The sequence below is a fragment of the Mobula hypostoma genome, chromosome 24 (genome assembly GCF_963921235.1).
Source record: "Mobula hypostoma chromosome 24, sMobHyp1.1, whole genome shotgun sequence".
In the NCBI taxonomy this organism is placed as follows: Eukaryota; Metazoa; Chordata; class Chondrichthyes; order Myliobatiformes; family Myliobatidae; genus Mobula; species Mobula hypostoma.
Window position 1 is genome coordinate 44,097,421 of NC_086120.1, and position 72,089 is coordinate 44,169,509.

General features: G+C 42.8%; 2 protein-coding genes across 4 annotated transcripts in view; both read right to left on the reverse strand.

The window, feature by feature from the left end:
- Positions 1 to 3,199: 3,199 nt before the first annotated feature.
- Positions 3,200 to 32,989, reverse strand: LOC134337398 (uncharacterized). Its single transcript, XM_063032366.1, has 5 exons — positions 32,908 to 32,989; positions 20,485 to 20,841; positions 15,158 to 15,472; positions 7,987 to 8,092; positions 3,200 to 3,272 (listed from the first exon to the last, which is right to left on the reverse strand). The coding sequence occupies exons 1-5, from the start codon at positions 32,987 to 32,989 to the stop codon at positions 3,200 to 3,202; spliced, it is 933 nt and encodes a 310-aa protein (XP_062888436.1).
- Positions 32,990 to 61,900: 28,911 nt separating this feature from the next.
- ap3d1 (adaptor related protein complex 3 subunit delta 1) overlaps positions 61,901 to 72,089 on the reverse strand; it is an 86,679-nt gene continuing 76,490 nt past the window's right edge. For all 3 annotated transcript variants that reach the window (XM_063032481.1, XM_063032482.1, XM_063032480.1), the window contains 5 exons: positions 71,696 to 71,784; positions 71,528 to 71,613; positions 67,421 to 67,542; positions 65,897 to 65,976; positions 61,901 to 62,607 (listed from right to left, as the gene is read on the reverse strand). In XM_063032481.1, coding sequence (XP_062888551.1) covers positions 62,509 to 62,607; positions 65,897 to 65,976; positions 67,421 to 67,542; positions 71,528 to 71,613; positions 71,696 to 71,784 — 476 coding nt within the window. In that variant the 3' untranslated portion in view covers positions 61,901 to 62,508. The remainder of the gene's footprint in view (positions 62,608 to 65,896; positions 65,977 to 67,420; positions 67,543 to 71,527; positions 71,614 to 71,695; positions 71,785 to 72,089) is intronic.

The following is a 72,089-nucleotide window of genomic DNA, read 5'->3' on the forward strand; positions in this document are numbered from 1 at the left end:
CAGAATCAGGTTTAATATCACTGGCGTATGCCGTGAAATTTGTGGTTCTGCAGCAGCAGTTCATAGCAATACATGATAAAATATAGAAGAAAAACTGACTGATGGTAATTATGTTAGGTATATTAAATAGTTAAGTTAAAATAGTAGTGCAAGAATGGAAATACTGTAAAAGCAGTGAGGTAGTGTTCACGGGTTCAATGTCCATTCAGAAATCAGATGGCTGAGGGGAAGAAGCTGTTGCTGAATCATTGAGTGTGTGCCTTCAGGTTTCTGTACCTCCTCCCTGACAGTAACAACGAGAAGTGGGCATGTCCTGGGTGGTGGGGGACTTTTGATAATGGATGTTGCTTTTCTGAGGCACCGTTCCTTGAAGATCCTTCACAATAACCTCTTGTTCTAGTCTCACCCAACCTCAGTGGGGGAAAAAAGCCTGTTTGCATTTACAAGCAAGTTTTAGCTGATGTCTCATGTTTTAATATTATCTTTTTCACCAAGCGGATCACACTCATGGTCAATACTTTGTGGTTGAGTGTCACTTGCTAACCTCATGTAATTATTTCTTTCACCTTGCAGTCCATCACACATTTTACCTCCTACGGTTTTGCACAGAATGTCTTGACCTACTTTCCAAGTTTCTACCAGCATTTCTGAGGGCAATGCATTGAAACATGCTAACCAATTAACTTTAAACAACCAATTAACTTTGTTTTTTAACCTTCAACCTTCTTTTGAGTAAAGTGTGCCTTTGAGTGCCAACCCCATTTGCCATCTCAACAAAGAGAGTAAATTTGACAAGCAATTTGGAATCATAGAACGTCAGGAGTAGAGGACAGGAACAGGCCCTTCGACCCCACAATGCTGTGCTGAACTAATTAGGATAATTGGGCACCTCAGTATCGTAGCGATTAGTGTGACACTGTTACAGCTTTTCAGAGTTTGGAGCTCAATCTTGGTGCTGTTCTGCAAGGAGTCTTGTGCATCCTCCCTCTGGAATATGTAGCTTTCCACCCACAGCCCAAAGACGTACTGGGCAGGCTAATTGGTCATTGTAAATTGGACCGTGATAAGGCCAGGGTTAATCAGGTTTGTCAGGGGCTGCTGGGACATCATGGCCCCATGGGCAGTAGGGCCTACCTCGCACTGTATCGCTAGATAAATAAATAAAATAAATAATGATCCCATCTGCCAGCACGCAGTCGATGTTCCTTCATTCTCTGCACATCCATGTCCCTATCTAAGAGCCTCTGTATGAATGGCTGTATCGTATCTGCTTCCACCACATGGGATCCACCAGACTGCGTCAGGAAATGAAACTTCCCCCCCACCTCGCCCCCCCCACACCCTCTCCTTGAGCGCTTGCCCTCCGATATTAAACATTTCAACCCTGCGATAGAGATACCAGCTGTCTGTCTATGCCTCTCATCATCTTATAAACTTCCATCAGACTCCGCCCCATGGCTTTGTGGGCTTCCCCTGGTTGCTCCAGCGTCCTCTCACACTCCAAAGATGTACGGGTTGCTAGGTTGGCTGGTCACATGGGTGTAATTGGGCAGTGCGGGCTCGTTGGTCCACGAGGGCCCGTTACCATGCTGTATTTCTAAAGAAAATCATATCCCCCACTTTGTCTTGTATTAGTAGAACTGGCTATTATACAGATTGACCTTCACTAATCCAACTACCTGTAATCCAGTTCCTTCGATAATCCGGCACTGATTATGCTCAATGTGATCCTTCTGTAATTCGGCATTTTCACTAATCCAGCACTTGTCAGGTCCCAGTGGTGCCAGATTAGTGAAGGTCGACCTGTAATAATAAATACTTTATAATTGGCGCATGGCCAAGTGGTTAAGGCGTTCGTCTAGTGATCTGAAGGTCGCTAGTTCGGGCCTTGGCTGAGGCCGCGTGTTGTGTCCTTGAGCAAGGCACTTAAACACACATTGCTCTGCGACGACACTGGTGCAAAGCTCTATGGGTCCTAATGCCCTTCCCTTGGACAACATCGGTGTCGTGGAGAGGGGAGACTTGCAGCATGGGCAACTGCTGGTCTTCCATACAACCTTGCCCAGGCCTGCACCCTGGAAACCTTCCAAGGCGCAAATCCATGGTCTCACGAGACTAACGGATGCCTATATATATAATTTATACTTATACTTTATGCTTTATACTTTATTGTCGCCAAACAATTGATACTAGAAGGTACAATCATCACAGCGATATTTGATTCTGAGTTTCCCGCTCCCTGGATTACAAATCGATAGTAAATATTTAAAATTTTTAAAATATTTAAAATATTTAAATTATAAATCATAAATAGAAAATAGAAAAATGGAAAGTAAGGTAGTGCAAAAAAAACTGAGAGGCAGGTCCGGATATTTGGAGGGTATGGCCCAGATCCGGGATGACATTAAAGTGAGGAGAAACAGGATTTCCCTGATTTATCATACAAAATCTGGAGGTTGGAGATAACTACATGTCACAGAGGGCAGGTTCTGTGATCATAAACACAAGAGATTCTGCAGAGAGTCACACATACAAACTGCTAGAGGAACTCGGCAGGCCAGGCAGCATCTATGAAGTCGGTGTTTCAGGCCAAGACCCTTCATTAGGGCTGAGCTGCTCCATTTTCAGTCCACACTGCCCGGGATAAATGGGAGAAACTTCTGCAGGTATACAGCTGCTAGCGCAGTCCCTTTACAACGCCAGTGATCACCGATCGGGGCTTAGTTCCTGCCGCCGACCGTAAGCACATGGGTTTCTTCCAGGTGCTCCCATTTGCTCTCACGTTCCAACCGTGTGCAGATTAGGGTGAGAAGTTGTGAGCATGTTATGCCGATGCTGGAAGAATGGCGAAAATTGTGGGCTGCCCCCAGCACGTCCTCAAATTGCGTTAGTCATTGACACAAACAACATGGGTTACTGTATGTTTTGATGTAAAGATAAATAAAACTAATCCCTATCGTTAATCTTTAAATCAGTAGTCATTGCTGGAAGTCCTTCATCGGAAATGCTTTTGGATTGTCCAGCAGTTTGAGTCAACATTTCTTTGTCCTTCTGTCTAACCTCAGTTGAATTATGTTAAGCAAAGATAAGGTCATCCCTCTGTTTGCTCTCTAACCTAATAAATGCCTGAAAAAAATGACGTAAAGAAAATTTCATCAAAACGGGCCAGGATCCATGATAGCCAAGTGTTGCCGTAGTTCTAGGCGATGGAGCTCTTTCTCACTTCTTTCCTCTCTGACATCACCGTCGCATCTTTCGATTTCTGCTGGCGTCTGAAATAAATTAATGCACACTCAGTGGCCACTTTATCAGGTACACCTGTACACCGGCTGGTTAATGCAAATGTCCAATCAGCCAATCATGTGGCAGCATCTCAATGCATACAAGCATGCAGACATGGTCAAGAGGTTCAGTTATTGCTCAGACCAAACATCAGAGTGGGGAAGAAATGTAAACTAGGTGACTTTGAGAGGGGATCTCATTGAAATGTTGAAAAAGCTAGATAGAGCCGATGTGAAGTGGATGGTGGGGAAGTCTAGGACCAGAGGGCACAGCCTCAAAATAGAGGGATGTCCATTTAGGACAGGGATGACAAGGAATCTCATTAGCCAGAGGATGGTGTATCTGTGGAATTCGCTGCCACAGGCGACTGTGGAGGTCAGGTCATTGCGTGCATTTATGACAGAGATTGATATGTTCTTGATTAGTCAGGGCGGGAAAGAATATGGGGGGAGGGGGAAGGCAGGAGAACGGGGTTGAAAGGGAAATGAGTCAGCCAGGATAAAATGGCAGAGGAGACTGGATAGGCCTGTTATGTACCCCGTAACGGGTTATAGAACCAGCAGAAATGGAACACGCCTGGAGTCTGGTACTGCTATTGACTAAAGCTAGTTTATTAGTAACTACGCAATACAGTAATATAAAAGCCAGGTAAATCAAACAGGTTAGCAATGATTTTATATATATAAGTGTGGAAATATAGGACTTAAGCTTTTCCAAGCTCTGGTGGTTATTGATACAGTCTTACAGTGGTGGGTAAGCGAGGTGAGTTCAGTTCATGATATTGCGTTGAGTAATACTGGGATGAGAGAGAGATAGAGAGAGAGAGAGAGAGAGAGAGATGTAGTTCATTAACCAAGTAAGCCATCGCCATCGATCCTCCGTTGTCCTCCGAAATCCTTTAAAGTCACCGAACGTGAGCACAATTAAAGGGAACCATCTTCCGTGGTAAAGCTATTGACGTAGGCGAGGGTTGGACACGCTGATAACTTTTCATCGGTCAACTCTTTCCACACCGCGAGAGCCACTGATCGATCCTCCCAAAACCCACCTTTCTGTGGGCACAACAAAGCTCATCCAGTGTCCAAAACCATGTGTGTCCATGTGTCTGTCTAACAACCAGCTGACCTTGTATTTATCGCAACATGCTGAACACCAGCTGCCCGTCAATTAACGCCGCCCTCAGTCACCATGGCGACCCTCGAGCTGCTCGTTGCTCTCTCTCTCTGAATCAGCTGCACCCTCTCTCTCTTTTTAAAGATACAGTCCTTAAGGGATAATTCAGGATATAATCACAGGCCAAATGGCCTAATTCTGAACCTTTGTCTTATGGACTTATGGAGTGAATGCTGGTGCCAGATGGGGTGATTTGAGTACTGTATCTCAGAAAATGATGATCTCTTGGGATTTGTACACACAACAGTCTCTAGAGTTTACAGAGAATGGTGTGAAAAACAAAAAACATCCAGTGAGAGGCAGTTCTGTGAGTAAAAATTTCCTATTAATGAGGGAGGTCAGAGGAGAATGGTCAGACTGGTTCAAGTTGACTGGAAGGCAACAGTAACTCTGATAACTATGCATTACAACAGTGGCGTGCAGAAGAGCATCTGAATTCACAACATGGCAAACCTTAACCTGGATGGACTGCAGCAGCAGAGGATCATGAACACACACCACTTCATTAGATACAGGAGGTACAGTACCTAAAAAAGTGGCCTCTTGGTGTACTTAGAGTCATAGAGAAGTACATCACAGAAACAGGCCCTTCAGCCCATCTAGTCCCAACAACCTGCACCTGGACTATAACCCTCCATATCCCCACTATCCATGTACCTATCTAAATGTCTCTTAAATTTTGAAATCAAGCTCGCATGGACCACTTATTGCTGGCAGTTCATTCCCCACTCTCATCACCTTCTGAGTGAAGACATTTCTCCTTGTGTACCCCTTAAACTTTTCACTTTTCACCCTTAACCCATGACCTCTGGTTGTAGTCCCACCCAACCTCAGAGGAAAAAGCCTGCTTGCATTTACCGTATTAATACCCCTCATAATTTTGTATACCTCTATCATCTCTCCTCTCAATCTTCTACGTTCTAAAGAATACATTCCTGACCTATTCAATAATTTCCTTATAACTCAGGTCCTCCTGGACCGGCAACATCCTTGTAAATTTTCTCTGCACTCTTTCAAACTTGCTAACATCTTTCCTGTGGGTAGGTGACCAAAAATGCACACAATACTCCAAATTAGGCCTCACCAACATCTTATTCAACTTCAACATCATATCCCATCTTCTGTACTCTGAGTAACTCAATACATTGATTTATGAAGGTCAATATGCCAGAAGCTTTCTTTATGACCCTCTCTACCTGTGACACCACTTTCAACGAATTTCGGACCTGTTTTCTCAATCCCTTTGTTCTATCACACTCCTCAGGGCCCTACTGTTCACAGTGTAGGACCCATTCTGCTTGGTCCTACCATAGTGCAAAACCTCACACTTGTCTGTATTGAATTCCATCTGCCATTTTTCAGCCCACTGTTCCACTACAAGCCATGATAGCCTTCCTCACTGTCCACTACACCCCTCCCAATCCCACTGTCATGGTGTCACCCGCAAATTTGCTGATCCAGTTAACCACATTATCATCCAGATCATTGATATAGATGACAAACAACAAAGGACACAGCACTGATCTCTAAGACACACCACTAGTCACAGGCCTCCAGTCAAAGAGGCAACCCCCTACTACTCTGTGAGTTCCACTACAAAACTAATATCTAATCCAATTTACTATCTCACCCTGAATGCTGAATGACTGAACCTTCTCAACCAGCTTCCCATGTAAAACCTTGTCAAATGCCTTACTAAAGTCCATGTAGACAACATCTATTACCTTACCACCATTCACTTTCCTGGTAAGTTCCTTGGAAATCTCTGTAAGATTGGTTAGACATGACCTACCATGCACAAAGCTATGCTGTCTATCCTTAATCAGTCCATGTCTAATCCAAATTCTTATATATCCAGTCCCTTAGAATACCTTCCAATGACTTTCCCGTAACTGGTGTCAGACTCACTGGCCCATAATTTCCTTTTTCTGTTTAGAACCTTTTTTAAACAGTAGAACTACATTGACTATCCTCCAATCCTCTGGTACCTCTCCTGTTGCTAAGGATGTTTTAAATATCTCTGCTAGGGCCCCAGAAATTTCTGCACTTGCCTTGCATAGAATCCGAGGGAGCACCCTGGGGATTTACCCACCCTGATTTGCCTCAGGGTAGCAAACACCTCCTCCTCTGTAATCTATACAGGGTCCATGAAATTCACTTTGCCTCACTTCTATGGACTCTGTATCCATCTTCTGAATAAATACAGATCTAAAGAGTTTACTTAAGATCTCCCCCATCTGTTTTGGCTCCACACGTGGATTATCATTCTGGTCTTCCAGAGGACCAGACTTTCTCCCTTGCAATCCTTTTGCTCCTAACATACCTGTAGGATCCTTTGGGATTCTCCCTCACCTTGTCTGCTGGACAACTTTATGTCTTCTTTTAGCCTCCATGATTTCTTTCTTACGTGCTCTTTTTGCATTTCCTGTGCTCGAAAAGCACCTCATTTGTTCTTACTTGCCTATACCTGCTATGTACCTCCTTTTTTTTCTTAATCAAGGCCTCAATACCTCTTGAAAACCAAGGTTTCCTACACTTGGGACAGGCACATCCAAGCTCATACTGTCAAAATTCCATTTTTGAAGGCCTCCCACTTTCCAGGTACAGCTTTGCCAGAAAAAACAGCCTTTATCACTCATAAACTTGTACAATAGACGAACTGTTGGCTGATGAATTTCAACACCAGTAACTCAGGGGGAAGAATTGGGAAGTCGCCTGTTACTTGGAGAGTGAGCGTCTAGATGGTGTACAAAACAAGACAAAACATATATGCCAAGGCTAGGAAGGCCACAATGAAAAGAAATGTGGGGTTTATTTCAAGGAGGATAGAATTGAAATATGGGGAACTTGTGCTACCAAACCTTGACTAGACCTCGCAAATATTGAAAAGCTAGATAGAGTGGACATGATGAGGATGTTTCCTATAGTGAGAGAGTCTAGGACCAGAGGGCACAGCCTCAAAATAAAAGGGCTTCCCTTTAAAACAGAGATGAGGAGGAATTTTTTTAGCCAGTGGGTGGTAAATCTGAGGAATTCATTGCCCCAGACGGTTGTGGAGACCAGGTCATTGGGTATACATCTTTAAAGTGGAGGTTTATAGGTTGTTGATTAGTAAGGGTGTCAAAGGTTATGAAGAGAAGGTGGAAAAATGGGGTTGAGAGGGAGAGTAATTCAACCATGATCAAATGGGGAAACAGAGTTGATGGGCCAAATGGCCTAATTCTGCTCCTGTTATATGGTCTTCCATATATTCTGCATTCTTATTGCTTTTCCCTTGTCCTACCTTGCTGTATGTAAGTCTTGCAATGACCTTTATGGATTGCATGCAAAACAAGTTTTTTCACCATACCTCGGTACATGTGACCATAATAAACCAATCACCTACATCAACTTTCTCTGCACAGACACTGCCCGACCTGCTGGATATTCCCAATGTGTCTGTTTATGCTAGATTTCTACCTACATCACTGAAGGCCTGTGAGCACCGTGAATTCCTTCAAAGCAATCATACGTAGCAACATCTTTCCTCACCTTTCCAGATGACAAACCCAGGTTAGACCAAATGTGAACATAATCACCAGCACAATTCCTTTGCAGATGATGAGCGAAGCAAACTTTATCACATCAAGATTGAAAGCTGGAAGAGCAAGAACAGTGACAACTTAAAAGTGATTTACTAAAACATCGAAGTTCAAAGTAAATTTATAATCGAAGTACATTTATGTCACCATATACAACCCTGAGATTTTAGTTTCTTGCCGGCATACTCAATAAGTCTATAGAATAATAACCATTAAAGAATCTGTGGAAGATCACCCCAACTTGAGCGTTCAACCAGAGTGCAGAAGACAAATATAAAAAGAAAGAAATTAATAATAATAAATAAGTAAGTAATAAATATTGAGAACATGAAATGAACAGTCCTTGAAAGTGAGTCCATAGGTTATGGGAACATTTCAATGATGGGGCAAGTGAAGTTGAATGAAGTCATTTCCTTTGGTTCAAGAACCTGATGGTTGAGGGGCAAAAACATGATAAATATTGATATCTGCTTTATTTTGGATAGAACATTCCCCCTGATAAACCACATGAAGCAGTTTTTCTGTCCCAATGTGGCCACTTTATTAGGTACACCTGCTCATTAATGCAAATATGCTGAATGCTCTCCGTACGTTGTCAAAGTAGCAATAATGTATGGGTCTTGACATCTACAAACACCACTCTTCAATTTGAACTTCATGTGGACAATCTCATTAGCAATGAGGGCTGTCCCACAGGGATCAAAGACCAATGTTCATTAATCGAATACACCTTATCAGGTACACCTGTACACAGGCTCATTGATGCAAATCTCTAATCAGCCAATCCTGAGGCAGTAACTCAATGCATGAAAGCACGCAGACATGGTCAAGAGGTTCAGTTGGCTTTCAGAATGAGGAAGAAATGTCATCTAAATGACTTTGACTGTGGAATGATTGTTGGTGCCAGATGGGGTGATTTAAGTGTCTCAGAAGCTACTCATCTCTTGGGATTTTCACACACAGCAGTCTCTATAGAGCAAGGGTTCCCAACCTTCTTTATGATGTGAATCCGTACCACTGACCAAGTGGTTTGGGAACCCCTGCTGTGGAGGTTAAAGAGAATGGTGCAAAACACAAAAACATGCAGTGAGCAGCAGTTCTGAGGGTGAAAATGCCTTGTTCATGTGAGAGGGCAGACTGGTTCAAGCTGACAGGAGGCTGACAGTAACTGTGATGTGCAAAGGAGCAACTCTGAACGCACAACATTGAAGAGGATGGGCTACAGCAGCTGAAGAGCACACTGGGTTCCGCTCCCGCACCTGTTAAAGTGGCATCGAAGAGAAAGTCTGCATAAGAAAAAAATTGTTTGCTCTTTTCATCTTGATAGAGCAGGGGAGAATGATTATCTCTTATTCATCTCAGTCTCATTGACTGCAAGTTCATCTTAAGTCAGCCTAGGTTTCCGCATCAGACTGGAGCCTCGGGAACAGAAGGTGAAGAACACAGAACAGTACAGCACATTGCATTTTCTTTCACCCTCCCCACCAACATTTTATTTTACTTAGCGATACAGCGTGAACGGGCCCTTCCAGTCCTTCGAGCTGCCCCCTGGCCTAGTCACAGAATGATTTACAATGACCAATGAACCTTCTCACCGCTACGTCTTTGGACTGTGGGGGAAACTCGAGCAGCTGGAGGAAGCCCACGCGTTACAGGGAGAACGTACAAACTCCCTACTGACAGCGCCAGAAATGGCCTGAGCTGTAATGACATTGCGTTAATCGTTATGCTGCTGTGATGCCCTTTTTTACCTTTGAACACCTGTTTAGTAAGGTATCGGAGACGACGAACATGACTACTTATCCAAGAGTCAAGGTTCGGCCAACTAATTCCCGAAGAAGTATCAGCTTAATATTGTCGCCTGTACCAGGATACACAGTTGGCGGGGTAGAGATTTGTCTCTACCGAAGAAGGTGGAAGGCCCTCCCTCCCTCTGTGCGATCTCTAAAGAGTATTGATAGTGGCTGGGGTCACCAGTCTTGTAAAGACACTGCCCAGGAGAAGGCGATGGCAAAACACTTCTGTAGAAAAATTTGCCAAGGACCATCATAATCAGCCAAGTCTATACAGCACGACACATAATGAACAAACATACCAAGACGCAGTGAAAAGAATTTGTTTTGCATGCCATCCAGACAGATCACACCATACGTAATTGCAATGAGGCAGTAAAAAGAATACGGAATTCTGAATATTACATTCAGTTACAGAGCAATTACAGTGCAGGGACCATGTCAAGGTAGATTCAGAGATCAAAAGTTCAGCTATTAATGTACCAGGGGTCTGTTCAAGGCTCTGATAACTCGGAAACTGTTGGTTCATGATCTGAATCTTCTGCCTGATGGGAGAGGCGAGAGGGGAGAATGACAGGGGTGGGAGGGTTCCTTGACTATGTTGGCTACTTTGCCAGTGCAGCAGGAAATGTAGACAGACTCATTAGAGGGAGGGTGTCAGGGGGTGAAATGGTGTGCAGGGAGTAATGTGTCAGGTGGCAGATTGTGAGGGTGATTGTGGTTGGAATCAGAAGATGTAGCGAGAGGTCCAGTCCAGATTAGCAACCCTCGTTCTGACCGAGCATGGTAGTATGGTGGTTAGCGTAATGTTACTGCCGCACCAGCGATCACCGATTGGCGTTCGATCCCCACTGTTATCTGTAAAGTGTTCGTACGTTCTCCCTGAGTTCCCGTGGGTTTCCTCCGGATGCCCCAGTTTCCCCCAACACTCCAAAAATGTACAGGTTAGGGTTAGTAAGTCGTGGGCATGTTCTGTTGACAGTGGAAGCGTGGTGACACATGAGGACTGCCCCCAGCGCACGCTCCGACTGTGTTGGTCGCTGGTGCAAACAATGCATTTCGCTGTGTGTTTCGATGTACAATCGGAGCAAGAGGCTGAGGATGAAGGAGTAGGAATTTCGGAGAGAAGACTTTTTTTTTACACTGTTCGGGGAAAAGGAGGCTAGACTGCGCAGGCACGTGACGTAGAGCGCCAAAGGTTTGAAAAAGAAGACCACTATATACAGTGGGCAGCGGAGTGAGAGGGAGCAGAGTGGGACGGCTTTGGCTCAACAGGTTTCGGCGTGAACAGGCAGCGGCGAGGGTAGGTTCAGGTAAGTTTTGTTTTGTTTGTTTAGAGTAGAGACAATGCCAGGCTGGATGTTGGAATGCTCCTCTTGCAGGATGTAGGAAGTCAAGGAGACCTCCGGTGTCCCTGACAACGACACCAGCAAGAAGTGCATCCAGCTGCAGCTCCTAACAAACCGCGTTAGGGAACTGGAGCAGGAGCTGGATGACCTGCGGATCATTCGGGAGGATGAGGTGTTTATAGGTAGTAGCTTCAGGAAGGTAGTTACGCCAAAGGAGCAGCGCACAGGTAATTGGGTTACTGTCAGGCGAGGGAAGGGGAAAGGGCAGGCAGAGCAGGGTTCCCCTGTGGCCATTCCCCTCAACAACAAGTATACCGCATTGGATACTGTTGGGGGGAGAATGACTTACCTGGGACTAGCTGCGGCATCCGGATCTCTGGCACTGAGTCTGGTTCTGCAGTGCAGAAGGGAGGGTGGAAGAAGAGGAGCGCGGTAGTGATAGGGGACTCGGTAGTTAGAGGTACAGAAAAGAGGTTCTGTGGTCGTGACAGAGACTCCCGGATGATTTGTTACCTCCCGGGTGCCAGGGTCAGGGATGTCTCTGATTGCGTGCACAGCATTCTGAAGTGGGAGGGTGATCAGCCAGATGTCGTGGTGCACATCGGTACCAATGACATAGGAAGAAAGAGTGAGGAGGTCCTGGAGAGTGAGTATAGAGAGCTTGGTAGGAAGTTGAAAAGCAGGACCTCGAGGGTGGTAATCTCAGGATTGCTACCTGTGCCACGTGCCAGTGAGGGTAGGAATAGGATGCGCTGGCAGATGAACATGTGGCTGAAGAATTGGTGTAGGGGGCAGGGTTTCAGATTTCAGGATCATTGGGACCTCTTCTGGGGCAGGTGGGAACTGTACAAGAGAGATGGGTTACACCTGAACTACAAGGGGACCAATATCCTTGCAGGGAGGTTTGTTAGTGCTTTTGGGGAGGGTTTAAACTAGATTTGCAGGGGGATGGGAACCAGAGTGCCAGGGCAGATAGTGGAGCGGGGGTGAAAATAAATGATGTTAAAAGTTCATGCAAAGTCACAAATAGAAGGGGTGTGTGTGGTGGTAATAATCTTCTGAGGTGTGTCTATTTCAGTGCAAGGAGTATTGTGGGGAAGGCTGATGAGCTGAGGGCGTGGATTGACACATGGAATTACGACATTATAGCCATTAGTGAAACTTGGCTACAGGAGGGACAGGACTGGCAGTTTCCAGGGTTCCGATGTTTCAGACGTGATCAAGGCAGAGGAATGAAGGGTGGGGGGGGTGGGTCGCATTGCTCGTCAGGGAAAATGTTACAGCAGTGCTCAGGCAGGACAGATTAGAGGGCTTGTCTACTGAGTCCTTAAGGGTGGAGCTGAGAAACAGGAAAGGTATGGCCACATTAGTGAAGTTGTATTATAGACCACCCAATAGTCAGCGAGAATTGGAGGAGCAAATCTGCAGATATATAGCAGGCAACTGCAGGAAACATAAATTTGTGGTGGTTGGGGATTTTTATTTTCCACATATTGATTGGGATTCCCATACTGTTAAAGGTCTAGACAGGTTAGAGTTTGTAAAATGTGTTCAGGAAAGTTTTCTAAATCAATATATAGAGGTACCAACTAGAGAGGATGTAATATTGGATCTCCTATTAGGAACGGAGTTAGGACAGGTGATGGAAGTGTGTGTAGAGGAACACTTTGGTTCCAGTGATCATAACACCATTAGTTTCAACTTGATCATGGATAAAGATAGATCTGGTCCTCGGGTTGAGGTTCTAAACTGGAAAAAGGCCAAATTTGAAGAAGTGAGAAAGGATCTAAAAAGCGTGGATTGGGACAGGTTGCTCTCTGGCAAAGATGTGATTGGTAAGTGGGAGGCCTTCAAAGGAGAAATTTTGAGAGTGCAGAGTTTGTATGTTCCTGTCAGGATTAAAGGCAAAGTGAATAAGAATAAGGAACCTTGGTTCTCAAGGGATATTGAAACTCTGATAAAGAAGAAGAGAGAGATGTATGACATGTATAGGAAACAGGGAGCAAATAAGGTGCTTGAGGAATATAGAAAGTGCAAAAGAAAAACTTAAGAAAGAAATCAGGAGGGCTAAAAGAAGACATGAGGTTGCTTTAGCAGTCAAGGTGAAGGATAATCCAAAGAGCTTCTACAGGTATATTAAGAGCAAAAGGATAGTAAGGGATAAAATTGGTCCTCTTGAAGATCAGAGTGGTCGGCTATGTGCGGAACCAAAGGAAATGGGGGAGATCTTAAATGGTTTTTTTTGCATCTGTTTTTACTAAGGAAACTGGCATGGAGTCAATGGAAATAAAGCAAACAAGTAGTGAGGTCATGGAACCTATACAGATTGAGGAGAAGGAGGTGCTTGCTATCTTGAGGCAAATCAGAGTAGATAAATCCCCAGGACCTTGAAGGAGACTAATGTTGAAATTGCAGGGGCCCTGGCAGATATATTTAAAATGTTGGTAGCTGTGGGTGAGGTGCTGGAGTACTGGAGGATAGCTCATGTTGTTCCGTTGTTTAAAAAAGGCTCTAAAAGTAATCCGGGAAATTATAGGCCAGTAAATTTGATGTCGGTAGTAGGTAAATTTTTGGAAGGAGTACTAAGAAATAGGATCTATAAGTATTTGGATAGATAGGGACTTATTAGGGAGAGTCAACATGGCTTTGTGCATGGTAGGTCATGTTTTACCAATCTATTAGAGTTTTTTGAGGAGGTTACCAGGAAAGTGGATGAAGGGAAGGCAGTGGATGTTGTCTACATGGACTTCAGTAAGGCCTTTGACAAGGTCCCGCATGGGAGGTTAGTTAGGAAGATTCAGTTACTCGGTATACATGGAGAGGTACTGAATTGGATTAGACATTGGCTCAATGGAAGAAGCCAGAGAGTGGTAGTGGAGGATTGCTTCTCTGAGTGGAGGCCTGTGACTAGTGGTGTGCCACTGGGATCAGTGCTGGGTCCGTTGTTATTTGTCATCTATATCAATGATCTGGATGATAATGTGGTAAACTGGATCAGCAAATTTGCTGATGATACAAAGATTGGAGGTGCAGTGGACAGTGAGGAAGGTTTTCAAAGCTTGCAGAGGGCTATGGACCAGCTGGAAAAGTGGGCTGAAAAATGGCAGTTGGCGTTTAATACAGACAAGTGTGAGGTATTGCACTTTGGAAGGACAAACCAAGGTAGAACATACAGGGTTAATGGTAAGGCACTGAGGAGTGCAGTAGAACAGAGGGATCTGGGAATACAGATACAAAATTCCCTAACAGTGGCGTCACAGGTAGATAGGGTTGTGAAGAGAGCTTTTGGTACATTGGCCTTTATAAATCAAAGTATTGAGTATAAGAGTTGGAATGTTATGGTGAGGTTGTATAAGGCTTTGGTGAGGCCGAATTTGGAGTAACATGTTCAGTTTTTGTCACCAAATTACAGGAAGGATATTAATAAGGTTGAAAGAGTGCAGAGAAGATTTACAAGGATGTTGCTGGGACTTGAGAAACTCAGTTACAGAGAAAGGTTGAATAGGTTAGGACTTTATTCCCTGGAGCATAGAAGGATGAGGGGAGATTTGATAGAGGTATATAAAATTATGATAGGTATAGATAGAGTGAACGCAAGCAGGCTTTTTCCACTGAGGCCAGGGGAGAAAAAAAACAGAGGACATGGGTTAAGGGTGAAGGGGGCAAAGTTTAAAGGGAACATTCGGGGGGCTTCTTCACACAGAGAGTGGTAGGAGTGTGGAATGAGCTGCCAGATGAAGTGGTAAAAGCGGGCTCACTTTTAACATTTAAGAAAAACTTGGACAGGTACTTGGATGAGAGGTGTATGGAGGGATATGGTCCAGGTGCAGGTCAGTGGGACTAGGCAGAAAAATGGTTCGGCACAGCCAAGAAGGGCCAATGGGCCTGTTTCTGTGCTGTAATGTTCTATAGTTCCATGGTTCTATGTGACAAATAAAGCCAATCTTTAATCTTTAATTAATAAAATTAATGAACTCACCATTTACGTGTACTCGTATTGAACCCACTCCAAAGATCTGGGAGGAGAAACGTGACGTAATGCAGCAGTAGTAGAGCCCAGCATCGTCACGTTGGAGGTTGGAGAGTGTGAGAATGAACCGCCGTCTGCCGCTTGCTATGGTTTGATCATTGCTTTTGTTTCTGCTCAACGGCTCATTACATTTCTCATTATCCTTCGTCCAACGTACCCCGAGCGTTGTATTCAAATGTGCGTCAAACTGCACAATACACTGAAGCTTTAGGGAGCCTCCTCTATGTCCACTCACTTTGGTAACCGGAGTAAACACTTCTATTTCTTAGGAGTCAAATAGAAACTATTTGTGATTATAATATTAAATAATGTGCAGCTTTTGCACCCCAGAATGCAAGATTAAATACTGGAGACACTGAATTATTGATTTTGCGTAAAGGAGGTCTCATGCAACTTGGAACTATACAGCAAAGAACCCAGGTCCTTCGGCCCATCAGGAATCTACTAACCACAAAGTATTCATCGATACCAAACCCATTTACCAAAACTTATTCCATAGCTTTCTATGCCTTACGCAAATAAGGAAAACAACGGCAGGAAGGAAAAAGGAAAAGGGCTCAGAGGGAAAAAACAGCAAGGAATAAACACAAGATATAGGAGGAATTCAGAGGAATAAACATGGAACAAAGTCTACTGATCCCAGGAACGAGGAATGATCCTCAGGTAGTTTGTGCAAACCGCAGGCATGAAAATTTAATCCTAAAACTCCAGTCTCTGGGTTTTATTGTTTAACGAGTGAGGATACTTAAAGAAAGATAAATATTTAACTCGTCTTAAATTGTCTCAAAGAGAATTTTGCATCTCCAAAATCAGAAAGAGTTATTTGTTTCGAGGGTAAATCTGAGAAGCTGAAATAAAGACAAGAGATTCTGCAGATGATGGAAATCCAGAGCAACACACACAAGATGCTGGAGGAGCTCAGCAGGCCAGGCAGCATCTACGGAAGTAATGAACAGTCGACACGTCGGCCTGGGGAACATGCCTAGGGTAGCCCTTCATTGACTTCAACGCTAGCTAGCAACTCCCCTGATACCGTAGGTGCCAAACTGTACTGGTCTCTGCTGTTTTTTTTGGATTCATCAGCCGTGTGGAGTGGGGTCGCCTGCTACATGGACAACAGCTTACTCTCCATATCGTAACACCATATGATCATAAGACATAGAAGTAGAATTAGGCCATTTGGCCCATCGAGTCTGCTTCGCCATTCGGTCATGGCTGATTCATTTCCCTCTCATCCCCATTCTCTTACCTTCTCCTTGAAACCTTTCACTCCCTGACTGATCAAGAATCTATCAACCTCCGCCTTAAACAAACCCAATGACTTGGCCTCCACAGCTGCCTGTGGCAACGAATTCCACAGATTCACTACCCTCTGGCTAAAGAAATTCCCCTTCATCGCCATCCCAAAAGGACGTCCCTGCATTTTGAAGTTTCCCTTTGGATCCTAGACTCCTCCACTACAGGAAACTTCATATCCACGTCCACTCTAGGCCTTTCAGCATTTGACAGGTTTCAATGACATTCCCCCAATTCTTCTAAATTCCAGTGAGTAAAGTGCCTAAGACTTTGGCACAGTACTGTATTTGTCAACATAGAGCGGAGACTGGAGAGTGAGTTTGTAAATCTGGTGGGAGCAAAGGATGTTGGGAATGGCGAGGGTGGAGCACCATGGGAGGATTGAGGGACAGGCGGCAGAGAAGGAATGCCAGGGGAGGCACGGATGCAGACACATCCAGCTCTGAGACACCAGGCAAGGTAATTTGATTCCAAACAATTGGTTTTTTGGTCATGACAGAATGTCTCTCAGGTGGCTACCTACCTACCCTCTCCTCTCCCCCTTCTCCTTTTCCCAACCATGATTCCCCTCTCCCTGCCCTCTTCCTACTCTCAGTCCACAATAGAGACCCATATCAGAATCAGGTTTACCACCGCCAACATATGTCATGAAATTTGCATCCTAGCTATATTGTGACTTATTGAAATATTATCCTGTAAAGTTACGTATTTAAAACTGCACTGTGGAAGTTGCAGTTAGGCAAGAGTCAAGATAAGCTGACAGAGACAGTGTGCAGACATAGTGCAGTCATTCAGGCAGAACATGGCCTCGAAAGCCTTAGTCCCTTTGTACAGCCTTTCTGTTCAAGCCTGAGGCCTGAGGTTACCAGGCAACCAGGCAACCAAGACAAGATAAAGATGCTATTGAAAGCTTTGTGATCCTCACCTCCGTTCAAGTATTTTACTAATTCTAGAATATTATTTGCCTTTAACTCACAGAATTTATTAGATATTAACACCTGACATACGTATTATGATTGGTAATTAAATATGCAAATGATGAACCTGAAATGGTGAACACAATGTACACGACTGGAAAGCTCACCAATGCCTCCACTTTCTGAGGAGGCTGAAGGGAGCTGGACTTTACACATCAATACTTACATCCTCCTACAGATGCGTAGCTGAGAGCACCTTAACACGTTTCATCACTGCATGGTATGGAAACTACACTGAGGTGGACAGGAAGGCTCTACAACAGGCAATCAAAACTGCCCAACACGTCACCAGCACCAGATTACCTGCCATCGAGGACAAATATTCAGAACAGTGCCAGAAAAGGGCCAGTAACATCATGAAGGATCCCACCCCTCATGGACTGTTTGTCCCACTCCCATCAGGGAAGAAGCTATGTAGCATCCACACCAGGACCACCAGACTCCAAAACAGTTACCTTCCCCGAGCAGTAAGGCTGATCGACACCTCCACCCGCTAATTCTCTCGTGCACACCTCCCAGCCACCACTACTTCATTTCCTGTCAGTCACCTTATGTACAGAAACTCCTGTGCCTAGTGTCACTTTATGGACATACAATCAATCTATGTATATAAGCAACCTTATGTATTTTATATATATTGTGTTTTTATATTATTGTGTTGTTTTGTGCTGCATCAGATTTGGAGTAACAGCTATTTTGTTCTCTTTTACACTTGAGTACTGGAAATGACATTAAACAATTTTGAATTGAATTGAAAGAAGAGTACATGGTTAATGGCAGAATTCTTGGCAGAGTGGAGGAACAGAGGGATCTTCAGAATCATGTTCATAGATCCCTCAAAGTTGACGTGCAAGTTGATAGAGTGGTTAAGAAGGCGCGTGGTTGTGGGCCTTTGTTAGTCGGGGGGTTGGGTTCAAGAGCCGCAGAGTAATGTTGGGGTGATATACTGCGTCCGGTGCTCCCGATGTGGCCTTTTATATATTGGTGAGACCCGACGCAGACTGGGAGACCGCTTTGCTGAACATCTACGCTCTGTCCGCCAGAGAAAGCAGGATCTCCCAGTGGCCACACATTTTAATTCCACATCCCATTCCCATTCTGACATGTCTATCCACGGCCTCCTCTACTGTAAAGATGAAGCCACACTCAGGTTGGAGGAACAACACCTTATATTCCGTCTGGGTAGCCTCCAACCTAATGGCGTGAACATCGACTTCTCTAACTTCCGCTAAGGCCCCACCTCCCCCTCGTACCCCATCTGTTACTCATTTTTATGCACACATTCTTTCTCTCACTCTCCTTTTTCTCCCTCTGTCCCTCTGAATATACCCCTTGCCCATCCTCTGGGTCACCCCCCCCTTGTCTTTCTTCCCGGACCTCCTGTCCCATGATCCTCTCGTATCCCCATTTGCCTATCACCTGTCCAGCTCTCGGCTCTATCCCTCCCCCTCCTGTCTTCTCCTATCATTTTGCATCTCCCCCTCCCCCTCCAGCTTTCAAATCCCTTACTCACTCTTCTTTCAGTTAGTCCTGACGAAGGGTCTCGGCCTGAAACGTCGACTGCGCCTCTTCCTATAGATGCTGCTTGGCCTGCTGCATTCACCAGCAACTTTGATGTATGTTGCTTGAATTTCCAGCATCTGCAGAATTCCTGTTGTTTGCAGAGTAACGTTGCAGCTCTATAAAACTCAGGTTAGACCACACTTAGAGTATCGTGTTCAGTTCTGGTTGCCTCACTATAGGAAGGATGTGGATGTTTCAGAGACGGTGCAGGGGAGATTTATCAGAATGCTGCCGGGATTAGAGAGGATGTCTTATGCCGATAGGTTGAATGAGCTAGGGATTTCCTCTTTGGAGAGAAGGGGATGAGAGGTGACTTGATAGAGCTGTACAAGATGATAAGAGGCATACATCAAGTGGATAGCCAGAGATTTCTCCCCAGGGCAAAAATGACTAACATGAGAGGCACAATTTTAAGGTGATTGGAGGTAAGTATAGGGGGGATTCAGAGGTAAGGATTTTTACTCAGAGAGTAGTGGTTGCAGGAAACATGGTGGAGGTTGAGGCGGATATGTTAGGGACTTGTAAGACTCTCTTAGATAAGCACATAGATGATAGAAAAATGGAGGGCAATGCAGGAAGGAAGAGTTAGATTGATCTTAGTGTAGGTTAAAAGGTCGGCATAACATCATGGGCCGAAGAGCCTGAACTGTGCTGTAGTGTTCTTTTGGGTGGCACGGCAGTGTAGTGGCTAGCACAACGCTTTACAGTACCAGCAATCCAATTTCAATTCCCGCCACGGTCTGTAAGGAGTTTGTATGTTCTCCCCGTGACCATGTGGGTTTCCTCCGGGTGCTCCGGTTTCCTCCCACAGTCCAAAGACGTACCGGCTAGTAGGTTAATTGGTCATTGTAAATTGTCCTGTTGTTAGGCTAAGGTTAAGTCAAGGTTTGGAGGGTGACATGGCTTGAAGGGCCAATAGGGCCTGTTCTGTGTTGTATTTCACGAGGGGATTCAGAATTTCACAAAGTTTCTGTTGAATCAATAACTGTATAGAACATAGAAACCTACAGTACATTACAGGTCCCTCGGCACACAATGTTGTGTCAGCCATGTAACCTACTCTAGAGACTGCCTCGAATTTCCCTACCGCATAGCCCTCTATTTTTCTAAGCTCCATGTACCTACCTATCTAAGAGTCTCTTAAAATACCCTATTGTTTCCGCCTCTGCCACCATCACCGGCAGTACATTTCACACACGCACCACACTCTGTGTGAAAAACTTACTTCCTGACACCACCCATCCACCCCCGTACCTACTCCAGGCACTGTATAAAACTTGACAATTTTAAACTGCAACTTCAGAACAGTTGAGTGACTGGCTGAGCTATTCTTGTTATCCACAAGTAAATGAACAGTGATTGAGGAATGAGTGCAAGTTGTTGGAGTCCCGTTTATCGATGATGACGGTAACTTCATACACTCAGTGTTCTTGTACTTACTAATGACTAGAGCTGTTATCAGGTGACCCATCGCAGTGATCTGACTAAAGGTGGGGAACTGGGCCCGACACTGGTATTTTCCCGAGTGTTTAATGTGAACTGGAGATATCCGAAGTAAGGAAGTCAATGTACCAGACCCAAAATACAAAATCGTCTTGGTCCGATTTGCAAATTCATCCAAATGAAACAATGTCGTACAGCCGTTTGATGTCTGCTTGCACCAGTACAACCTGGGTTTCGAGGAATTCTTCTCACAGTAGATGGCATTGCATTGGAAAGAAAGGACACCGCCTTCCACTGCGTAAACTGTGGATCTCGAGTAATTGAGCCTCAGTTGACATCTGCTGGGACTCTGACCTAAAAATGGGAACAAACAAAAGTAGTAAAGATTGCATAATTAATGGAATATAAATTAGGTTGGCTACAATGGTTGTAATATTTACTACATATTGCTTAGTTCAGTGAAGCAGTAAAGTTGACTGAAACCTCCACGTCCCCAACCATCAGTACTTCCTCAATTCCTGTCAGTCACCTTATATACAGACACTCCTGTATCTAGCATCACTTCATGGATAAACAACCAATGTATATAAGCTATTTTAGGTATCTATATTTATTCCGTTTTATAATTATTATTGTGTTTTTAATCTTTTTGTGCTGAATTGGATCCAGATTAACAATTATTTCATTCTCCTTTACACTTGTGTACTGGAAATAACATTAAACAATCTTGAATCTTGAACCTTGAAAATGTTACCTTGACTTAAAAACTTAAGATTGTAGAAATTATTATGTGTCCATGAGCACTACCTCATTATTTCACTTTTTTTTTGTAATTTATAGTATTTTCTTTAGGTCTTACACTGTACTGCTGCCACAAAACAACAAATTTCTCTACATGGATACAGCAGGGTATTATAGTTGTTAGTGTAACACTCATTCGTAAGGCCGGTGACGTTGTGGGGATGGAACTGGACTCTCTGACGGTGGTGTCTGAAAAGAGGATGCTGTCTAAGTTGCATGCCATCTTGGACAATGTCTCCCATCCACTACATAATGTACTGGGTGGGCACAGGAGTACATTCAGCCAGAGGCTCATTCCACCGAGATGCAACACAGAGCGTCATAGGAAGTCATTCCTGCCTGTAGCCATCAAACTTTACAACTCCTCCCTTGGAGGGTCAGACACCCTGAGCCGATAGGCTGGTCCTGGACTTATTTCATAATTTCCTGGCATAATTTACATATTACTATTTAACTATTTATGGTTTTATTACTATTTATTACTTATGGTGCAACTGTAATGAAAACCAGTTTCCCCCGGGATCAATAAAGTATGACTATGACTATGATTATGACTATTGCATCCCCAGCAACCCGGTTCAATTCCCACCACTGCCTGTAAGGAGTTTGTACATTCTCCCTGTGACCATATGGGTTTCCTCTGGGTATTCTGGTTTCCTCCCACAGTCCAAGGAAGTACACGTTAGGAGGTTGATTGGTCATAAAAGTGTAATTGACAGAGCGAGCTCATTGGCCTGAAAGGGTTACTGTGTTGTATCTCTAAGTGCCAATGTAATAAATCTGATTCTGAAGGTTGAAAACTTTAGTTTTCTATTATTGTCTGTATGGCATTTTAAATACAATTTTTATTTCCTTTGAATAATTATCAGAAAAATCAGCAAATGTCAGCAGAGGATGGTCAGTATATGGAACAATCTGCCAGAATGAATTGGTTGAGGCAGGTACAATAACAATATATAAGAGACATTCTGACAGGAACACGGATAGGAAGGGTTGCAGGGGTTCTCAGCCTGGGGTCCATGGACCCCTTGGCTAATGGTTGGGTTGGGAGACCGACACATCGGGACAGCGGGCAGTATGAACTGCTGTTGGAAGAAGGCCTCTGTTTTCTCTCTCTCTCTCTCTCTCCCTTTCGACAGTAAGTGTAACATTGGAACAGTGAGTTGCTGGTCTCTGCTCTCATTGCTGCAGGGGAACGAATTCTCTCTCCCTTTCATGGAGAGAGACAGCGTGTCTAAGATACCGAGGTGCTGGGTTATGGACAGTAGTTTTCGATGGACTAGATCATGGTCTATGGGGGCCTTGCTATTGCTTGTACGGTGGGGGGGGGGGTCGAGGCTTCTACTGCTGCTTGTGCAAGAGGACGCTGAGGGGAGTACAGGGCTTTGATGTTCTTATCATTCATTCTACGCGGTTTCCTGTTTCGTGGATGTCTGTTTCAGGTTGTATACTGTATACATTCTCTGATATTAGATTGAACCTCTGAACCGTTTGAACCCCTGATTTAGAGTGATACGGGCCAAATACGGGCAGATGGGACTAGCTTGGGTGGGCACTTGGTTGGCATCAACCAGATGGGCTGAAAGGCCTGTATCTGTGCTGTGTGATTCTGTCTCTAAACGAATCCTTTGGAGAAGTGATTCTGCAAATCTGGAAAAGCGTGGAGTGGACATTGTGTATTTGTTTCTTCAAATGACATCTGATGCTATGTTTGTCACTAAAATCAATAAACTTGCTTATAAAGGGGCAAGGAATTTAAAAATTTAGATGAAGGAGGGAAAGATTACTCATTAATAAATGTTCTGAAAATGGGAGAGGTATAAAAACATTTGCTTGGCTCACATTTCAATGTACATGCATGATTTGGATGAGGTTGCAAAGGCAAATACACTTAGTGACGATTTTATTAGGTACCTCCTGTACCTAATAAAGTGGCCACTGAGTGTATGTTCATGGTCTTCTGCTGCTGTAGCCCATCCACTTCAGGGTTCGATGTGTTGTGTGTTCAGAGATGCTCTTCTGCACACCACTGTTGTAATGTGTGGTTATTTGAGTTACTGTCGCCTTCCTGTCAGCTTGAAACAGTCTGGCCATTCTTCTCTAACCTCCTTCATTGACAAGGCGTTTTCACCCACAGAACTGCTGTTCACTGGATTTTTTTTTTTGTTTTTCACACCCTTTTCAGTAAACTCTAGAGACTGTTGTGTGTGAAAATCCCAGGAGATCAGCAGTTTGGGCCACCCCATCTGGCACCAACAATCATTTCATGGTCAAAGACACTTAGATTTTTTCCCCATTCTGATGTTTGGTCTGAACAACAACCAGATTTCTTGCCCATGTCTGCATGCTGTTATGCATTGAGTTGCTGCCACATAACTGGCTGATTAGATATTTGCATTAATGAGCAGGTGTACCTAATTAAGTGGAAACTGAATATATACTCAGTGGTCAATGGGAACCCCCAATTTCAGCATTACTGGTGATTTTAACCAGGTTAGCCTCAAGAGTCACACACAAAATGCTGAAGGAACTCAGCAGGTAAGGCAGCATCTATGGTAATGAATAAACAGTCAACATTTCGGGTTGAGACCCTTGATCAGGACTGGAAAGAAAGGGGAAAGACACCAGAATAAAAAGATGGGGGAAGGGGAAAGAGGACAAGCTAAAAGGTGATGGGTGAAGCCAAGTGGGTGGGAAACGTGAAGGGTTGGGAATCTGATAAGAGAGGAGAGAACGGGAAGGAGGGGGGCACCAGAGGGAGGTGATAGGCAGGTGAAAAGAGCTAGGAGGACAGAGTGGGGAATAGAAGAAGAGGGCAGGGGAAGGGAAATAATTTTTTACCGGAGGGAGAGATCAATGTTCATGCCATCAGGTTGGAGGCTACCCAGACAGAATATAAGGTGTTGCTCCTCCACCTTGAGGGTGGCCTCATCATAGCACAAGAGGTGGCCATGAACCAACATGTTGGAACAGGAATGGAAATGGGAATTTAAATGTTTGGCCATTCCTGGCCTTGGAGTTTCTGTTTTTGGTGGATGGAGCACAGGTGCTTGACAAAGCGATCCCCCAATTTATGACGGGTCTCACCAATATAGAGGAGACCACATCGGGACCACTGGATATAATAGATGACTCCAACAGATTTGCAGGTGAAGGGTTGCCTCACCTGGAAGGACTGCTTGAATCAGAATTAAGTTTATTGTCACTGGCATGTGTTGTGAAATTTGTTAACTTAGCAGCAGCAGTACAATACAATACATGATAATACAGAAAGAAAAAAATTAAAAAGAAATAAATCAATTACAGTATATGTATATTGAATAGATTAAAAATAGCGCAAAAACAGAAATAATATATATTTTTAAAAAAGAAGTGAGGTTCATGGGTTCAATGTCCATTTAGGAATTGGATGGCAAAAGGGAAGAAGCTGTTCCTGAATCACTGAGGGTCTGCCTTTTGGTTTCTGTACCTCCTTCCTGATGGTAACAGTGAGAAGAGGGTGTGCCCTGGGTTGGGGGTCTTTAATAATGAATGTTTCCTTTCTGAGGTACTGCTCCCTGAAGATGTTTTGGTTACTAAGGAGTCTAGTAACTAAGATGGAATTGACTAATTTTAAAACTTTCTGTAGCTTCTTTCGATCTGGTGTAGCAGCCTCCCCCACCCCCATTCCAGACAGTGATGCAGCCAGTCAGAATGCTCTCCACGGTGCATCTGTTGATGTTTTTGGGTGTTTTCGGTGACAAATCAAATCTCCTCAAACTCCTAATGAAGTATAGCCATTGTCCTGCCTTCTCTATAGCTGTATCGATATGTTGGGACCAGGTTAGATCCTCAGCGATTTTGACACCCAGGAACTTGAAATTGCTCATTCTCTCCACTTCTGATCCCTCTGAGGATTGGTTTGTGTTCCCTCATCTTACCCTTCCTGAAGTCCACAATCAGCCCTTTCATCCCGCTGATACTGAGTGCCAGGTTGTTGCTGCGACACCACTCAACTAGCTGGTATATCTCGCTCCTGTACGACCCCTCATCTCCATCTGAGATTCTACCAACAATGGTTGTATCATCTTTCTTTCTTTTTAAATCTTTTTATTGAATAAGTATACAAAAAGGTAAGCCATATAGGCACTAATACACTGTTAGAATATAATAAAATTACAGAAGATATTAATACAAAAAAATACTACAAACAATGTAATTTAAACATAACATACCAAGGTAACATAATAGTATACTAATTTTTATATATATATATCAATAGAGAAAAGGAAAAAAAAAACCCCAAAAAAAAACCCACCGTGCAACTAACTAAAAGCAAAGCAAAGCAATGGGCTAACTTGAAACCAAGCAGAGTTAAAAAAAAAACTTAAAATCACGTCCTCAATCCCGACCTCCATTAAAAACAGTAAAAAAAAAACAAGAAGGGTATATATTACATTAAATGAAAATATTGAATAAAAGATCTCCAAGTCTGTTCAAATTTAAATGAGGAGTCATAAAGATTGCTTCTAATTTTCTCCAAATTCAAGCATAATATCGTCTGAGAAAACCAAAAAAAGGTAGTTGGAGCATTAAGCTCTTTCCAATGTTGTAAGATACATCTTTTCGCCATTAAAGTAAGAAATGCAATCATTCTACAGGCTGAAGGGGAAAGATTACTGGAAATTTTAGGTAGTCCAAAGATAGCAGTAATAGGGTGAGGAGAGATATCTATATTCAATACCTTGGAAATAATATTAAAAATGTCTCTCCAAAAAGTTTCCAGAGTAGGGCAAGACCCAAACATATGAGTTAAAGAGGCTATCTGCCCCGGACATCTATCACAAAAAGGATTAATATGAGAATAAAAGCGCGCTAACTTATCTTTGGACCTATGTGCTCTATGAACAACTTTAAATTGAATTAGGGAATGTTTAGCACAGATAGAGGAAGTATTGACTAATTTTAGAATCTGCCCCCAGTCATCCACGGAAATGATAAACCCCAATTCCTGTTCCCAATCTACCCTAATCTTATCAAATGGAGCTTTCCTAAGTTTCATAATAATATTATAAATCATAGCCGATGCACCTTTCTGACATGGATTAAGGTTAATTATAGTATCTAAAATGTATGTAGGAGGAAGCATTGGAAAGGAAGAAAGTATAGTACTTAGGAAATTTCTAACTTGTAGATATCTAAAAAAATGTATTCTTGATAAGTTATATTTATTAGATAATTGTTCAAAAGACATAAGGGAACCATCTAAAAATAAATCCAAAAACCGTGAAATACCCTTAGTCTTCCAAATTTGAAAAGCACGATCCGTAAAAGAGGGAGGAAAAAATATGTTACCTAAAATAGGAACCGCTAACCCAAATTGATTAAGATCAAAAAATTTTCTGAATTGAAACCAAATACGTAAGGTATATTTAACTATCGGGTTAGACACCTGTTTAAGGCGTTTCACATCGCTGGCATTTATAGCGAGAGGATTCGAGTACAGGAGCAGGGAGGTACTACTGCAGTTGTACAAGGCCTTGGTGAGACCACACCTGGAGTATTGTGTGCAGTTTTGGTCCCCTAATCTGAGGAAAGACATCTTTGCCATAGAGGGAGTACAAAGAAGGTTCACCAGATTGATTCCTGGGATGGCAGGTCTTTCATATGAAGAAAGACTGGATGAACTGGGCTTGTACTCGTTGGAATTTAGAAGATTGAGGGGGGATCTGATTGAAACGTATAAGATCCTAAAGGGATTGGACAGGCTAGATGCGGGAAGATTGTTCCCGATGTTGGGGAGGTCTAGAACGAGGGGTCACAGTTTGAGGATAGAGGGGAAGCCTTTTAGGACTGAGGTTAGGAAAAACTTCTTCACACAGAGAGTGGTGAATCTGTGGAATTCTCTGCCACAGCAAACTGTTGAGGCCAGTTCATTAGCTATGTTTAAAAGGAAGTTAGATATGGCCCTTGTGGCTACAGGGGTCAGGGGGTATGGAGGGAAGGCTGGGTTCTGAGTTGGATGATCAGCCATGATCATAATAAATGGCGGTGCAGGCTCGAAGGGCCGAATGGCCTACTCCTGCACCTATTTTCTATGTTTCTATGTTTCTAAAAGGAAGAGAGGAACCTAAAATAGAGCCAAGTGTATAACCCTGAACAGATTGTAATTCCAATGCTACCCATTTAGGAATGGATAGTATATCCTGGTCAAGTAACCAGAATTTCATATGTCAAATATTAATTGCCCAATAATAAAATCTAAAGTTAGGTAATGCTAAGCCTCCATCTCTCTTAGCTTTCTGTAAATGTATTTTACCCAGTCTCAGGTTTTCATTTTGCCAAATAAATGAAGAAATTTTAGAGTCGACTTTGTCAAAAAAAGATTTTGGAACAAAGATTGGTAATGCCTGAAATATATATAAAAATTTTGGCAAAAAAACATCTTAACTGCATTAATACGACCAATCAAAGTTAAATATAAAGGAAACCATTTAGATGAAAGTTGAATAATATGGTCTATTAATGGTAAAAAGTTAATCTTAAATAAATCTTTGTATTTACAAGTAATTTTAATCCCAAGATATGAAAAATAATTATTAATCAATTTAAATGGAAAGTTATAATATAAGGGAAGTTGTTTATTAATCGGAAAGAGTTCACTCTTACTAAGATTTAATTTATAACCTGAAAAAAGACCAAATTGTGCTAATAGCTCTAAAACAGCCGGGATGGATTTTTGGGAATTAGAAATATATGAAAGTAAGTCATCAGCATAGAGTGATATTTTATGGGACTTTAAGCCCCGAGTTATCCCAGTAATATTTGGAGATTCTTGAATGGCAATTGCAAGAGGTTCTAATGCAATATCAAATAATAAAGGACTAAGAGGACAACCTTGTCGAGTACCTCGAAAAAGAGGGAAAAAAGGTGAACTTAAAGAGTTAGTACGGACCGAGGCCACAGGAGAATGATATAACAGTTTAATCCAGGATATAAATTTCGAGCTAAAATTAAACATTTGAAGCACCTTAAATAAATAAGGCCATTCTACTCTATCAAAAGCTTTCTCAGCATCTAAAGAGATAACACACTCAGGAACATTTTGTGAGGAATAATAAACAATATTTAACAGTGTGCGAATATTATAAAAAGAGTAACGACCTTTAATAAAACCCGTTTGGTCTTCCGAAATAATAGAAGGAAGTACTTTTTCTAATCTATTTGCTAATAACTTAGAAAAAACTTTAGAATCAACATTTAATAAAGATATTGGTCTATAAGATGCACATTGAGCAGGATCTTTATCCTTCTTTAATATTAGAGAAATTGACGCTCTATTGAAAGATTCAGGAAGTTTACCAAGTTTTAATGAAGCCTCAAAAACCCTACAGAACCAAGGGATTAATGAAGGAGCAAAACATTTATAAAATTCTACGGTAAACCCATCAGGGCCAGGAGCTTTCCCCAAATTCATAGAGAAAATAACAATGGTTGTATCATCAGCAAATTTATAGATGGTATTTGAGCTGCACCCCGGCACACAATTATGGGTATAGAGAGAGTAGAGCAGTGGGCTAAGCACACATCCCTGAGGTGCACCAGTGTGGATCGTCAGCGAGGAGGAGATATTATCACCAATCCACACAAATTGTGGTCTTCCAGTTAGGAAGTCGAGAATCCTTTTGCAGGGAAAGGCACAGAAACCCTGAAAGATTGGGGCCCTGAATGGAGGTGAGGGAGGAGATGAATGGCCAGCTGTAGAACTTTGATCATTTGCAGGGTTAAGTGCCTGGAGGGAGATTAGTGGGAAGGGTTGAATGGACAAGGGAATCACGGAGGGAGCGATGCCTGTAGAAAGCAGAGAATTGGGAGGAGGAAAAGATATGTTTGGTGGTAGGATACCTTTAGAGATGGCAGAAGTTGTGGAGAATGGAGAATGATGTGTTGGATGTGGAGACTGTTGGGTGGTAGGTTAGGACAAGAAGAACTCTATCCTCATTAAAGCAGTGGGAAGACAGGATGAGGGTGGATGTCCGGGAAAGGGAGGAAATGCAGGTGAGGGCAACGTCAATGATGGAGGAAGGGAAACCCTGTTCTTTGAAGAAGGAGAACATCTCTGATGTTTTGGAAAGGAGAACCTCATGCTAGGAACAGATGGGTCAGAGACATAGGAAATGGAAAAAAAGAATAGCATTTTTATAGGAGATCTTTCAAAAGTCGATAGATTCTGGCATGGTTCCGGAAGACTGGAAGATTGCAAATGTCACTCTGCTATTTAAGAAGGGGGCAAGGAAGCAAAAAGGAAATTATAGACCTGTTAGCTTGACGTCGGTGGTTGGGAAGTTGTTGGAGTCGATTGTCAAGGATGAGGTTACAGAGTACCTGGAGGCATATGACAAGATAGGCAGAACTCAGCATGAATTCCTTAAAGGAAAATCCTGCCTGACAAACCTATTACAATTTTTTGAGGAAATTACCAGTAGGCTAGACAAGGGAGATGCAGTGGATGTTATGTATTTGGATTTTCAGAAGGCCTTTGACAAGGTGCCACACATGAGGCTACTTAACAAGATAAGAGCCCATGGAATTATGGGAAAGTTACATACGTGGATAGAGCGTTGGCTGATTGGCAGGAAACAGAGAGTGGGAATAAAGGGATCCTATTCTGGTTGGCTGCCGGTTACCAGTGGTGTTCCACAGGGATCAATGTTGGGGCCGCTTCTTTTTACATTGTACATCAATGATCTGGATTATGGAATAGAGGGCTTTGTGGCTAAGTTTGCTGACGATACGAAGATAGGTGGAGGGGCCGGTAGTGCTGAGGAAACGGAGAGTCTGCAGAGAAACTTGGATAGATTGGAAGAATGGGCAGAGAAGTGGCAAATTAAGTACAATGTTGGAAAGTGTATGGTTATGCACTTTGGCAGAAAAAATAAACGGGCAGACTATTATTTAAATGGGGAAAGAATTCAAAGTTCTGAGATGCAACGGGACTTGGGAGTCCTCGTACAGGATTCCCTTAAAGTTAACCTCCAGGTTGAGTCAGTAGTGAAGAAGGCGAATGCAATGTTGGCATTCATTTCTAGAGGAACAGAGTATAGGAGCAGGGATATGATGTTGAGGCTCTATAAGGCGCTGGTGAGACCTCACTTGGAGTACTGTGGGCAGTTTTGGTCTCCTTATTTAAGAAAGGATGTGCTGACGTTAGAGAGGGTACAGAGAAGAATCACGAGAATGATTCCGGGAATGAGAGGGTTAACATATGAGGAACGTTTGTCTGCTCTTGGACTGTATTCCTTGGAGTTTAGAAGAATGAGGGGAGACCTCATAGAAACATTTCGAATGTTAAAAGGCATGGACAGAGTGGATGTGGCAAAGTTGTTTCCCATGATGGGGGAGTCTAGTACGAGAGGGCATGACTTCAGGATTGAAGGGCGCCCATTCAGAACAGAAATGCGAAGAAATTTTTTTAGTCAGAGGGTGGTGAATCTATGGAATTTGTTGCCACGGGCAGCATTGGAGGCCAAGTCATTGGGCGTATTTAAGGCAGAGATTGATAGGTATCTGAGTAGCCAGGGCATCAAAGGTTATGGTGAAAAGGCGGGGCAGTGGGACTAAATAGGATAAAATGGATCAGCTCATGATAAAATGGTGGAGCAGACTCGATGGGCCGAATGGCCTACTTCTGCTCCTTTGTCTTATGGTCTTCTGGAGACAGGGTGGGAAGAAGTATAGTCATGATAGCTTTGAGAATCTGTAGGATTATAAAAGGTGCCGGAAGACACTTCATCTCGAGAGATGAAGCCAGAGAGATTGGGAAAGGGGAGGGAGGCATCACAAGTGAATTTAAGGGCAGGGTGGAGATTGGAGGGAAGGTTGATGACATTGACAAGCTCAGCATGGGTGCATGAAGCAACACTAATGTAGTCGTCAATGCAGCAAAGGAAGAGCTGGGGAGCATTACCAGGGAAGGCTTGGAATGGACTGTTCTTCAAGGTGTTTCCTGTCTCACTAATCACCCTTGAACATTACCACACAACCAAAGGTGTCTACCGAGCCATCCTCTGTTCACAGTTCGGCATATCAGACAACCATACTGTGTACTTTCTCTTTGCATAGTGAAAGAAGCTGAAACAGGAGTATCTAGTTCAGAAAGCCGATCTGTGCCGGTCCAGTTTAGAATGTTTGTTCAGTGTTGATTGCCTGACCAGAGGAATAATATCTAAGTCATAGACACACTAAAGCGGTTCTTTAAACTGATGCAAGTGTCTATGAGTGAAGAATGGGGCGATTGCAGCTATTGTCAATTAAAGAGGAAAGACAGAAGATTTTCCAGTGATAAAAATTATACACGTTTTTGATAGATGAAATGTTACTTGGAATTTTTAATTATACGTGGAAATGGCTATAAAAGTTTTATGGCTCTTACAGAGAACAAGTGCAAATGCAATTGATAAGTGGTCTTGACTTGACCTGTATTATTTTATGATTCTCTGAGTGTTCAGATGATGTCTAATCCAATTTTTCATGAAGCCTCTTTGCTATAAAACACTCAGATAACTGCACTTATGAAGAAAAACACAAATTAACCAGGTGTAATATTTGTTCTTCATCAATAAATAAACGTAGACAACACAATAATTTTCATTTATCATTCATGTAACATTAAAGCTCAAAGTTAAAAGTAAATTTATTACCAAATACAACCCTGAGATTCATTTTCTTGTGGGCATACTCAATAAATTTGTAGAATAATAGCCATAACAGAATTAATGATCGATGGTCTAACTTGGGCAGAAGGCAGCAAACTCTGTAAGTACAAAAAGAAGAAATAATAATAATAAAAGATAAGCAATTAAAAATCAAGAACACGAGATGAAAAGTCATTGAAAATGAGTCCGTTGGTTGTGTACAAGTAACATTACTTATGTTACATGAATGATCATGCGGGCCATTTTCTCTTCTCATTGCTATCAAGAAGAAGGTACAGAAACCTTCGGATCCACACCACCAGGATCAGGAACAGTTATTATCCTACAACCATCAGGCTCCTGAACCAGTGTGGATAACTTCACTCACCTCAACTCTGAACTGATTTCACCACCTATGGACACACTTTCAATGTCTTTACAACTTTTGTTCTCAGATTAATTGATTTATTTGTGTTTTTATTTATTATCTATTTATCAATCTATTAATTAATTACAATTGTTCTCTTGTATTTGTCCAGTTTGTCTTTCTTTTGCACACTGGTTGTGTTTCTGTCTTTGTGCGTAGTTTTTCATCAATTCCATTGTGTTTTAATGTTCTACTGTGAATGCCTAGAAGAAGTTAATCTCAAGATCATATATGGTGACATATTGTATATGTACTTTGATAATAAATTTACTTCAAACTTTGAGCTTTTAAACTAGTACATAATTGCCAGTTCTTACCCATAATTAGAAAGATTATCCTAACATCAAACAGAACAGGACAAGTTACAATTAGACATTAATCCAAAGAACACAGGCGTATTGTGTTGAATGACGTTCAATGCTGTAATTTTTATGATTTTCTACATTTTAATCAACTTATGAATACATACATGGTCTCCAGGGTTAAACAAGATATTGACCAATATAAAAATGCTCTTACCTCGTACCAGGTGCATCCACCAAATAATTAATAAAACTATCATAAGAGATATTCTTCCACTTTGTAGATGCAGAAGGGCCATCTCTAATTGGGTTTAGAATACTAGCTATAAGTAAAGCAGACACACAAGATCTGTTGGTCCTACTTTCATCTCAAATGTCAAGAAATGGCCAACAGGATGTGGTTTTTTTTTTTGAAAAGAACTGTGACCAATATTCTCTAATTATCAGATGAAGCAATATGACTTTTTCATTTTTCCATTTAATTTTTAATTGACGTGTTATTTACTAATTTCTTCAGAAATAAGTCAAAGGTTGTTATGTATATACTTTTAAATTACACTGCAGAATTATATTCTGAAGTATAGAAAATGTAGCAAAAAATGTTGATTATTGCACTAATGATGGTGTTTACTAAAAGTTATGAGTAACAATAGCATAATGATCTTTGACTACCCCAGTATATCTTAGTGTCTTCAAACCTGGTATGGAAACACCAACGCCCTTGAATGAAAAATCCTACAAAAAGTAGTGAATGTGGCCCAGTCCATCACATTTATATGAAACATTGTCGCAGGAAAGCAGCATCCATCATCAGGGACCCCCACCAATCAGGCCATACTCTCTCCTCGCTGCTGCCATCAGGAAGAGGGTACAGAGCAACACTCACAACACGCTGGAGGAACTCAGCAGGTCGGGCAGCATCTGTGGAAACGATCAGTCAACATTTCCAGCCGGAACCCTTCGTCAGGACGTGCTGAGTTCCTCCAGCGTTTTCTGAGTGTTGCTTTGACCCCAGCATCTGCAGAGTATTTTGTTTAGGAAGAGGGTACAGGAGCCTCAGGACTCACACAACCAGGTTTAGGAACAGTTGTCAACCCTCAACCATCAGACTCACTTTCAAGGTCTCTTCATCTCATTTTATTGACATTTATTGCTTATTTATCATTATTGCTTCTTCTTTTTTGTATTTGCACAGTTTGGTGTCTTCTGCATTTTAATGATACACTTGTCAGAATCAGAATCAGGTTAATATCACCGGCATATATCATGAAACATGTTGTTTTGTAGCAGCAGTACAATGCAACTTATAATAAAAAAACTATAAATTACATTAAGAAATATATAATTAAATTATTAGTGCAAAAAGAGAGCAGAAAAGAAAGAAATACTGAGGTCGTTCATTCAGAGATCTGATGGCAGAGAAGGGGATTAATGTAAACATGGGACAAAATTTCACAGTTATTTCCATGATAAACCTTCATTCTACCACAATATTTGTGTCAATCAAACATGCAAGTGGCTGATAGTTTGACTAGATATCAAGCAGAGATCCTTATCACCAGATCCCTGTCGAATTTGAAAGTGTTCAGCCTTTAAGTGCCAGCCAGTTCTATTTACCAAGAGAGCTCTCATTCATGATCTTGACTGCAGATTACATATCACCATAGGCTGATGGTAATCACACTTGTAGGAATCAGAATTGGGTTTAATATCACTAGCATATATCATGCAAGTTGTTGTTTTGTTGCAGCAGTACAGTTCAATAAATATTAAAATCTATAAAATACAATCCTTTATAAGAGATCAAAAAAAACAAAATAGTGAGTTAGTGTAGATGGTGTAATGTACGGATCTATTTCTTCTAGAGCAATGACCACCTCACCCCCACTCTTCCCCCCTGCACTATGTATGATCTGTTGTCTATTCATGCACAGTGCTCTGTCTCTGTCTCTGTCTCTAAGAAAGCCAAAGGACCTGCGAGTCATCGTGAAAGGCATGCTAAATTTCAAGTGAAAGTAACGTGGCGATGGCTTCATTCGGGAAATTTGATGAATTTGATAGTGCTAATGAAGGCTGGGAGTCGTATATCGAGAGGGTTGGACTGTATTGTAACGCAAACAATGTGGAGGAGTGAAAGAAAGCTCCTACACTTAGCTTAATGGGTGCTAGGACAATGCAACCCAGCAACACCTGAAAAGCCAGCAAGCAAGATGTCTGGTGAAATTGTTACAATTTTATAAAAATCACTTGAGCCCAAAACCACTGGTAATAACTGAAAGATTCAGATTTTACAAAAAGGAACCAGTCAACAGATAAAAAGCTTTCTAAATACAGTGCAGAAATGCACAAACTTTCCCAGTGCTGTGACTTTAGAGATGGACTTTCTGATGCATTGTATATGGCATGCATAGTCAAAGCACTCAAATGAGGGTACTGGCAGAAAGAGACCTAACCTTAGAACAGGCATTGACCATTGCAATATCATTAGAGACTGCGGCAAAGGGTGCAGCTGAACTACAGAAAAGGAGGTTAGAATGTGAAATGCACAAAATGTCCCTGAATGGTCCAAAGAGCCAAAATGTTATGATGTGGCAATCCCTCAAGGAAAAGTCTGTAGAAAGTGTCACAGACAAGGCCACATAGATCATCATAGCTTGTCACCCAGACAGTCAGCCACTCTAGTGTTGTTTGGTTGATGTTGAGCAGGTCAGTGTCAGCTAAATCAGGTCAGAGTGGGCAGTTGCGCAGAACCTGTTCAATGTTCTGCACCCTTTCGCCACGCTCACAGGATTCGCTGGTCTTTAAACCCCACTTCACCATATTGTCTCCCGTCCTACAAACTCCCGCTCTCGCTCTGCTGAGAGTGCACCACTTTCGTCTGTCAAGCAGTGCCCCGTCTGGTAACATTTCTGTGGGGTCTTGCACTGTATTGTTTGGTGGGGTTCTGGCTTCTGTTTGTTGCCAGAGGTCAATCCTGTATATTTGGGGGGGGGGGGGGATGTTCCGTGAGGTAGTTCCTCCACTGTAGCAAAACTTTTCCTCGATTTTAGGCGGTTGGAAACTGGCACATGATGGTGTAGTGGGTGCCGTGGATCTGAGTTCTGTTTACCTTTTTCAATTTTTGTTGTAGTGTGTCATCGGATCTCCGGGGGAGCAATGGCTGCAAGTCTGTAAATGATGATAGTGGGTGTGGGGCGCAGTGTGCCCGTGATTATTCGGCAGGCTTTGTTAAGCAACCGGTCTATTTTCTTCACATGGGCTGATCTGCCCCACACAGGTGCTCAGTATTCTGCAGGTGCATAGCAGAGTGCTAGGGCAGTTGATCTCAGTGTGTGAGCATTAGCTCCCCATTTCGTGCCTGCTAATTTTTCTCAAGAGAGAATTGTGAGAGCCAACTTTCCCTTGGAGTTTTTGGATGTGGGTAGCAAATGAGAGCCTCCTATCCAGTGTCACACCCAGGCCACATAGAGATAGTGTGTAACTGGAGCAGATCACAAAGTCATTTGGATCACAATAGATGTGTCTGGTGTAAAACTGAAAATGGAGCTGGATACAATGTCAGCTTTGTCCATAATTCCAGAGGCTGACTACAACAGACTGTTTTCCAAGATACCACTAGACTGGCACTTAATGAAAGCTCTCAGTACAGCAGCTCTCAACAGGCAATGGCAGCCCAAATGTTAGCGCTAACCAGAAACTGGCATGGCCGCTTAATGCTAATATTAGATTTAGAGAAGATTCGTTGTTCAATTTCTCAATCTCGTCAAGACTTTCAAACATTGTTGGGACCTTTTCTGAATTATTTTCAAAACCTTCAATTTGTTGTTTTAATTCAGATGTTGGCTATTATTATTTTTTATTATATGAGAAGGTATTTTACCTTTTTTCTCCTTAATAAACAGCTTCGGTCTTGGTAGGGGTTAGATTTTTCTTTTGTAATAAATTAGTATATTTCAATATAACTTTTGATTAACTTACATGAGTACAGGGTAATGAGATTGTTATTATGGATAGATATGTGAGGATTTCATGGTGAGCATCAACTCGGTGCTGCGTACTGTGCAGTATCACCTGCCACGAATAGAAGACATTTTTGCGTCTTTGGCAGGTGGGGAGAGGTTTTCAAAGATTGACTTGTCACAAGCCTATCTGCAAATGGAGATTGAGGAGTCAATCAGGAAGTTCCTCACAATCAACACACACAAATATAATCGTCTTGTTTTTGGTGTCGCATCAGCTCCAGCAGTTTGGCAGAGACCAATGGACCAAGCGCTCCAAGATATCCCAGGAACACAGTGTTGCCTTGATGACATCATCGTGACTGTCAAGAATGAAGAAGAGCACCTCCAAAACCTTGGTAAAGTGTTTACCAGGCTGAGCAAGTATGGTCTGTGCACAAAGAGAGAGAAACGTGAGTTTCTCTAGAGTGAAGTCTCATATTGTGGACATGTCATTGACAAGCAGGGCTGACATAAGTCACAAGAGAAGATTGAAGCAGTGATACAGGCACCCAAAATGGAAAAAGTGTCACAACTCCAGTCATATTTGGGCCTTGTAAACTACTACCGCCGGTCTCTCCCAAACATCGCTACAGTGCTGCACCCATTGAACGCACCGTTACAGACAGGAGCAAAGTGGGAATGGTCAGAAAGACATGAAAAAGCACTCAAGGAAACAAAGAGACTAATAATGTCGGATGATCAGCTCACCCATTATGACCATTCCCTGCCTATCAATCTGGTGCGCGATGTGTTCCCTTATGGCCTTGAAGCTATTTTGTCACACATTATGAAAGATGGATGTGAACCCCTGACTGCATTTGCTTCAATATCGCTGATGAGTGCAGAACGCATCTACACACAGATCGAGCAAGAGGCCCTTAGTCTAGTATGGGGAATAAAGAAGTTCCACCACTACCTCTATGGACAAAAGTTGACGCTAGTGACAGATCACCAGCCCATTGTTGTCCATTTCAATCCCAGGAAGGGAATTCCGGTGATGACTGCAACCCGTTTACAACACTGGGCACTCTTCCTAGGGGCCCACTCTTATGACATTGAGTTCAAGGGCACCAAATAACTCAGCCACACTGATGATTTGTCACGTCTTCTACTCTTGGCAACTGAAGGAAAAGAAGTCTTCATACCGTGGCCCCACAGGAGTGTTCCACACAGCATTAGTAGATCAGTTGCCGACAGCAAATTCTGAGATACAAAGGGAAACAAGGAATGACCTGACATTGTCAAAAGTCTGTGACATCAGCATGCAAGGATGGCCAACTCGTGGTAACCCTGTTTTCAGAGTTCTCAGTGAGAATTGTCGGTATGTCAAAGAACGCTGATGTGTGGATCTCGTGTTGTGGTTCCCGCTAAGCTGTGCACCACAGTGTTAGAGAATCTGCATGAAGGACACTTGGGTACAGTCAAGACAAACAGTCTCGCACAGAACTATGTGTGGTGGCCGGGAATAGATAAACAGGTTGAAGACTTGGCCAGAAGCTGTTCGGGATACTATTGCGCGATCAGCAACAATGAATATATAATTGAGTCAGGTTTTATAAACAAACAAACATTTATTAAACTCTGCTCAACAATAGCGAAAAAAAATATTCAAACGACTAACTTAACCGGAAGTTAACTGCTATACGGCAACTCTGGAACAGTTCTTAAAGTGGTAAATTCGAACACAGTCTTAAAATGGTAAATTTGAAAGTCTAAGTGATTTACACAGTCAATAAGGAGCGACTTCTCTGGAAACAGATTTCTTCGAAGACATGACATTACTGCTGATTCTCCAAAGGATTCACGACGAAAGAAATAAAATAGCTTAAAGGAACTGTCCTTTCCCTGGCGAGTAGACACTGCACAAACTTCCCTGCTCTTGCAGGAGTTATCTCAGATGCATGTCACTATTTCTGAACGAAAACTCAATAAGGTCAATCCTTTATAAAACCGCCAAACGACTCCAACTTTATTCACTTCGTTCTTCACTCTCCAATCCTGGACTGTAAAGTAAAAATTATAGATGCAACACACAAAACAGGCAGCAATTGGCAAAACTGCCAGCACCAATCTTTGCACCTTAAAATAGAAAGTAAAACTCTGTTTTAAAACGAAACTGCGTCATGAGACAAATGTGCAGCATAATGGAATAACTGACGAACTAAACAAAAATTTGCATAACAGGGGTTTCCCGTTATACACCTGTTGAGAACAGGTCATCATGTGACCTCACACTGGCAGGAAAATTACATCTTGTGACCTCCACAAGACCATTACATCGTGCTCACAAGTCATTCTATTACATCATGGTCATAAGACAGTCACACCATACCCATGAGGTATGTAACAACACCAAAAAGTTCAAAATGCACCCCTCACAGGCACTGTTACACCCATGGGAGTGGCCATCTTCACCATGGCAAAGTCTATATATTGACTTTGCTGGGCCATTCATGGACTCTATGCTTCTGACTGCTGTGGAAGCTCATTCGAAGTGGCTGGAGGCCAATAAAGCCGACCACCTCAGCAAAGATGGTCTTCGCTCTGAAGACTATCTTCGCCAGAAATGGCTTACCAGAACAAATTGTGAGTGACAACGGACCCCAGTACATGTCAGAAGAATTCTGACTGTTCATGAAGAAAAATGGCATCAGACATTTCAAGTCAGCTCCTCGCCACCCAGCAACAAATGGGTTAATGGAACTCTTTATCCAAACAGTCAAAAATCCATTAAAGCGATGGACAAGGAGGATATTTCTCCACGGCACAAGGTGAACAATTTCCTTTTTGTATATCGGAACTCTGTTCGTGCGACAACAAATCAAACACCTGCAATGCTGTTCATGAACTGGAATTTGAGATCTGGCATAGACCTCCTGAAACCAGAGATACAGAGGGAAGTGCAGAATAAACAGTTCAGTCAGTCGTCAAGTGAAGCAGTAAGGAGCTTCAAGATTGGACAGGAGATCCTAACGCATGATTACCAAGAAGACAAGTGGACACCCAGTAGGATAGCGACAAGAACTGAACCACTGACGTACCACAGTGGATGTTGGAGATCAGACGTGGAGACATCATGTGGACCAGATACTGGATGCTCAGGTGAAGAACACATCTGAGTCGACTGCATCCAACAAGACAGACACATTACAGTCACCAGACTTGCCTCTCAGTGATGATTGCGTCACTGATGGCAACATGACACCGGAAACCGAGAATGCTGTCTTAGATAAGACACCTGCCAAACCCAATGTCCCTCCACAGGTCCAGAGGCACGACGAGAACATTATTGTTGACAAGACACCTGCCAAACCTGATGCCACCCCACATGTCCAGAGGCGCTATCCTGAAAGAAACAAAACACCACACAAAAGACTGAACCTTTAGAACTGTGAAGTTAGTTAGTTATGGACTGTTAATGTTCTCTCCCCCTCTCCCCCTCTCCCCCTCTGTTGGTAGACCAGTTAAAGCCATCTCCCGCGTGCGTGTTTTTACTTTAATTGATAGGTAATTTTACTTTAATTGATAGGTAGTTGTGCACACACACAACAGATGGATACATTGTCCAAGCAAACACTTGAGATACTCCATACGGCGTCACCAAAAAAAAACAACCAACCTTGATGCTTGTTTCAAATCTCTCTCCAGTTATCATCAGCCTACAACTTGTAGCACTAGGGGTCCCAATACACTCGGGCACTGCTATACTACAATAAGGAATGGCTATTATTCCATACCCAGACCACCCTTCAGGAAATATGATCACCTACCTGTCCTTCTCCTACCTGCATACATGCAGAGGTTAATGCCCTTGTGCAGAAAATCCTCCAAAACGTCCTCATGGTCTTCCCGTATCTCTTCATGCCCTGACCAATCAAGGATCTATCAACCTCTGCCTTAAATATACATAAAGATTTATCTGTGGGAAAGAATTCCATAGATTAACTGCTAAAGAAATTCCTCCTCATCTCCGTTCTAAAAGGACGCTCCTCTATTCTGAGGCTATGTCCTCTAGTCTTAGACTCTCCCACCATAGAAAGCATCCTCTCCTCATCCACTTTGTCAAGGCCTTTCACCGTTCAATAGGTTTCAATGATATACTCCCTCATTCTTCTGAATTCCAGTGAATACAGGCCCAGAGCCATCAAACACTTTTCATGTGACATGTTGTTCAAACCTGGAATCATTGTCGTGAACCTTGTTTGAATCCTCTCCAGTTTCAGTAAATCCTTTCTAAGGGGCACAAAACTGCTCACGATACACCGTGAGGACTAACCAGTGTTTAATAAAGCCTCAACATTACATCCTTGCTTTAACATTCTACAACTCATGCATTGATGAAGGGTCTCGGTCTAAAATGCTGACTGTTTACTCTTTTCCATAGATGCTGCCTGGCCTGCTGAGTTCCTCCAGGATTTTGTGTGTGTTGCTTAGTCCATAAGACATAGGATCAAAATTAGGCCATTCAGCCATCAAGTGTGCTCTGCCATTTCATCCTGGGTGATCTGATTCCCTTCAGTCCCAATCTCCTGCCTTCTCTCCATAGCCTTTCACACCCTGAATAATCAGGAACCTATCAACCTCTGCCTTCAATGTATCCAGTGATGTGGCCTACGTACTCGCCTGTAGCAACGAATTCCACAGATTCACCAAGAAATTCCTCCTCAGCTCTGTTCTAAATGGTGTATTAATATGCCAGATCTCTTAAAATCCCGGGAGTGGGTTTCAAATCCACTCTCCTCTCCTATCAGATTCCTTCTTCTCCAGCCCTAGACCTTTCCCACTCACCCGGCTTCACCTACCACATTCTAGCTATCCTCCTTCCCCTCCCCACACTTTTTTATTCTGGCATCCTCTGCCTTCCTTTCCAGCCCTGAAGAAGGGTCTCAGGACTGAGTCCCTCCAGCACTTTGTGTGTGTTGCAGTAGAAGGCATAACTTTAAGGTGAGGGGGGGAAAGTTTAAAGATGTATGGGGTAAATTTTTCTTTCACAACCACTCCCCCCCACCCCCAGCGTACACATACTGAGCAAGGAAAACACTGCCAGAGATGGCAGTGGAGGTAAGCCTGTGGAAATCGTAGGAAGGCACATGATCCGTGCAGGGAATAGAGATACATGGATCATGTGGCAGGCAGGGAGCTCAGGGTCAGAATCACTGACATACATGAAAGTTGGTGTTTTGTGGCGCCAGTACAGTGCAAAACAAAAACTGCACTCATTACACCTGTACACTTCAAATTATGTACACCTCTAAAACTGCACCTGTACACCTGCTCATTTATGCAAATATCAAATCAGCCAATCATGTGGCAGCAACTCAATGCATAAGAGCATGTAGGCATGGTCAAGAGGTTCAGTTGTTGTTCAGACCAAACATCAGAATGGGGAAGAAACGTGATCTAAGTGACTTTAACTGTGGAATGATTGTTGGTGACAGACGAGGTGGTTTGAGTATCTCAGAAACTGCTGATCTCTTGGGAATTTTCACGCACAACAGTCAAGAGCAGGGGATCCCAACTTTTTTTTAATGCCGTGAACCAAGACCATTCACTGAGGGGTGCAATGACCTCAGGTTGGGAACCCCTGCTGTAGAGTTTACAGAGAATGGTGCATGAAACAAAAAACATCCAGTGAGCAGCAGTTCTGTGGGTGAAAACGCCTTGTTAATGAGAGAGGTCAGAGGAGAATGGCCATACCAGTTCAAACTGACAGGAAGGCAACAGTAACTCAAATAACTGAACGTACAAAATGTCAGGCCTTAAAGGGGATGGGCTACAGCAGCAGAAGACAATGAACAGACACCGAGTGGCCACTTTATTAGGCACAGAAGATGCCTAAAAGAGTGGCCACAGAGTGTTCATTACAATAAATAGTTCAAAGGAGCATCTCATGGACCATTCAGAAATGTGAATGTTTGAGGGGAAGAAGCTGTTCCTAAAATGTTGAGTGTGTGCATTCAGGCTCCTGTACCTCCTTTCCAATGAGAAGAGCCATTGGAAAGTTGGTGAGGGTCCTAATTTGTCATTGTGGGTGGTGCTGACAGGAATGGACCCCTCGGCCCACAACATTTCAAAGTTCAAAGTTTAAAGTAAGTGTCTTATCAAGGTACATACAGCACGTCACCATATACAACCCTGAGATTCATTTTCTTGTGGGCATTCACAATAAAGGGAAATAAACAGCACGGAATCAGTGAAAAACTGCGCACAAGATGGACAAACAAACGATGTGAAAATACTGTATAAAATAAAAATCATGCAAAATAATAACTAAATAAGCAATAAGTATCATGAACTAGAACTTGAGATGAACAGCCTTTGAACGTAAATCCATTGGTTGTGGCTTTAGTCCCAGTAGCTTTCTCTAGTTTTATTTCTTTTTGAATGTTAATGACTCAAATTTCCTAACATTTTTAGTACTTGTTTGTGCTTTCTTTTATGACATTCAGAAACATTTGTTTTAAAAAATCCTGCTATTTGCTTACTTCCCATTAGCATTTTTCAGTCTCTGAATGTGCAGACCAAAATTTACTTTTGTTGATCCTTTATGTTTGGAAATACCTGCAGATACTCAATATGTTTTTCTTGTTTGCTCGTGTTCTATTTTCCCCAACAAAGGATATCCTTTTTGAAACCAAAAGTAAGACTACTTCCTCTACCCCCCCCCCCACTTCCTTCCAAATCTTCAGGATCACTATTTTTGATTTACAATATTTTAAGCCAGTACCATTTAAAAATTAATCCTAATTTCTTCTATCTCAGTACTTCCCACGTGGTTATACAGCACAGAAACAGCTCTTCTTCCCATCTGGACCATGCTGACTAAGATGCACCTTCCAAGCCACAAGATTGTCCCATTAACTAATCTTCTAAACTTTTTCAATCCATCCAGCTGTCTTTTAAAAAGTTAATGTACCTGCTTCAACCACTTCCTCTGGCAGCTCAGTCCTCATACCCTCTGCCCTCAATATGAAAAAAAACGTTGCTTCTCAAGTTCCTCTTAAATGTTTCCCCTCTCACCTTAAATCTATGCTCTGAAGTTCTTGATTCTCCAGCCCTGGGAGAAAGACTATGTGCATTTTCCCTTTCTGTTCCTTTTATAATTTTATACACCCCTATAAGATCACGTCTCAGTCTCCTACACTCCAAGGAATAAAGTCCAACCGTGCTAACTCTCACTATAAACTCAGTCCTTCAAGACCTGGCAGTATCTGGATAAATCTTTTCTGAACTCTTTACAGTTTAATAACGTTTCCCCAGAGCAGAACAACGAAAACTGAACACAATACTCTAAATGTGCCCTCACCAGTGTTTTGTAGAACTGCTCCATGACTTCAGGATTTTATACTCAATGCCCTGACTTATTGTGCCAAAAGCCTTCTTCACCACCCTGTCCATCTGTCACTCCCTGTACAGTGAACCCTGTCCATCTGTTCCAGAATATTCCTTCCCTGGAGGCCTGCCGTTCACTATAAAGTTCTACCTCGATCTGAGTACGAGGTCCCATCATCAGCGAGTCCTGAGTTTGAGGGTTGGAGTTTGGGGTCCTGCATCAACGAGCCCTGGTGGTGATACCGGAGGTCAACAAGAAGTCCAGAAGTTGAAGCCCAAAGGTCCAAAAGGTGTGTGAGTACACATGACCACCGGACGCCTGGAGGGAGCCTGTCCCGGGGTTGGAGGACAGTGTGTTTGTGTGTGTGTTTGTGTTTGTGTGTATGTGAATGGGTGTAAGGGAGGAAAGAGGTTGATCTGCTGTTGATTTTTACCACTTTAATGTCCTTACTCAACTTTCTCTGCACCTTAAACTCATTTACCTCTTGCCTGATTATGGAGCATCAGACCTGAAATATTTACTCTTTCTGTCTTCATAGGCAATGTCTGAACTGACCATCTTCCAGGCATTTTAACAGATTTCCTGTACACCATTACAACTCCAGCTATATTAAGAATTTAAATTATTGCTATTGCTTATTGATCTTCAGGTTCCTCCTTAAGGTTGTCATAACCAGGGTGGGGGGTGTGGGGGAGGTGGTAGTGGCAATAGACTCCCACTACCTATTAAATGCTCCCAGTGGCATGCATCTCAAACAGCCTCTGACAACCAGGTCCAGCTCCTGGCTTCCATGTGTAGCTTAGCTACTAAACCCCAGCGGAACTGTTTCTACTGACGGGAGAAGAGTCAAAGGCGGGTTACTGACACCTTAAAACCAATCACTTCAGGCAGATGGGGCTCGTCAGTTGTGGGTGGCAGCTCATCTAGGAGAAAGAAAACTCTGATCTCAATCGTCCAGGGCCTTGCAACTCTACCCACTCAGAGGAAGACTTTGGGAGTAAACCCTGAGGAAATATCCAGAGCTAGAATCCCTAAGGCAGTACTTCATTCTGTTCAACACTGAGTGGCAGCTCCTAAGACAAACTGAACTGGTCTTTGCCGTCCCTTCTGCTTGCTCTCCATATCATACTGGCTTGACTCACATCTGACAGCTTGGATGCAATATCCATGATCAAGTCTGGCCAACAGTGTCCTACTATTGATCTTCATCATCCAATTTTCCAATTTACTTCAGTGAACTCATTCTCATATCTGCATAAGCTTCACATTTAAGTGTAGTTTCAGAATTAATCAAATGACTTTTAAGCAATGTGAAAGTCCACACAATCAGTATCACTTTTTCCTGACTAATTTCTTTACTAATAACCCGTTCTCATAGTATGCAAGCCCAGATCTAAAATATATACCTATTTCCTTATAACGAATACATGACATAAAAGGCAGACATGCTCTTAGCTGCTCAGGGTAACTTTATAAAAGCTAAATTGGAAAGTCACAAGTCACAAGATCACAAGACAAAGGAGCAGAAGTAGGCCATTCGGCCCATTGAGTCTGCTCTGCCACTCCACCATGAGCTAAACTATTCTCCCATCCAGTTCCAATTTCCGGCTTTCTCCCCATATCCCTTGATACCCTGACTAATTAGATACCTATCAATCTCCTCTTTAAACACCCTCAATGATCAGGCCTCCATAGCTGTATGTGGCAACGAATTCCACAAATCCACGACCCTCTGGCTAAAAAAATTTCTCCTCATCTCTGTTTTAAATGGATACCTTCTAATTCTAAGACTGTGGCCTCTTGTCCTGGACTCACCCACCAAGGGAAACAGCCTTTCCGCATCTACTCTGTGCAACCCTTTCAACATTCAAAATTTTTCTATGAGATCCCCTCTCATTCTTCCATACTCTAATGAATACAATCCAAGAGCTGACAAACGCTTCTCATATGTTAGCCCCTGCATTCCAGGAATCATCCTCGTAAATCTTCTCTGAACTCCCTCCAACATCAGAACATCCCTTCTAAGATAGGAGGCCCAAAACTGCACACAGTATTCCAATTGAGGTCTCACCAGTGCCCCATAGAGCCTCATCAACACCTCCTTACTCTTGTACACTATTCCTCTTGAAATGAATGCCAACATGGCATTTGCATTCCTTACTGCCGATCCAACCTGGTGGTTAACCTTTAGGGTATCCTGCACGAGGACCCCCAAGTCTCTTCTCACTTCCTATTTTTGAATTTTCTCCCCATGTAAATAATAATCTGTCCGATTATTTCTTCTTTCAAAATGTACAACTGCCATTTCTATGCCCACTCTCCTAAACTGACCAAGTCTCTCTGCAACCTTTCCATTTCTTCAACACTTCCTGCTCATCCACCTATCTTGGTGTCATCCACAAACTTAGCCACAAAACCATTTAATCCATAATCTAAATCATCGGTATAGATTGTAAAAAGAAGTGGCCCCAACACCGACCCCTGTGGAACACCACTAGTAACCGGCAACCAATCAGAATAGGATCCCTTTATTCCCACCCTTTGCTTTCGGCCTATCAGCCAATGCTCCACCCATTCCAATATCTTTCCTGTAATTCCATGGGCTCTTATCTTATTAAGCAGCCTCTTATGCAGCACCTTATCAAAGGGCTTTTGAAAATCCAAATACACAACATCCACAGCCTCTCCCTTATCAATCTTATTTGAGATTACCTCAAAAAATTCCAATGGGTTGGTGAGGCAGGATCTTCCCTTCATGAAACCATGCTGGCTTGGGCCTATCTTGTCATGCTTATCAAGTTCTTGAAACGAGGGTTGAGCATCAAGGCCTATTTATTTAGAGATACTGTGCAGACAGGCCCTTCGGCCCACCAATTTAATCCTAGCCTAATCATGGGACAACTTACAATGACCAATTACTCTACTGACCAGTACGTCTTTGGACTGTGGGAGTAAATCAGAGCACCCAGATGAAACCCACATGCACATGGGAAAGAACGTGCAAGCTCCTTCCGGAGGATGCCAGATTTGAACTCTGAACTCCGACGCCCCGAGCTGTAATAGCGTAGTGCTTTTCTGGACACAGTCATGTTTCTGACATTTTAATGCAAGCTTCCTTTCCTGATTCAAACTGCAGTAGCACGAATAACTGAATGTTTTTAATGGCATCCAAGGCTAGGCACTGGATTTTGGAAGACAGTAGCCTACAAATAAAATATCAAGCACAAAGGACCCTGAATGTCCCTGCACAACGTCCTGTTCTCCTTGTTCTGTTGATAATTATTAAGTCTGTTCACATGTGCACATTTATTTAAGTTTGATTGTTGACATTTGTGCATGTGACCATTCTGCTAATTAGACCATAAGACAAAGGAGCAGAATGAATCTATTCAGCCTATCGCCTCTGCTCCGTCATTTGATGTCCTGACCGATCAGGAAACTATCAATTTTCGCTTTAAGTATACCCATGGTTTTGGCCTCCACAGCAGTCTGTGGCAGAGTATTCCACAGATTCACCACTCTCAGGCCAAAAAAAAAAATCTCCTTACCTCTGTTCAAAAGAGTCGCCCCTTAATTCTGAGGCTGTGCCCTCTAGTTCTGGACACCCTCACCACAGGAAACGTCCCCCCCCACATCCACCCTGTCTGATCGTTTCAACATTCGGTAGGTTTCAGTGAGATGCCCACGCATTCTTCTAAATTCCAGTGAGTACAGGCCCAAAGCTGCCAAACACTCCTCATGTTAACCCCTTCCTTCCCAGAATCATCCTCCTGAACCTCCTCTGGACTCCCTCCAATGACAACACATCCTTTCTGAGATATATGGGGCCCAAAACTGTTGGGAATACTCCAAGTGTGGCCTGACTAGTGTCTTATAAAGTCTCAGCATTATCTCCTTGATTTTATATTCTAATCCCCTTGAAGTGAATGCCAACATTGAATTTGCCGCCTTTACCACAGACTCAACCTGTAAATTAACCTTCTGGGAGTCTTGCACGAGGACTCCTAAGTCCCGTTGCACCTCTGATGTTTGACTTTTCTTTCCATTTAGATAATAGTCTACACTTTTGTTACTTTTCCCAAATTGCATTATCACACATTTCCCACACTGTATTCCATCTGCTAATTTTTTTGCCCATTCTTCCAATTTGTCAAAGTCCTGCTGCAATCACATTGCTTCCTCAGCACTACCTACCCCTCCACCTATCTTTGTATCATCTGCAAACTTTGCCACAAAGCCATCAATTCCATTATCCAGATCACTGATAAACAATGTTGAGGTCCCAATACTGACTCCTGAGAAAAAATGAGGAATGCCACTAGTCACTGGCAGCCAACCAGAAAATGCCCCCTTTACTCCCACTCACTGCCTCCAGCCTTCAGCCATTCCTCTATCCATGCTAGTATCTTTCCTGTAATGCCATTGGATTTTATCTTGTTAAGGAGCCTCATGTGATGCACCTTATCAAATGCCTTCTGAAAATCCAAGTAAATGACATCCATTGCCTCTCCTTTGTCCACCCTACTTGTTTCTTCCTCGAAGAACCTTAACAGATTTATCAGGTAAGATTTTCCTTTACGGAAACCATGCTGACTTTTACTTATTTTATCATTGTTCTCCAAGTACCCCAAGATCTCATCCTTAATAATGGACTCCAACACTTACCCAACCACTGAGGTTAGGCTAACTGGTATATAATTTCCTTTCTTTTGCCTTCCTCCATTCTTAAAAAGTGAAGTGACATTTGCAATTTTCCAATCCTCCGGAACCATGCCAGAATCAAATGATTCTTGAAAGATCATGACTAATACATCTGCTGTCTCTTCAGCAACCTCTTTCAGAACTCTGGGATGTAGTCCATCTGGTCCAGGTCACTCATCCATCATAAGACTTTTCAGTGTGCCTAGCACGCTTTCCTCTGCAATAGCAACAGCACTCACTTGTGCTCCCTGACACTCACAGACCTCTGGCACACTGCTAGTGTCTTCCACAGTGAAGACAGATGCAAAGTACCCCGTTAAGTTCATCTGCCATTTCTTTGTCCTCCATTACTACCTCACCAGCATCATTTTCCAGTGGTCCAATATCAACTCTCACCTCCCCTTTACTCTTCATATAAGTGAAAAATCTTTTAGTATCTTGCTTTATATTATTGACTAGTTTGCCCTCATATTTCATCTTTTCCCTTCTTATGACTTTTTAGTTGCTTTTTGTTGTATTTTAAAAATTTCCCAATCGTCCAACTTCCACTCACTTTTGGTACATTATATGCCCTTTCCTTGGCTTTTATGCAGTTCAGAACTTTCCTTGTCAGCCACAGTTGTCTACCCTTGCCATTTGAGAACAACTTCTTGTGTGGGACATAACTATCCTGTGCCTTGTGAACTATTCCCAGAAACTTCAGCCACCTCTGCTCTGCCATTATCCCCACCAGTATCCTCCTCCAATCCACCTCCTCTCTCATGCCTCTGTAATACCCTTTATTCCATTGCGATACTGATACATTTGACTTATGCTACTCCCTCTCAAAATGCAGTATGAAATCAATCATATTATGATTACTGCCTCCTAAGGGTTCCTTTACCTTAAGTTCCCTAATAAAATCTGGATTATTACACAACACTCAATCTAAGACAGTTTTTCTCCAAGAAGGCTCTAGCATAAGCTGCCTAAAATGCCATCTTGTAGGCATTCAACAAATTCCCTTTTGCATGCCAGACCAACCTGATTTTCCCAAATCCTTGCATATTGTAGTCTCCAGTTACAATTGTGACATTACCCTTAATATATGCCCTTTCCAGCTCCCTATGCAATCTCAACCCCATATCTTGGCTACTATTTGGAGGCCTATATGTGATTCCCATAAGTTTTTTTTCACCCTTGCAATTGTTGATTGCTCATGGCTAATTGCACTATTGCATTGTAAATTGGTGTTTGCTATTGTGTTGTCTGTTATGGTATTGTCCTGTGTTTTATGCTTCACACTGAATCACAATCAATTCTGTTATGTTTCTCATATTGGCAATAAAGCAATTCTAACAAGAAAATCTGCAGATGCTGGATATCCAAGCAACACACACAAAATGCTGGAGGAACACAGCAGGCCAGGCAACATCTATGGGAAAAACAGTAAACAGTTGATGTTTCGAGCCAAGACCCTTCATCAGGACTGGAAAAAAAGATTGGAGGTCAGAGTAAGAAGGTGGGGGGAGGTGTGGAAGTACAAGGTGGTAGATGACAAATGAAACCGGGACAGAGGGAGGGGTTGAAGTAAAGAGCTGGTAAACTGATAGGTGAAGGAGATAAAGGGTTGGAGAGGGTAGAAGACCACGGAAGAAAGGGAAGGGGGAAGAGCACCAAAGGGAAGTGATGGGCAGGTCAGGAGATAAAGTGAGGAAGGGGAACAGGAATGGCAGAATGGTGAAGGATGGAGGGGGATGACATCACCAGAAGGCAGCAGCTATGGAATAAAGTACAGTCACAGTTTCAGGCCGAACCCTTAGGCAGGACTGGAGAAAAAAAGCTGAGGAGTAGATTTGATAAGTGAAATTTGGAGGGAGAGGGATGAAGCAAAGAGCTAAGAAGTTGATTGATGAAAGAGATAGAAGGCCATGAATGAAAGAAGAAAGGGGAGGGGTGGAGCACCAGAGGGAGGCAATGGGTGGGCAAGGAGATATGAAAGAGGGACAAGGGGATGGGAAATGGTGAAGGGGGAGGGAGGTGGAGGCATTATTGGAAGTTTGAGAAATCGATGTTCATGCCATCAGGTTGGAGGCTACCCAAACGGAATAAAAGGTGTTGTTCCTTCAACCCAAGTGTGTCCTTATCCCGACAGTGAAGGAGGCCATGGATGGACATATCGGAAAGGGAATGGGAAGTGGAATTAAAATGGGTGGCCTCTGGGAGATTCCATTTGTTCTGGCAAACGGTCTCCCAACCTATGATGGGTCTTACCGATATACAGGAGGCCACACCAGCAGCACCGAACACAGTACATGACCCCAACAGACTCACAGGTGAAGCGTCACCTCACCTGGAAGGACGTTTGGCGCCCTGAATGGTAGTGAGGGAGGGGTGTAGCACTTGTTCTGCTTGCAAGGATAAGTGCCAGGAGGGCGTTTAGTGGGGAGGGATGAATAGACAAGGGAGTTGCGTAGGGAGCGATTCCTGCAGAAAACTAGAAAGTGGGGAGGAGAGAAAGATGTGTTTGGTGGTGGGATCCACTGGAGGTGGCAGAAATTTCTGAGAATTATGTGCTGGACGCGGAGGCTGGTGGGGTGGTAGGTGAGGACAAAAGAAACCCTATCCCTGGTAGGGTAGCGGGAGGATGGGGTAAGAGCAGACATGCTTGAAGCAGAAGAGAAGCGGTTGAGACAGTGTTGATGATGAAGGAAGGGAAGCCCCTTTCTTTAAAAAAGGACATCTCCTTTGTTCTAGAATGAAAAGCCTCACCCTGGGAGCAGATGCAGCAGAGACGGAAGGAACTGAGAGAAGGGGATGGTATTTTTTCAAGTAGCAGGGTGGGAAGAGGTATAGTCCAGGTTGCTTTGAGAGTCCGTTGGTTTATAATAGACATAAGTGGATAAGCGTTCTCTGGAGACAGAGACAGCTAGATCAAGAAAGGGAAGGGAAATTTGAGGGAAGGGTTGAAATTGGAGGCATGGGCGCAGAAGCAGCACCAATGCAGTCATCGTTGTAGTGTAGCAAAAGTGTGGGACGGTTACCACTGTGAGTCTGTTGGGGTGATATACTGTGTTCAGTGCTCCCGGTGTGGCCTAGTGTAGATTGAGAGACCACTTTGCTGGGCATGTCAGATCGCCAGCAGGCGGCAAGAGTGGGCTCCCTCACCTGTGTACTAAGTCCCCATTCTTTACTCTCTGTATACCCATGACTGTGTTGCCACCCACAGCTCCAATCTGCTCATTAAATTTGCTGACAACACTACACTGATTGGCCTAATCTCAAATAATAATGAGGCAGCCTACAGAAAAGTCATCACCATGGCAGAATGGTGTCAAGAAAACAACCTCGCCCTCAATGTCATAAAAACAAAAATGCTGGTTGTGGACTACAGGAGGAATGGAGACAGGTTAACTCCCATTGACCTCAATGGATCTGGGGTTGGGAGGGTGATCAGCTTTAAGTACCTTGGCATACACACCACAGAGGATCTCACGTGGTGGTCTGTACATACCAGCTGTGTGGTGAAAAAGGCACAACAGCACCTCTTTCACCTCAGACAGTTGAAGAAGTTTGGTATGGGTCCTCAGACCCTAAGAACTTTCTACAGGGGCACAATTGAGAGTATCCTGACTAGCTGCATCACTGCCTGGAATGGAAACTGTACTTCCCTCAATTGCAGGATTCTGCAGAGAGTGGTGCAGACAGCCCAGAACATCTGTAGATATTTACAGACAGGTGTGTAAATAGGGCCCGAAGGATTATTGGGGACCCCAGTCACCCCAACCACAAACTGTTCCAGCTGCTACCATCCGGAAAACGGTACCGCAGCATAAAAGCCAGGACCAACAGGCTCCGGGACAGCTTCTTCCACCAGGCCATCAGACTGATTAATTCAAGCTGACACAACTGTATTTCTATCTTACATTGACTATCAGATTTCAGGATCATTGGGACCTCTTCTGGGGCAGGTGGGACCTGTACAAGAGAGACAGGTTACACTTGAACCACAGGGGGAACCAATATCCTTTCAGGGAGGTTTGTTAGTGCTATTGGGGAGGCTTTAAACTAGATTCGCAGGGGGATGGGAACCAGAGTGCCAGAGCTAACAGTGTGGCTGGGGTGAAAATAAATGACATTGAAAGTTTAAGCAAATCCGCTGATAGAAAGGTTGTGAGTGGTGGTAAAAATCTTCTGAGGTGTATATATTTCAATGCTAGGAGTATTGCGGGGAAGGCGGATGAGTTGAGAGAGAGCGTGGATTGACACGTGGAATTATGATCTTGTAGCAATTAGTGAAACTTGGCTACAGGAGGGGCAGGACTGGCAGCTTAATATTCCAGGGTGCCGATGTTTCAGATGTGATCGAGGCAGAGGAATGAAAGGTGGGGGAGTAGCATTGCTTGTTAGGGAAAATATTACAGCAGTGCTCAGGCAGGACAGATTAGAGGGCTTGTCTACTGAGTCCTTATGGGTGGAGCTGAGAAACAGGAAAGGTATGGCCACATTAGTGGGATTGTATTACAGACTACGCAATAGTCAACGAGACTTGGAAGAGCAAATCTGCAGAGAGATAGCAGGCAACTGCAGGAAACAAAGTTGTGGTGGTAGGGGATTTTAATTTTCCATACATTGATTGGGATACTGTTAGGGGTCTAGATGGTTTAGAGTTTGTAAAATGTGTTCAGGAAAGTTTTCTAAATCAGTATATAGAGGGACCAACTAGAGGGGATGCAATATTGGATCTCCTGTTAGGAAACGAATTAGGGCAAGTGACAGAAGTCTGTGTAGGGGAGCACTTTGGTTCCAGTGATCATAACACCATTAGTTTCAATTTGATCATGGACAAGGATAGATCTGGTCCTAGGGTTGAGGTTCTGAACTGGAAGAAGGCCAAATTTGAAGAAATGAGAAAGGATCTAAAGAGCGTGGATTGGGACAGGTTGTTCTCTGGCAAAGATGTGATTGGTAGGTGGGAAGCCTTCAAAGGGGAAATTTTGAGCGTGCAGAGTTTGTATGTTCCTGTCAGGATTAAAGGCAAATTGAATAGGAATAAGGAACCTTGGTTCTCAAGGGATATTGCAACTCTGATAAAGAAGAGGGAGTTGTATGAAATGTGTAGGAAACAGGGGGTAAATCAGGTGCTTGAGGAGTATAAGAAGTGCAAGAAAATACTTAAGAAAGAAATCAGGAGGGCTAAAAGAAGACATGAGGTTGCCTTGGCAGTCAAAGTGAAGGATAATCCAAAGAGCTTTTACAAGTATATTAAGAGCAAAAGGATTGTAAGGGATAAAATTGGTCCTCTTGAAGATCAGAGTGGTCGGCTTTGTGCGGAACCAAAGGAAATGGGGGAGATCTTAAATAGGTTTTTTGCACCTGTATTTACTAAGGAAGCTGGCATGAAATCTATGGGATTGAGGGAATCAAGTAGTGAGACCATGGAAACTGTACAGATTGAAAAGGAGGAGGTGCTTGCTGTCTTGAGGAAAATTAAAGTGGATAAATCCCCGGGACCTGACAGAGTGTTCCCTCGGACCTTGAAGGAGACTAGTGTTGAAATTGCGGGGGCTCTAGCAGAAATATTTAAAATGTCGCTGTCTACGGGTGAAGTGCCGGAGGATTGGAGAGTGGCTCATGTTGTTCCGTTGTTTAAAAAAAGATCGAAAAGTAATCCGGGAAATTATAGGCCGGTGAGTTTAACGTCAGTAGTAGGTAAGTTATTGGAGGGAGTACTAAGAGACAGAATCTACAAGCATTTGGATAGACAGGGGCTTAATAGGGAGAGTCAACATGGCTTTGTGTGTGGTAGGTCATGTTTGACCAATCTGTTGGAGTTTTTCGAGGAGGTTACCAGGAAAGTGGATGAAGGGAAGGCAGTGGATATTGTCTATATGGACTTCAGTAAGGCCTTTGACAAGATCCCGCATGGGAGGTTGGTTAGGAAAATTCAGTCGCTAGGTATACATGGAGAGGTGGTAAATTGGATTAGACATTGGCTCGATGGAAGAAGCCAGAGAGTGGTGGTCGAGAATTGCTTCTCTGAGTGGAGGCCTGTGACTAGTGGTGTGCCACAGGGATCAGTGCTGGGTCCATTGTTATTTGTCATCTATATCAATGATCTGGATGATAATGTGGTAAATTGGATCAGCAAGTTTGCTGATGATACAAAGATTGGAGGTGTAGTAGACAGTAAGGAAGGTTTTCAGAGCCTGCAGAGGGACTTGGACCAGCTGGAAAAATGGGCTTAAAAATGGCAGATGGAGTTTAATACTGACAAGTGTGAGGTATTGCACATTGGAAGGTCAAACCAACGTAGAACATACAGGGTTAATGGTAAAGCACTGAGGAGTGCAGTGGAACAGAGGGATCTGGGAATACAGATACAAAATTCCCTAAAAGTGTCGTCACAGGTAGGTAAGGTCGTAAAGAGAGCTTTTGGTACATTGGCCTTTATTAATCAAAGTATTGAGTATAAGAGCTGGAATGTTATGATGAGGTTGTATAAGGCATTGGTGAGGCCGAATCTGGAGTATTGTGTTCAGTTTTGGTCACCAAATTACAGGAAGGATATAAATAAGGTTGAAAGAGTGCAGAGAAGGTTTACAAGGATGTTGCCGGGACTTGAGAAACTCAGTTACAGAGAAAGGTTGAATAGGTTAGGACTTTATTCCCTGGAGTGTAGAAGAATGAGGGGAGATTTGATAGAGGTATATAAAATTATGATGGGTATAGATAGAGTAAATGCAAGCAGGCTTTTTCCACTGAGGCAAGGGGAGAAAAAAACCAGAAGACATGGGTTAAGGGTGAGGGGGGAAAAGTTTAAAGGGAACATTGGGGGGGGCTTCTTCACACAGAAAGTGGTGGGATTATGGAATGAGCTGCCAGACGAGGTGGTAAATGCGGGTTCTTCTTTAACATTTAAGAATAAATTGGACAGATACATGGATGGGAGGTGTATGGAGGGATATGGTCCGTGTGCAGGTCAGTGGGACTAGGCAGAAAATGGTTCGGCACAGCCAAGAAGGGCCAAAGGGCCTGTTTCTGTGCTGTAGTTTCTATGGTTCTATCCTGTTGTACATAATATTTATTATAAATTACTATAAATTGCACATTCAGATGGAGATGTAATGGAAAGATTTTTACTCCTCATATATATGAAAGGTATAAGTAATAAAGTCAATTCAATTCAATGCTACAGCTCCATCCGCCAGAACAAGCAGGACCTCCCAGTGGTCACCCATTTTAATTCCACTTCCCATCCATGTCGGGATAAGGCCACACTTAGGTTGGAGGAGCACCACCTTGTATTCTGCTTGGGTAGCCTCTAGCCTGATGGCATGAACATTGATTTCTCAAACTTCCAGTAATGCCTCCACCCCGCCTCCCCTTCACCATTTTCCATCTCTCATGTTATCTCCTTGTCCACCCATTGCCTCAGTCTGGTGCTCTCTGGCCCCCCCCCCCTTTCTTCCATGGCCTTTTGTCTTTTGCAACTTCCTAGATCTTTGCTTCATCCCTCCCCCTCCAAGTTTCACCTATCGCCTGGTGTTTCTGTCTCCCCTCCCCCTTACCTTTTTCTCCTCCAGTCCTGCCGAAGGCTTTCGGCCTAAATGTCGACTGTACTCTTTTCCATAGATGCTGTCTGGCCTGCCGAGTTCCTCCAGCACTTTGTGTGTATTGCTCAGATTTCCAGCATCTGCAGATTTTCTCGTTTGTGAAATGAATCTCAGGGTTGTATATGGGGACACATATGTACTTTGACTAAAAAGTTTAAATAGGGTGGCACAAAGTTCAAAGTAACACTGTGGTTAGTGTAAAGCTTTACAGCGCCAATTGAAAAAAAATTGAGGTACGATTCCCATCGCTGTCTGTAAGGAGCTCGTACATTCTCTCTGTGACTGCGTGGGTTTCCTCCAAAATTCCAAAGATGTCTGGGTTATGGTTAGTAAGCTATGGCCGTGCTGTCTTGGTGCCGGAAGCAAGGTGGCCCTTGTGGACTGCCCCGCACATCCTTCCTGCAATCGATGCATTTCACTGTATGTTTCATAGAAACATAGAAACATAGAAAATAGGTGCAGGAGTAGGCCATTCGGCCCTTCGAGCCTGCACCGCCATTTATTATGATCATGGCTGATCATCCAACTCAGAACCCAGCCTTCCCTCCATACCCCCTGACCCCTGTAGCCACAAGGGCCATATCTAACTTCCTTTTAAACATAGCTAATGAACTGGCCTCAACAGTTTGCTGTGGCAGAGAATTCCACAGATTCACCACTCTCTGTGTGAAGAAGTTTTTCCTAACCTCGGTCCTAAAAGGCTTCCCCTCTATCCTCAAACTGTGACCCCTCGTTCTAGACCTCCCCAACATCGGGAACAATCTTCCTGCATCTAGCCTGTCCAATCCCTTTAGGATCTTATACGTTTCAATCAGATCCCCCCTCAATCTTCTAAATTCCAACGAGTACAAGCCCAGTTCATCCAGTCTTTCTTCATATGAAAGACCTGCCATCCCAGGAATCAATCTGGTGAACCTTCTTTGTACTCCCTCTATGGCAAAGATGTCTTTCCTCAGATTAGGGGACCAAAACTGCACACAATACTCCAGGTGTGGTCTCACCAAGGCCTTGTACAACTGCAGTAGTACCTCCCTGCTCCTGTACTCGAATCCTCTCGCTATAAATGCCAGCATACCGTTCGCCTTTTTCACCGCCTGCTGTACCTGCATGCCCACTTTCAATGACTGGTGTATAATGACACCCAGGTCTCGTTGCACCTCCCCTTTTCCTAATCGGCCACCATTCAGATAATAATCTGTTTTCCTATTTTTGCCACCAAAGTGGATAACTTCACATTTATCCACATTAAATTGCATCTGCCATGAGTTTGCCCACTCACCCAACCTATCCAAGTCACCCTGCATCCTCTTAGCATCCTCCTCACTGCTAACACTGCCACCCAGCTTCGTGTCATCCGCAAACTTGGAGATGCTGCATTTAATTCCCTCATCCAAGTCATTAATATATATTGTAAACAACTGGGGTCCCAGCACTGAGCCTTGCGGTACCCCACTAGTCACCGCCTGCCATTCTGAAAAGGTCCCGTTTATTCCCACTCTTTGCTTCCTGTCTGCTAACCAATTCTCCACCCACACCAATACCTTACCCCCAATACCGTGTGCTTTAAGTTTGCACACTAATCTCCTATGTGGGACCTTGTCAAAAGCCTTTTGAAAATCCAAATATACCACATCCACTGGTTCTCCCCTATCCACTCTACTAGTTACATCCTCAAAAAATTCTATGAGATTCGTCAGACATGATTTTCCTTTCACAAATCCATGCTGACTTTGTCCGATCATTTCACCGCTTTCCAAATGTGCTGTTATCACATCCTTGATAACTGACTCCAGCAGTTTCCCCACCACCGACGTTAGGCTAACCGGCCTATAATTCCCCGGTTTCTCTCTCCCTCCTTTTTTAAAAAGTGGGGTTACATTAGCCACCCTCCAATCCTCAGGAACTAGTCCAGAATCTAACGAGTTTTGAAAAATTATCACTAATGCATCCACTATTTCTTGGGCCACTTCCTTAAGCACTCTGGGATGCAGACCATCTGGCCCTGGGGATTTATCTGCCTTCAATCCCTTCAATTTACCTAACACCACTTCCCTACTAACATGTATTTCGCTCAGTTCCTCCATCTCACTGGACCCTCTGTCCCTTACTATTTCTGGAAGATTATTTATGTCCTCCTTAGTGAAGACAGAACCAAAGTAATTATTCAATTGGTCTGCCATGTCCTTGCTCCCCATAATCAATTCACCTGTTTCTGTTTGCAGGGGACCTACATTTGTCTTTATCAGTCTTTTCCTTTTTACATATCTATAAAAGCTTTTACAGTCCGTTTTTATGTTCTCTGCCAGTTTTCTCTCATAATCTTTTTTCCCCTTCCTAATTAAGCCCTTTGTCCTCCTCTGCTGAACTCTGAATTTCTCCCAGTCCTCAGGTGAGCCACTTTCTCTGGCTAATTTGTATGCTACTTCTTTGGAATTGATACTATCCCTAATTTCTCTTGTCAGCCACGGGTGCACTACCTTCCTTGATTTATTCTTTTGCCAAACTGGGATGAACAATTGTTGTAGTTCATCCATGCAACCTTTAAATGCCTGCCATTGCATATCCACCGTCAATCCTTGAAGTGTCATTTGCCAGTCTATCTTAGCTAATTCATGTCTCATACCTTCAAAGTTACCCCTCTTTAAGTTCAGAACCTTTGTTTCTGAATTAACTACGTCACTCTCCATGTTAATGAAGAATTCCACCATATTATGGTCACTCTTACCCAAGGGGCCTCTCACGACAAGATCGCTAATTAACCCTTCCTCATTGCTCAAAACCCAGTCCAGAATAGCCTGCTCTCTAGTCGGTTCCTCGACATGTTGGTTCAAAAAACCATCCCGCATACATTCCAAGAAATCCTCTTCCTCAGCACCTTTACCAATTTGGTTCACCCAGTCTACATGTAGATTGAAGTCACCCATTATAACTGCTGTTCCTTTATTGCACACATTTCTAATTTCCTGTTTAATACCATCTCCGACCTCACTACTACTGTTAGGTGGCCTGTACACAACTCCCACCAGCGTCTTCTGCCCCTTAGTGTTACGCAGCTCTACCCATATCGATTCCACATCTTCCCGGCTTATGTCCTTCCTTTCTATTGCGTTAATCTCTTTTTTAACCAGCAACGCCACCCCACCTCCCCTTCCTTCGTGTCTATCCCTCCTGAATATTGAATATCCCTGAACGTTGAGCTCCCATCCCTGGTCACCCTGGAGCCATGTCTCTGTGATCCCAACTATATCATAATCATTAATAACAATCTGCACTTTCAATTCATCCACCTTATTACGAATACTCCTTGCATTGACACATAAAGCCTTCAGGCACTCTTTTACAACTCTCTTAGCCCTTTTTAATGCTTGCCCTGGATTTGTCGGCCTGCCACTTTTACTTTTCCCCTTTGTACTTTTTGCTTCTACGCTCACTTTACACCCCTCTGTCTCTCTGCACTGGTTCCCATCCCTCTGTTGTGAACTAACCTCCTCACACCTAGCCGCTTTAATTTGATTCCCACCCCCCAACCATTCTAGTTTAAAGTCACCTCAGTAGCCCCCGCTAATCTCCCTGCCAGGATATTGGTCCCCCGAGGATTTAAGTGTAACCCGTCCTTTTTGTACAGGTCACACCTGCGCCAAAAGAGGTCCCAATGATCCAAAAACTTGAATCCCTGCCCCCTGCTCCAATCCCTCAGCCACGCATTTATCCTCCACCTCATCGCATTCCTACTCTCACTGTCGCGTGGCACAGGCAGTAATCCCGAGATTACTACCTTTGCGGTCCTTTTTCTCAACTCCCTTCCTAGCTCCCTATATTCTTCTTTCAGGACCTCATCCCTTTTCCTACCTATGTCATTGGTACCTATATGTACCAGGACCTCTGGCTCTTCACCCTCCCACTTCAGGATATCTTGGACACGATCAGAAATATCCCGGACCCTGGCACCAGGGAGGCAAACTACCATCCGAGTCTCTGGACTGCGTCCACAGAATCGCCTATCTGACCCCCTTACTATCGAGTCCCCTATCACAACTGCCCTCCTCTTCCTTGCCCTACCCTTCTGAGCTACAGGGCCAGACTCTGTGCCGGAGGCAGGGCCACTGTCGCTTCCCCCGGGTAAGCTGTCCCCCCCAACAGTACTCAAACAGGAGTACCTGTTGTTAAGGGGCACAGCCGCCGGGGTACTCCCCATCACCTTCCTTTTCCCCTTCCCCCTCCTAACCGTGACCCACTTGTCTGCCTCCCGTGGCCCCGGCGTGACCACCTGCCTTCCACTCCTCTCTATCACCTCCTCACTCTCCCTGACCAGACGAAGGTCATCGAGCTGCAGCTCCAGTTCCGTAACGCGGTCCCTTAGGAGCTGCATCTCGATGCACTTGGCGCAGATGTAGACGTCCGGGAGGCTTGGAGACTCCAGGGCCTCCCACATCCGACACCGAGAACAGCAAACTGCCCTCACAGTCATAATGCCCCTCTCCTCAAATAGCAACAGAAAATGAATGTCAAACCTTCCTCGCCTCACCCGCTTCCGCCTAAGCCCGGTGAGCCGAAGCCCTTAAGTCTTCACTCTGCTCCCGGCTCACTCCGCCGCCCGCAAACTACGCTGCCCGCTCTATGAGGCTCTGTTCCTTTTAAATCTGCCGCGCTGCACTGCCCGACGTCACACGCCTGCGCAGTCCCGCCTCTCAGAAAGCCGTTGGAGAAAAAAAAATAACGAAAATTTCAAAAATCTCTTTTTCGGCACTCCCACTCAGACTCTCAGACTCCTTCTTCGAATCAAATCCGAAGCAGGATGTCTGCCCTTTTAAATCTGCCGCGCTGCACTGCCCGACATCACACGCCTGCGCAGTCCCGCCTCTCAGAAAGCCGTTGGAGAAAAAAAAATAACGAAAATTTCAAAAATCTCTTTTTCGGCACTCCCACTCAGACTCTCAGACTCCTTCTTCGAATCAAATCCGAAGCAGGATGTCTGCCCTTTTAAATCTGCCGCGCTGCACTGCCCGACGTCACACGCCTGCGCAGTCCCGCCTCTCAGAAAGCCGTTGGAGAAAAAAAAATAACGAAAATTTCAAAAATCTCTTTTTCGGCACTCCCACTCAGACTCCTTCTTCGAATCAAATCCGAAGCAGGATGTCTGCCCTTTTAAATCTGCCGCGCTGCACTGCCCGACGTCACACGCCTGCGCAGTCCCGCCTCTCAGAAAGCCGTTGGAGAAAAAAAAATAACGAAAATTTCAAAAATCTCTTTTTCGGCACTCCCACTCAGACTCTCAGACTCCTTCTTCGAATCAAATCCGAAGCAGGATGTCTGCCCTTTTAAATCTGCCGCGCTGCACTGCCCGACGTCACACGCCTGCGCAGTCCCGCCTCTCAGAAAGCCGTTGGAGAAAAAAAAATAACGAAAATTTCAAAAATCTCTTTTTCGGCACTCCCACTCAGACTCTCAGACTCCTTCTTCGAATCAATGTGGAAAAAATAAAAGTTAATCCCTCTGTTAAAAATCTACTTTCAAGGATTTAAGAAACATCCAGTGCAGTGAAAAATAGACAAAAGTGCCTGAAAAAAGCAGAAGGCAGGACAGATTTTACATTTTTATTGGTTTATCGACACAAAAGATACAGCAGCTCATCAATTTTTCTCCAAGAGGGAATGTTTATAGTAAATTATTTTAAACACGTTGTTCAAAATCCTAGAATAAACACACAGAATTCTACAAGAGTATTTTACATGCTAATCTGACAGTTTTGACCATCAAACAAAACACCACTATTTGAGGAATAAACACTGAAGAAAGACAAATTGAAAGTAAATGTTCAGTCTCTGGACACAGGCTGGCAGACTACTTTGGGTTCAATGCTGTTTGCACAGCATCGCTACAGTTCAACTCTTGAGGAATGCAGTTATCAATTTGAAATACACAAATCAAGTTCAATACACTCTAAGAGTCTGAATATTTAAATGTCTGCTGGTCTCAGTAACCAGTATATAATACACATGGCTGCATTATGGGATCAGGGTGAAACTGTGTTGGTAGCGGCCAAAAGGAAACAAAAAAAAAACTTGAACACGCAATCAGAATGTCTAACTGCAAATGATTGTGGAGATAAATAATGCACATGCCTTGTGGTATGTAGTTCATGCTTTCAAGGAAGAACATAATACAATTCTAGTGTGATTTACAACTGCTCAGCAGCTTTCTGTTAATGTCTGCTTCAGTTCGTCTAGTAGATTTCCCAGAAGAGTGGAATCGCTGCATTTCCCATCCACAGAGATAGAGTTTTCACCCTATAAAAAATGAAATTGCAATTCTTCAGTACAAATGCAGACCAGTTAATTCACACCCCAGTGAAGTACTTGATAAAGCCCACTTTTCAAATTCGATTTCATAACAGCTTCTCAGTATACAGAAAGGTGTCGGAAGAAGGTTGGCATTATTACAAAGGATCCCACCCACCCTGCTCATGGACTGTTTGTTCCATTCCCATCAGGACAAAGGCTAGAGCATATCTACTCCAACTCCACCTGCGAAAGGAGGGAGAGCTGGGCATGGGGCTAACAAAACCATCCTGTGAAAAACCCAGCTCTACAGAAATGCCAACAGAAGCTCCAAAGTTCTCACCCCTGGGAGAGGAAGGATCTGTGAAGTATGCTACACCTGAGGATAACTTGAAAGACTGGGCCAGGATAGAGGACTCTGGGCGAGCTGCTGTTGGCAGCCTATGCCCCAGTAGCAGGTAATGGGCTTAAGCAAGCATGCACTCCAGGACCACCAGACTCATAAACAGTTGTTTTCCCCAAGCCATCAAGCTGATCAACACCTCTTCACATTAACCTGCCTCAACACCACTACATCCACATCAACCTCTCCTCTGCACAGCTCCTCAGCACTGTCATTTTATACTAACACTTCACACCTCATGCCTACACCGATACTGTCCTATTATATTTTTATCAGCCCTGCTGCTACCTAGAAGAGTTCCTCTTGCCAAGAATCATTTAATCACTTTATCACTTCCTGTCAAGTGTCACCCTATGTTCAGATATCTTTGCTACCTTATATATAGATGGCCATACTCAGACAAGTACTTGTATATTGTGTTTTGTAGCATTGCTTTATATTTTATCTTTTTTTGTTTTTTAGGTTTATTGTGATGTTATTATATTGCATCAGATCGGAGTAACAATCATTTTGTTCTCCTTTGTACTCGTGCACTGAACAATAGACAATAGGTGCAGGAGTAGGCCATTCAGCCCTCCGAGCCAGCACCGCCATTCACTGTGATCATGGCTGATCATCCACAATCAGTATCCTTCTCCTGCCTTCTCCCCGTATCCCCTTCACTCCGCTATCTTTAAGAGCTCTATCTAACTCTTTTTTTAAAGAATCCAGAACAATGACATTAAACAGCCTTGAATCTTCGGCAATACACAAAATGCTGGAGAAACTCAGCAGGCCAGACAGCATCTATGGAAAAGAGTAAATCAAATCCTGACCAAGGGTCTCGGCCCCGAAACATCCACTGTTTACCCTTGCCCATAGTTGCTGCCTGGCCCGCTGAATTCTTCCAGCATTGTGTGTGCATTGCCTGGATTTCCAGCATCTGCAGATTTTCTCTTGTTTGTGATCGAACCTTTTGCACATTGGCTGTTTGCCTGTCCTGTTGGGTAAGGTCTTTCATTGATTCTATACGGGTCTTGTACTTACTGAGTATGTATGCAAAAAAAATGAATCTCAGGGTTGTATATGGTGACATATAAGTACTTAGATAATAAATTTACTTTGAAATCCCAAGCTCCCTAATTAAGCCAGAAATTGCAATTACACTACTATCCTCAGCAATTAGAATCAAATGTTAACATTTGTCACTGCTGAATGAACTAATGAGACAATTAATTTCAGATCTACTCATGTGTGCTTGTTCACCTGTGCAACAATCTTAGGTTTCTATGATCGCATCTAGACCGCCAAAGCGTTATCAAGTCAGAGGAGGGAGAACCTCAGGCAATATGGATTGATATATGGTACCTACAGCCTTTCACTGGCAGACAACTGTCAGTGTCTGCAGAATAGCTGTCTCATAGGCAGATGATCTGCCATAGCTCATCTCACACAGGCTTCCAAGGAGGAATGATAAGACAACATCTACTAACAATGGAATAAACTCTGGACTTAATTCTTATGAAGTAGAAAGGAGAGGAAAGCAACCCAAATGATTACACAAACCATAAAATATTGATTTGAATTACCTGTTCCATGCTCTCAAAACACACATCCGATTTGGTGACTTTCAGTGGGAGGGGGGTCTTAAAATTTTTAAACCAAATGGATCTTTATTACCATATTAACAATGTCTACCTAATCCCAAAAAATACTAACATCTTTGAGCACAAGGACTATGCAGTTACTGAAGCAACTATGAATGTAGGGCTCTAGGGAGTGTAATGCAATGGAAGGACTTTGGAATACGAGTCTTCATCTTTGGCCCTTTACCTTTCCCACCTGTCACCTCCCAGGTTCTCATTTCATTCCCCTGCTTGTTCGTACATCCACTTATCTTCTTTCTTTGGCTTCTTGCCCCTTCCTTTCCATTCCTAATGAAGGGTCTCAGCCCAAAACAGCCACTCTTCATTCCCTTCCATTCCACTGCCCAACCTGCTGAGTTTCTCCAGCATTTTGTGTGCTTTACGTGGAATACAAGTGCATAAATTGTTGAAAGTACAGCTCAGTGATGAAAAAGGACCTTAATTATCAGAGTTGGGACACTACATTGCATTACATACAAATTGTTGTTGACTTGTACTTGGAATAACATGTACAGTTTAGGTCATCCTGTTGTAGGCAAGGTGTGATTAAACTGGAAACAGTGCAGAAAAGATTTACCAGGATATTGCCAGGACTAAAAGGCCTGAATCATAGGAAGAGGTTGGTCAGGCCGGATCTTTACTCCTTGGAATGTAGGAGAATAAGGTGTGACCTTACAAAAAAGTTTAAAATTATAAGACATAGATATGACGGATGGTCACAGTCTTTTCTGCAGGGTATGGGAGTTCAGAACTAGGGGGCTTAGTTTTATGGTGAAAGGGGAAAGATTTAAAAGTGCCCGGAGAGCTAAGTTTTTCCATAAAAGGACATGGCTAGAGCATGGACCAATACCATTAAGCGAGGTTAAGCCCCAGGTTGGGAACCCTTGGCTTAGAGGATATGGGCTAAATGCAGAAAATTTGAACTAGGTGGTTGGGCACAGTGGACTGGTTTGGCAGTAGGGCCTGTATCCGTGCTTGGTTGCTCTGTGACTTTAAATACCTTATTCTCAACGTATGGGAAACAAAACAATAAGGTCACCCTGCAACAAGCAAAGTAAACATCTATGAGAGATGCAAAATGGAAAAAAAAAGATTGTTAGAGAGTTTTGAATGTTCCCACACCTCAAAGCAAGTGCCTAATTCACACAGCCAACTTAAATGGGACAAAATGATCAGATTACAATGATGGCATCACAGGCTGGTTTTCGATAGCTGGTGGGGGTTAGGTAATGCTTATATCACAATTTTCCTGTTATTGATTCATACTCACCATTTTCACCAAAAGACACATGTGATGACCCTGGATGGAACGACTATACATAGACGCACATGAATTGATACGTTCCACAACTAAAAGAATGCAAAAGAAACATTTTACTGTCAAACTCTCCTGTTTCTAGAACAAAATATGAAGCGTTTTTATAAAGTAGGGAATAGTAAACTTAAAGGAATTATTATTGTAGAAATTTATTACATAACTTAGGGAGACTAAAAGATGCTGTGGGTAGTCACAACAAGTGAATATTGTTGTATTGGGATAATTGGAACTGCTCTTTATTATAACCTAAACTTCCACAACCGTATTTAACCAAGATATGACATTCTTCAGAAGATAATGAACCACATCACATCCAGATAACAACCTGAAGACTTTGTACACCAATAAAAAAAAAATGAATCAATAAAGCTAAAACCTGATCACTTTTCCTGTGATTAAACTGTAGACATTTTCCACTTTGGTGAAATAAGGTGCTGATGATCTTGAAAAACATCAATACAAGGACAATTTGAATGATGAAAGAGTGAGTGTGAGAGATCAACTTCCAAATGAGAACAGTTATCCCTTTCATTAAATAACAGGTCCCTGACTAAAGATTTGTTGGCAAGTGCATTTTGAGTGCTCATTTTCTGCACTATCTGCAAGGTAACGCATTTCTGGCAAAATTCTTGCAAATATACAAGAAGCATGTTCTGGCCAGAATTTTAAGATGACTTTTACAATCATTTGGAACAGTGTCCAAACTTGATTACATAAAACTATCAGTGTAACTATTATTAATGAATTGCTAGTATCTGAAGTAGAATTGAAAGATGATGCTTTGAATGCAAATAGATCAGTAAAACTGAGAAAAGAACTTCAGTCTTCACTGCTTTGGGAAGAATGAGAATTCAGTTTCACAGGAAATTAACAATATGCCAGCTTCATGCAAAGGGTTATGTTCAACCCACTACACAAGCCTTAGAATTACCTAGTCTGATGATGAGTCTTTCTGTGACAACTGTCACGTTATGCATTATGAAGACTAAAAGTAAGGATGAGTTTCTATTGTATCGTACAAAAGATGCACTAGATTCAAACAATTTCAATGGGAACCAGCATTTGGGCATAACAGATACAACACTGCATACGTGTCAAGTTCACGTATTATTGAAATCAAAAAAGAGCTAGCAAGAAAATGCATGGGGAGAGAAAAGGTTCAAGTTAAAACGTTAATCCAAAAACACTTTGTCCACTTGAAAGAAACTGATGACAGAGAACAGCATTCAACCAGTATGATCCTTGCTTCTTTCACAATGTTAAACAGGGAATAAGAGAGCGTTTTCTATGGGCCTAGAATGCTCTTCGGTGACTTGGAATGGGTATTTCATGCAGCTATTATTTCTATTCAGTGAATTTCCAGCCAACTCCGACAGTACTACGTCAGCTGTAAATGGGTCATGCACATTCAAATGATTCTCAAGTGGTTGCGAGGAAGCTCAAGAAACAAATCCGAACTAAGAAATACAAAAGTACCAGAGAAGTGGTGATGAAAACAAATCTTTGCCAGAAGTAGTTGAAATGAAATACTGATTCTGTCCACTTTGATTGAACTCATCTTTAGTTCACCAGACTCCAGCAATTTTGCAAAGGCGTCACTGCAAAAGAGGAAGCATTTTAGAAACACAAATCAAACCAGAGACTAAGGAATAACATTTCTATTGGTACGAAACTCAGTGTTGCAATGCTGTGTTCATTCCACACTAACATATGGAAGCGAATGTTGGACAATATCAAAGCAAAATGAGGGAAAACTTGAGGCTACAGAAATGTGGTTTTTGAGAAGGATGATGATGATATCACGGAAGGACAGAGTAACAAATGAGGAAGTGTCGTGTAAAGCCGGAATAAGAAGAGAGCTGAACTCAATCAGGAAACAGCAGCTGGAATTTCTGGGACATGTACTGAAGAAAGAGAAGCTCGAACGTCTTGCAGCTATAGGAAAAATTGGTGGAAAGAAAAGTCGCTGTCGACAGCACATGACGTTCATAAGTTACATCAAGGGATGGACAGGCAAAAGTTTTGAAGAGTTTATTAGAACTTCTCAGATTAAAGACAGATGGAAAACCATGATCACCCACATCATACGAATGGGAGTATAATGATGTTGATGAATCAAGAATCAGAAAAGAATCACACAGCAATACTAGGGCACACACATTTTCATTAACAGACCGTGAATTAAAAAACATTTTATACACATCTCAAACATTCCCAACAACCAGTCTAATCAGGAGGATGTTTCTACTTTGAGTTTATTTACACTTAACTCAGTTTGCAATTACCCATGTTACTAGAAACAATATGCCCAGCAGATTTTGCTTGCATAGTCTGAATTATATTTAAAACACAATGCAGGAATATCTGGGAGTTCTTGAATTCTCTGGTTGCTGGCAAAGATGGCAAAATTTGTTGCCCATCTTTAGTAATTAATTTAGTACGTTGGTAGGCAAGAAGGCATCTTCTTGAAAAATAATCATCTTCTGCACTTTTACATTGGACATTGAGAGTCAATTAGATTGTGAAATTGAAGGAGATGAGGGGGTTCCAGGTTCCCTTTCTAAAGGATTGCAATCAACCATGTAGGCTCTTACAAAACAAAAACTCCAATGGTACAAGGGGTATCTTCCTCCCGTTTGTTTAGAAGCTCAGAATTAGAATCAGTTTATTGTCCATATTTCATAGGATGTGAGATTTGTTACGTTAAGGCAGCAGTACAGATGTGACTCATCAGCTGTGGTTGGCTGACCATCTAGAAGGAAACCTCTGATCTCAAGCCTCTGCTGCCCTGTGGCTATATCCACTCTTGGGGAAGGCCTAGGGAGTAAACCCTGAAGAACAATACTGAGCTGGAATTCCTAAGGCAGTCTATGATGAGTTCAACGCTGCTGGTGCCAAACTGCATCAGTCTCTGCCGTTCCATTGGTTCATTGGATGCGTGGAGAGGGGGAGCTTGTTACACAAGCAACAGTTTGCTCTCCATAGATGCCTGCGTACCTAGACAGCCAGGACACAATATCCATGGTCGACCCTAACCACTGGAGGGCCTCATCACAATGCAAAGACATGCAATTACTATAAGTTACAAAAAAAAACAAATAGTGCAAAAAGAGTATCTACTTATTGGATTTATAATTTCTTGGCATTGCTTGCTCTCCAACATGACTGTCACACAGCACTGCTATGTTTGCAAGCAAACCCAGTTGATGCAAATAATCCCTGCTTATTTTGATAATCAACTCTAAAAGTTTAAGTTATTGATATGAACAGTTGTTTTAATGTTGTGCCCTTAAATTACAAGTTTGGAAGTGCAAAAGTCTGAAAGTTTCCACTTAATTGTTTTCATTCTAAGACCTTTTGCAAAGTCTTGTAAATTTTTGCAAATTAAGCACAGTTATTCAACAAATTAAACATTAATTAAAATTAAACAGTTTAATCTGTTTGATTTTTTATATTAACTAAGAACTCTCAAAATTGACTCGAGAAATGTTGGACTCATTGAAATGCCTGAGATGCCAATTCATGACTATTTTGGATAGATTTTCCAGATGTGTTAGGAGTTAAACTAGAAAGATTGATAAGGAAGTTCTCATTGAGCCATGGTTTAACACAATACATCGTTTTTCACAATTGACCAAATTTGATGGGTTTTACACATTTCTTGTTAAAACCAGAGTATATATGCCATCATATCATTAATTGGAGGAGTTAATGATCCAGGATGAATACATATTGATTTGTATAAAATAACAAATGGAAACAAAAGTTAGTATGTATGACCAAACATTCAAGGGACCTTTGAGGCTGCCCATTGGTCAAGGTCGACCATGGATGTTGTGTTTCTACTGTCTACATAAGCAAGTAGGGCAGTATGATATGGAGAGCATTGCCTATGCAGCAAGCTTCCCCCCTACGCAGCTGATGAATCCAAGACCGATGCAGAGACTGATACAGTTTGGCACCAGTGACATCATAGGAGTTGTCAGTCAGTGTTGAATTCAATGTAGGACTGCCACAGGGACTCCGGCTTTGGATTTTTCCCCCAGTTTACTCCCAAAGCCTTCTCCATGAGCAAGTATAATCACAAGCCAGAGGAGGTTAGAGATCAAAAGCTCAACAATTCTGACACTGCACCTAGATCACACTTTTACCATATAGGAAAGATAACTAATTGGTACTGTACATCCATCAGACATCTGGCCAAGTAGTAGGAGTTCTGAGTGGTGGATAGACCTTAACCAGGGTATCACAGAGCACCACAATAGCCATTCATAGTTTGTCTGCTATTAAAAGCTTATATAAAAAAAAGTACATTGCAATAGTCTTGTGTGTATATAAATAATTAGGATGAAGTAATAATTTTATGTGCTGCACTGTACCACTGCTGTTTAAAAAAAAACAAATTTCATGACATACGAGAGTATTGATAATCTTGATTCTGATATGGGTCTCTACTGTGGACTGAGAGTGGGAAAGGAGGCAGGGAGAAGGGAACCATGACTGAGAAAAGGAGAAGGGAGAGGGGAGGGAGTAGGAAGCACCAGAGACATAGGTAAGGTTTGTTTGTTTTTGTTTACATATACACAGTTGTGGGTGCTTGGAATGCGCTGGCAGAGGTAGCAATAAAAGCAGATACATTGGGGACATTTAAGAGACTTTTAGGCACGTGGTTGAAAGAAAAATGGAGGGCTATGTAGGAGGGAAGGGAAGGGTTATATTAATTCTAGCATAGGTTAAACGGTTGGCACATTGCGGGCCAAAGGTCATGTACTGCGCTGTATTGTTCTATGTATTGAGGTACAACAATGGATTGAGATAGTACAAGGGACAGCAAGTTACAGAATGCACAATAAAGTGTTACAGTTACAGAGAATACAAATAAAGTTAAATAATTAGCAGTAAAATACATTATCTATCAAATTAGCAACTACGTTCAAATGAACTAGGTCACCATCGTATGTTAAAGGCGAGATGTGAATTGCATCCAGACTCTCTCCAGCACGTCACTGCTCCACTGCTGGGGTCAATGCAGTGAAACAGACAGCCAACTGCACGGGTATCTGACCTCTAGCCTTTCATTGTACACAAGCTGATCAGCAAATATTTATTTATTTAGAGGTAGAGCACTAAACAGACCTTTCCAGCCCAAAGAGCCACATTACCCAGCAACCCAACTATTAACTCTAGCCTAGTCACACGACAATTTACAAAGACCTATTAACCTACAAACTGATAGGTATCTGGACTGTGGGAGGAAACAGCAGCATCTGGAGGAAACCATGCAGTAATGAGGGAAACGTTCAAGCTCCTTTGAGACTGCGCTGGAATTGAAATCCGAACTCTGGCACCTGAGCTCTAATAGCATCGCGTTGCTACTCTACCATGGCGCCCACTAACAGCTGACTTCACACTAACAAAATCACTAATAGCTGATGGTTCCAGGTGGAACTGCCGGCCACCAGTCCACATGTTATTAAATGGCAACTAAATTAGACTTTATTCTGTGATGGCAGAAGTTCAGATCCTCTGAAATTCACATAAAATGGAACCGTCCCATTAAAGCTGAAAAGTTTGAAAACTAACCTATAACAAGGCGTCGTGATCATGTACGAAGTGCAAGTGAAGTGCAACTTAAAATCCAGTTTTTCATGAGAAGATCCATCATCTGTCTGGAAAGAAAAGGTAATATAAAAGGCTGAACAACACCCACAAGAAATACAGAAATGAGAATGAGCTGTTGATTGAACTTACTTTGACTATAAATGTAAGCGTTCCTTTCAGCTTCTGCGGCATGACAATGCTTTCCACAGTAAACACAAACCGAGCTTCATTTGAAACATCTTCAGAAACAAATTGCAATAGGTTAGTTTTCATAAAATATAGAACAATACAGACCTTTCAACCTACTCCACAATTAATCTAACCCTTCCATTCCACACAGCCCACCATTTTTCTTTCATCTCTATGTCTTAAGTTGCTTAAACATCCCTAAAGTACATGCCTCTACCACCATTCCTGGCAGCGTGTTCCACACTCCCATCCATCACTCCACAAAAAAAATCTACCTTCGACTACCTCCCTAAACTTCCCTCAAATCACCTTAAAATTATGCTCTCTCGCATTGTCTATTTCCAATCTTGCTGGC

Excerpts from the sequence above, each read along its gene's own strand:
- LOC134337398 (XM_063032366.1), bottom strand. The coding sequence starts at position 32,989 with ATGGCCCTTCTGCATCTACAAAGTGGAAGAATATCTCTTATGATAGTT. Across the intron at positions 15,473-20,484 it reads GATAACAGCTCTAGTCATTA|AAATAGAAGTGTTTACTCCG; the intron begins GTAAGTACAAGA and ends TTGACTCCTAAG. Across the intron at positions 3,273-7,986 it reads TGGGTTTGTCATCTGGAAAG|ACGCCAGCAGAAATCGAAAG; the intron begins GTGAGGAAAGAT and ends AATTTATTTCAG.